Raw genomic sequence first — 60948 nt, 5'->3', positions numbered from 1 at the left:
ATGACCTAGGGGTTCAAGGTGACCAAGGAGAAGCTCACTGGCTAGGACTTCCTGTGGCCCATGGGCTTCTTCCTTCCAGTTTTATGAGTTCTTTAGGTGACAGCCTAAACCTTCCGCCAGGAACCCAAATTCTCTGAAGCATCTCCATCAGTTCTCACAGGAGAGATCATGGGAGCCAGGGGTGCTGAGGTTGACAGTGTCCCTCAGATGTGCAATCCTGCATCAAGTCTGTTCTCCCCTGGAATCTGTTAGCTGTTTTTACTTGCTTCATTCCATCCTAATATATGTACACAGCCTCTGAGAATCTGGAGCCAAGCCACTGAATCTCTGTGTTCTCACATTCATTCCTGGGGAACCAGCACGGGCCGCAGTGGGCTCCAAGGGGCCAATCACAAAGACGAGATTTGTGGAGTAAAGATTGAATTGGTGGATTGTCTTTGTGGGGAAACTCTTGGAGAACAGGATTCCACAATGTCCTTCCTGGGCATGGCAGAGCACAGCAGCATTACTGAACCAGTGCAACCCAGTGGACCTTCTGTCTCCTAATACGTGTAAGAATGGCTGTTATCAGACAGAGGATAAAAGATATCGGTCAGGTGTGAAGTGAAAAGAACTCACACATCCTTGGTGGGGAAAAGTCATACAGAAAACATTGTGAAGACTCCTCAAGCACTGAAAAATAGAGTTATCAATGACACAGCAGCTTCTCTATTGGGTACACATCCAAGGGAAATGATGCCAGCAACTCACAGAGAGATTTGCAACCCTAATGTTTGTTGCATGTTATTGACAGTAACCAAAATATGGAACCAGTATAAGTGTCCATCGAGGAAGAAATTGTTCTACATATACGAAATACTTAGACGAAGATCCTGAAATTTGTGGCAACGTGGATGAATCCGGAGGACATTATGTAAGTGAAATAAGCCACGCACAGAAATAAAACATTGACAATATCAATTAGTATGTCAAATATAAAATAGCTGACTGTGTAGAAGAAAGAACAGAATGATGATTACCAGAAGCAGATGAGATATAGGGGTTTGGGGAGGTTTAGGTCAAAGATTATAAAGTTGCCATTATAGAGGAAACTAAAATCTAGACATATAATGTGTAGCACACTCACTATTGTTAATAATATCATTGCATTGTGGAAATTTACTAACAATAAATTTCATGTGTTCTCCTAGCTACAAAAAATGGTGAGTGTGTGACTAGATGAATATGTTAATTTGTGTGATTATACTAATCATTTCACTACATATATCATTGTAAAGATTAAACGTGTGCAGCACAATTTTAAAAGAGTGCTTCAGTTAGTATTAAACTTTATTTTTATTTTATTTTATTTTATTTTTTAGTATCAGGGTTGAACTCAGAACTTTGTGCTTGCAAGGCAAGCACTTACATTGCTAAGCTAAACCCCCAGCCCCAATATTAAACTTTCAAATTGATGAAATTATCAATAGTGATAGAAGGGGATCTATCGGCCACCTGCTTCAAAGAGGTTGTGACCTACTCAGAGGGCATGATTGAACTTTTTGAGTCAAGGCAGGTACATACTTTGAATGAGATGAGTGTTTTTATGGAAGCCATCATAGTAAAAGTTTTTTAGCCTTACACTTAAAGTGGGTACATTCTTTGGGTCTGTAGCTGTAAGTTCATAACCTGAATTACAAAACTGTTTCCAACTTGCACCCAGCTGATGAGTCCTCATCTCAGAAAAGTTATATGCTTATTTCTTAGGAAAAATAATAATGGATAAGATTGAAACAATAAGTGAAAAGCAAAAACAAAGAGCAATGCTGACAGTATTAAGTTCCGGTGAATATGTGAAGAAGTCAGTACTCTTACACATTTGTAAAGGGAATGAACATTGATATAGCTGTTCTGGAACAGTCTGGAAGATTCTCATAATGTTAAACCTACTCCTACAATATGACCAGGTATCTCTACTCTTAGGTATTTAGCTTAGGAAAGTGAAACTGTTGTTGGTGCACAAATGTTTACATGGATATTTATAATTGCTTTATTCATAACCACCTGAAACTGGAAACATAAATTTTCTCCAGTGAATGAGTGAACACATGATGGAACAGTAGTTTGGTGGAACACTACTCCCTTACAATTTAGTGTAAGTTATAACTACGTAGACATAGATGATTATAAAAATTCTTATTTTGAATGGAAAAACTGCTCTCAAAATAATATATATTGTATGTTGCCTTAGTTAATTTTCTCTTGTTGCTGAGATAGAATACCTGATGCCCCAAATTAGGGAAGTGAAGGTTTCTTTCTTAGAGTTCTTGGAGGTTTCAGACCATATTCAGTTGGCTCCAAGGCAGGATGGCAATGGCTGAAGCAGCCAACCCAAACAGCACAGTGCCAAGCTGGCAAGAGAGAGATCCACACCTTTTCCCTCTATTACACTGTATGCTTATTCCACCCCTGGGTAGGTGGAGCATTCACACCATCAATCTGAGTGCCAGACAATGAACCAATCACAAATGCTAGATTCAGCTGCATCCATGATTGCATGAGGCTTGGTGAGGGAGTGGGTTGTGCCATCCTGATCATAAACATAAGTAAACTTTATAAAACATCCTGGAAATTACAAAATGTAAGGAAAGAAACTTGCTCAATTGTATCCAAGTTAGGTCTGGAGAGAAAGTTTGACTACAAAGGGACAATATGAGAAAGTTTAGTTAGAAAATCTAGCTGTCATGTATCTTGCATGTAGCAGTGGCTGTATGAGTCTATATATGAGTTAAAACACACAGAACTGCACTAAAAATAGTGAGATTTACCACATATGTATTAAGAAAATTTCTTCCACGTATGTAAATAGTGGCAAGAAAGTACAGGAAAGAGTAAATGTGTCAGAAGTGAATTAAGAGGGTAAAAACAGAAGGATATAATTTAGCTGAAGTTTGAGCAGAGGAACTGAAGGCTAAACGTGTAAACATTTGTTTTTCCATGAATGTCATGGTGGATTGGATAGCTGAAAAACTTCAGGTATTTATTAAGGCATGAATGATTATATTTTATGTATACCTTTTAAAAAACATAACACAAAACAAAGTTTAAAAAGCCTAATTTGAGAATCTCATTACTATTTTTACGAGATGGTCAAGAAATTAACAGGATAAATAATTCACATTTCTTTGTCTAATTCCATAATGATAATTCAGTCAAATGAATGTGTATGTGTGTGTTTTACATGGGTTTATAAATACTTACTAGTCATACTGCAGATAAAATATACTTCTATACACTGTACCATGCTTTGGAGAGACAGTTTGTGAGGAATGTTAAATGACAGGAAGAACAGTAGAAGAGGATAAGAAAAAGAATTTGCTCTAGTATAGGAAGATTCTGTCATCACTAGATATTTCTTTTTTTATGTGGTATCAATTGTCTATTTTATTGTTAAATGTGTACATGTGTGCAGTAGAAAAAGACTACATTCACTGAGGGGCATTGATACATGTTCATAACACATTCTCTTCCCTTACTACATCTGTCTACCTCTTGGTCCCCTCCCTTTTCAGTAGGGTAAAGCCCATAGAAAAGGTAACTATAAGGTATTTGTAGGAAAATGAATGGGTTTCAGGGCCATAATGTTAAGTGAAATAAATGAGGCATACAAGATTACGTACTGCATGCATTCTCTTATATGGAAAACAAAATATAAATAAAGAGCAAAATGAAAGACAGATGGTAGGAAAAAGAGAGATGATTGGATGATTCCATCCTCATGAATCCACTGGGTGTATTATTTTTATAGGACCAAGGTGAAAGCACAGTATGGGCTTCATGCACCCTGGCCCTGGAACAGATCATCAGCTGGACCAGAGCCTGGAAAGAGGCCTCAAGAACCCATCAAAGGAGCCTTGGGGAAAGGTGGACTGTAGGTTTTTCCTAACATAAGAATTGAAAAATGTGCACGAAAGACAGCGAAGTCTTGCAACTTAACTACAAAATGAAACAACTCACTCTAAAACCAAAAAGGATTTAAAGAGTCATTTCCTCAAAGAAGGCAAGCAAATGGAATCAAGCCCATGAAGAGGTGCCTGATTTCTCTAGTGACTAAGAAGATGCAAATGAAACCCGTAGTGGTACAGCACTACAGAAGCACTAGTATGGTGCTAGTAAGTGAAAAAAGGCGAAAAGTGTTGGAAAGATTGTAAAAATTTAAATTTTAATACATTGCTCGTGGGAACATGGAATAGTGCCACTTTCACTGGAAATAGTTTAGCAGATCCTCAGAAAAGCATTGTATAGGATGCTATGTAACCCAACAACTCTGTTTCTAGTTAACATCCCAATGTAAGCACAGGCACTCAAAGTCATACTTGTACAGGAATGCCCATGGGAGCAGTATTCACAATAGTCCAAGACCGGAAAACCCCTGATGTCCATCAGTAGGTATAGGGTTAAATACAATTGTGTGTACTCATCTGGTGGAGTATTACTTAGCCACGAAGAGACATAAAGTCCTGATACACATTACAACACAGTGAGTGTTGAAAACCTTATACAGTTGAAAACAGGCAGCCCCAAAATGTTACTATCATACAGTGTCACAGATGTGAGGCAACCAGAGGAGCTAAATTTAGAGAGACAGAAAGTAGAGTAGTGGGAAAAGCTGGCATCTTGTCCTCCCCACAGTGGCCTGTGCATTGTGCCGACTTGCAGGGAGGGCTTCCTTCTTGTTGACTTTTTGTTCTCTTCTCCCACTAAAGATACCACATCTTTTTATCCATTCGTCAGCTAATGAGCATTTGGGTTGTTTCCAAGATTTAGCTATTGCAAATTGTACTGCTATAAGCATATCGCTGTAATATGATGCTTTTAATTCTTCTGGGAAGCCATGCAGAAGGGGAACAGTGGGTCAAATGGCACTTTGAATCCTAGCTTTTTGAGGAATCTCCACACTGATTTCCACAGTAGTTGCCCCGGGCTACACTACCACCAACAGTGGAGAAGGGTTCCTTTTTCTCCACAGCCTCACCAGCATTTATTACTGGTTCATTTCTTGATAGTGCCACTCTTTCCGGGGTGAGATGGAATCTCAGTGTTTTAATTTGCATTCTCTTTAATGTCCAGTGATTTTGAACATTTTTTCATATATTTATTTGATTTTGTATCTCTTTATCTGAGAAGTGTGTAGGCATCTTAGATGCCCATTTTTGGACTGGGTCTTTAAATTTGGGAGTTCATATTTTTTGAGTTCTTCACATGTTCCCTGTAGTACTCCTTTGCTGAGGAACAGCTGGTAAATATTTTTTGCTACATTGTGTTTTCTCTTCACTTTGTTGGTGGTTTCTCTTGTGCAAAAGCTTTTTAGTAGGGTGAGATCCAATTTGTTGATTATTTGTGGCAGTTCCTGTGTGATCGGGATTTTATTCACAAAGTCTTTGCCTACATTAATGCCTTCAAAAGTTTTACCTACTCTTTCTTCCAGCAGATTTAATGTTTCTGGTTTAATATTAAGATCTTTGATCCATTTCAAATTTAGTTTAGTGCATGGTGAAAGCTATGGCTCAAATTTTAATCTTTCACAGTTTTCCACCATTTATGAAAGAAGCCATCTTTCTCCCAATGAATGCATTTGGCACATTTGTCAAAGATAAGGTAGCTTAGTTTGTCTGGAGTTGTTTCTACATCTTTCAGTCTGTTGCATTCATCTTTGGGTCTGTTTGTTGGCCTATAGCACACTTATCACAGTATCTTTGTAATATAATTTCAAGTCAGGGATTGTGATGCTCCCTGCCTTGCATTTGTTGCCCAGGACTGCTTTTGCTTTTCTAGGTCTTTTCTGGTTCCAAATGAATTTTAGGAATGTTTTCTATAATTCTGTGAGATATGTTATTGAAATTCCAAATGGAATTGTTATTGGAATTCTAAATTGAATTGCATTAAACCTTTATAGCAGTTTTGAAAATATGGCCATTTTCAATATTTTGATTTTTTCTACTCAAGAGCAAGGGATATCTTTCCACTTTCTGATACCCTGTTCAAATTTCCTTTTTCAGAGTACTATAGTTTTCAATGTAGATGTCTTTTGCATCTCTTGTTAGGTTGATTCCTAGGTATTCCGTTTTTTTGGATGTGAAGGATATTGTTGCCCTAATTTCTCTCTCAATGAAAACTTAAAGGATATCACAGGAAATGCAAAAGAATGGGAGAATAAACTTGATCAATTGTATCCATATTAGGTTTGTGTGAGACTCTGTTTGCCAAGAGATTGCTTGACAAATTTTATTTGTGTAACAAAACTGTTACATATCTTGTGCATAGTGGGTATAGGAATCTAAACACTCATTAAAGTCATAGGCTGGGTGTTAAATACAGTATTGTCACATATGTATTAATAAAATACCCCCGTAAAATAAATGGTGGTTAAAACATGCAGGAAAGAATATCTCAGAAGGTAAAGAAGAGGGTAACAATGAAAGATTAAAATATAGGTTAATTTCACAGGCAGGAATCTGAAGCATCATTTTGCAAACATTTGTTTTCCCTTGAATGTTATACTATGTTGGACAACTGAGAACACTTCAGCCATTTACTTACTTAAAGCATCCTAATTTCATTTTTATGTGTGTTGTTTTAAAAACAGAGCACAGTTGGGGATTTAGCTCAGGTGCATAAGCACCTGCCTGGCAAGCATTAGGTAGTGTGATCTCTGGTACCAAAATATCAAAATCAAAAACAAAACAAAACAAATCAACAGAGCACGAAACTTAAAGTGTACAATAAAAATTAATTTATTTTATTATTTTGTAAAATATCAAGAAATTGACACTGGAGAGGCAATGCATATTTCTCTGAAAACGTAGTATCAGTTGAGTTATAATAAGTGAATGTGCTTGTGTTCATTTACATGCATATACATATCCTTTATCAGAGCATAAGCAACATATTTCCTTATACTGCCACATACTATTTAAAAATAATTAATGAGGGAATTAGATGATTTGAAGAACAGTGGAAAAGACAGAGAAAAACAATGTGCTCTAGTATAGGAGAGCCATGCCATGACCAATTCTTCAGCCCTCACTAATCTTTAGGGGATATTATGTGTGCACAATGTCAGTGGGAGGAGAGTTAGGGTTGTCATCAAGCTGTGCCACTTCCGGCTCCTTAGGGAGTGGACAGATGTCCAGATGTCCTGAATCTTTGGACCAAAGCCTGAAGAAAGGTTTCAGGGATCCATAAAAATCACCTTGAGAAAAGGTGTGGATGTGGCTGTTATCTGTCATGTTATAGAAGGAGACACATCTATCCTCGTAGTCTAAGAAAATGCAGACCATGCGAGGGGGCTGTTTTACAGTGAGTTGAGTCTCTGGAGAGGTGAGTGCCCAGTACTCATCGTTATAAAACCTAATGGCCCAGAAACCGTCCTCAGGTTTTATGTAAGTCCTCTCTGTACACATCACGTTACTCCGACAGATTCCCAGGTCCCAGGCTGTACTGCTGTCGACCTTCACCTCCCAGAAGTGCCTCTCTGAGCTGAAGGACTGTTGACCCAGCACGCAGGGAAGGGATTCAAATCTCAGCTGGCTCTTAGGAAGATCTAGACATTTCTCCCCCATGGCTACTCGTCGTCTTTCTTCAGACAAGATGAGGGCAGGATGGGCTGTGTCCGGGTCCAGAGTCACAGTCACTGCAAAGGAGACCAACCTTTTAATGTCTGAGAAGACTTTAGTGATTTTCTACTTAGGATGGCTTTGAAGCCTGAGATGTCTGGGAGCAGTGAGGAGAATATACTGTCCCAAGCCTTCTGTCATCTGTCTCCCCACTTAGAGCTCCCCCGAGACTGTGCAGAGCCTGAGGAGTGTAGTCACTCTTGAGTGGTCAGACTCACCAGGTTGGTAGTATTTTTTCCTCCAGTCTGAAAAGAGCATAAATTATATTATTAGAACTTGCTTTTGAATTTCTGGACACAAGATATAATGTTTTTCTTTTTAATATTTGCCTTTCATTATTTTTCTTGGTAATGTCTCTTATTCTGTATCTTTTGTTTAAAATAAGTTTTCTACTCTTCATCATTAAATAGGCCTATAGAAATTAATAGGTCTAATTCACACCTCCTATGATGTAGACTTGAGGTGTCTGGTAGGATACAGTTATTCTCTTCTTTAGAAACAAGAAAACCACATGTTCTCCATCAGCATCCTATTCTCTTTAGGTGGAAGAATGTATCTGAACTGTGGCCAATGAACTAAGCACAGCAGTCACCGTACCATCCCTACACTTCAGAGTAAAGTACTTCAGGTAAATTTTTCATTTTTGCTATTATTAGAGCAGTTTATTACCCTTTGGCAGGTTAGACTATAAAGTGGAGAGTATAGAAGAGTAGAAAATTCATGACTTCTAGTATTTAAAAAATTTTTGGTACCTGGGATCAAACTCACGACCTTGTGCTTGCCAGGCCAGTACTTTGCCGCTGAGCTACATCCCCAGCTGATGACTCCTATTTTATTAAAAGCACAATTCTGAAGAGAGTTTCCAGGAGAGATGCCCAACCAGGTATATTCAGATCATAATTTGCATGAGCGAAGAATACTATACAATAGAGCCTGACAACTGTGCTTAACTCCTTACTGAGGAAGGGCAGTTCCTGTTTTACAAAAATCATAATGAATAATGTTACACAATTTAGATATGCAGGCTTACAATGAAGTCCTGTATTGATTGCTTCCAATTTGTAGTCTTGGTTGAGTTTAGGCAACAGGAGTAGAAAAGCAGAGAATCTGTCTGCATATACAATCGTCCCTGACAGGCAGCATGGAAATTTGGTTAAAACTCTGTACATTATTTGGAAAGCAGATCATGTGGCAATGTCACATTGTTGATCTAAAAAGAGACTTGAGGGAATCCTGTCATGGCTCATCACAGGCAGTGATTGTGCAAGCAGCTTAGAAGCTCTGCATGGGGAAGCATTAGCAAGTGGAATGACAGCATTCACTGTAGGTATTAATGGTACACCACTCAAAGTATATTACTTATGACAAAATTATATACCTGTTAAAGATATAAAATAAAGGCTGCACCTCTCAAATGGAATGATTTTCAGGCTTTAGAAAAGTTGAATTTTAAGGAGTTATACTATGAACAAGGAGCCAACATCAGCCCAACATGTTTTTGTAAACACCATGTTACTAGAACACAGTCAAAACCATTCATTCACATTGTGACCATGGCTGTTTTCATGCTACGAGGACGGAACTGAACAGTTGTGACATGGACAGTGCAGCACATAAGCCTTAAGGTATGCATTATCTGGTCCTTTGTAGAAAATTTATGCCAACCATAATTGATTTGTATATCAATGACAATGAGAAAGATTAACAATGCAGTAAAGAATGCTGTAATTTCCTTAATGAATATAGTAACTTAGAGAATAAAACAAATTAAGATGATAGACTTCACAGTTATTTCAAATAGAAGTCATAAAAGAACAGCCATAAAGAGCGGTATGCAGGAATATAAATCAGTGAGACAAATTTGTCTACTGTACTTTGAGTGTCACACATGGAACTAACTAGAAGGAAATGTGTGAGATACCTACAAAATCTTGATCCAAGTGAGTTAGCTTGGCAAATCTCCTCCAAAACTAAAAATTATTTATTAAAAAAATGAGTGTGTCATTGTTCTGGAAATTTGCAAAGGCACACAGCAAACTCAGAAGCACTTATATAGGAAAAACTATAACCCTTCACAGAATATCTTGCTACTTTTGATGGCAGCTCTTCCTATAGGCCCTTTGAGTGGTGTTAATTCTACCAGGTGATTACAAACCATGAGTTCCATTAGTGTAGATGCTAATGGGCTTACACTGGGTTATAGCCAGAACACTGAAAAACAGATGCCCCAGGAATGTGTCAAAAGCAATAGCACAAGAACGGGGCCATCTAGGAATAATTTCAAACAATCGAGGCAGGTCCTCTTTCTAGCTACTGTCCTGTTTTGTACAGGGCCAGGCAAATGACTGGCCAGTAATCCAGGGTTCTATGGAACCATCACAGTGCACCTTGGTGAGCTTTGATATATGAGTAGTCCTCTGGAAGGCTCCAAATGCTCACGTTTGCATGTATATTCAGTATGAGAAGAAGTTTATGTCTATTTAACAATCCCTTGCGGAATATGAGACTGAGTATGTAAATAGTGGAGTGTGAGGCATTCTAAATAACAGCCTGAAGTTTGAATGAATGTCCCAAAAAACACAGTTTCCTAAACCAGGGATGAAATCATAGTGGACAAAAGTGCTGAACCACAATCTTTTATTCTCACCACTTGCTAACCCAGGGATGAGTTTTAGAAGGCCAGTTGAAAAAGGTCACAGAGTAGAGACTGCAGCTCCACATTAAGGGAGGGACAGACTGTGAATTTAGACTTGGAAAGTCATGAAACAAACTAAAAGCATCAATAGCAACAGCAAGTGGAGGAACAAAATTTGAATCTAGACTTCCTGTAACATTATCTATAGTATTTATTAGCTAATTGACAACCACACAGTATAAGGCATGCACAGGACAGGAAAGCATGAAAAATACCCAGGAAGAGAAGCATCAGTAGTAGCTGTTTGTGAGGGAACTCAGAGTTGGGGTTAACAAACAAAGACCTCAAAGCAGAAATCATAAATAGTGTTAAAGAACTAACACTGAAATAAGAAAGGTATGGTGGCAATCATACCTTTAAGTAGGGAATAAAAGTAAATTCCTGTTGGATGTATAGAGAAGGTAGATTGAATGGACTGAACAAAATTGTTAACTTTTGAGTGTCTTATGAGGCACAGGTGAGAAAAATCCCCCAAATATTTAAAAAGTTATCATACTTGCTAAGGTTTTCGTGGAACAGAAGGTAAGTACTCTATACCTGTCTCTGTGGTTGGTAGTACGCTGTCTTACATAATTCAGGAGCTTAATTATGTGTCTTTGGACCCAGGATAATTATCAGAGTCACTCACCAGGGAACAAAAATGATTGCTGCCAGCCTGCAAGTGTGAAAAATGGTAAAATATCATTAATCTTCTTTTTAAAATTTTACTTTATGTAAAAAAGTAAAACAAAAATTTCATATCAAAAAATAGGAAAATAACAATAGTTGATGCATTAAGTATTTTTATCTTTAAAGTAGTTACTCAGAGTACAAGATATGGGCATAAAAATTCTCCAAATGATACTAACACAAATCTTCATTTTCAGTGAACTAAGAGACACTAATAGTACTGACTTACATTTTCCCTTTTCCCTTCCTTCCTTTCTTCTTTCTCCCATCCTAGTTCCTATTTCTTTGAGAACAATTTCTTCCCATTTTACAATAACTATTTAGACCTTATTCCTCTTCTAGCCTGTCAAACCAGGGAGAAAATATGATGTTTACACGTGAGTCTGATTTCACTTACAAGTATGGTCTCAAATTGCATCCTTTAATCTATAAAAGTCTCTAGTTTATCCTTCTTTATGGCTGAGTAGTACTCTATTGTATAAAAAGACCACATTTTTTCATCTTTTTCTTGGTTGGTGAGTATTTCGGTTTCGAAAAGTTGGATATTACAAATTGTGCTGTTATAAAAATGGGTGCACATATATTGTTGTGGTACATTTTTTAATTCTCCTGAGAAGATACACAGAAGGGGAATGTGTTGAATGGGACCTCCAATCCTAGTTTTTTGAGGAATCTTCACAGTGATTTCCACAGTGGTTGCACTGGTTTATACTCCCACCACAGTGGAGAAGAATTCTTTTTGCCCCACAATCCCACCAGCATTTGTTATTGCTTGATTTCTTGATAATAGTTCTTCTTTCTGAGGTGAGACGGAATCTCAGTGTTGCTTTAATTTGCATCTCTTGAATGACCAATGGTGTTCAATATTTTTTCATGTATTTATTTGTTATTGGTATTTCTTCACCTGAGAAATGTATATTTGTCTCAGATGCCCAGTTTTGGATTAGTTTTTAAAATTGGTTGGAGGTCATATTTTTTTCAGTTCTTTATATGTTCTAGATTGTAATCCATTGTCTGAGGGACAATTGGCTAAATTTTCCCCCATTCTTTGGATTGTCTTTTCATTCTGTTGATGATTTCTTTTGATACACAAAATCTTTTTAAGGAGATGAGATCACAGTTGTTTATACTTTGAAGTGTTTCCTGTGCAGTTTGGGTTTTGTTCATGAACTCTCTGCTTATACTTATGTCTTTAAGCTTTCTCTTAAATCTTAATACTTAAATGCCTTTAATACTTGCTCTTCAGTATATTTAGTGTTTTTGTTTTAATATTCAGAGTCTTTGATCCATTTTGAATTTAGTTTGGTGCATGGTGATAGACATGGGTCTAGTTTTAACGTTTGGCATGTAGAGAGTCAGTTTTGCAGGCACCACTTATTAAACAGGCTCTGTTTCTTCCAGTGAACATGTTTGCTTCCTTAGTCAAAGATAAGGCAGCTAAGTGTGTGTGTAGTTGTGTCTACATGTTCTAATCTTTACTCTGAACCTCAGGTCTGTTTTTTTGCCAGTACCATGCTGATTTTATCACAGTAGTTTTATAGTATAATTTCAAGTCATGAGTTGCAATGCCTCTGGCCTTGCCTTTGTTTCCCTGAATTTGTTCTGCTATTCTAGGTGTTTTCTGATTCCAAGTGAATTTTAGGAAAGTTTTTCCTAGTTCTGTGAGATATAGGTAGTGGTGTTTTGATTGTGATTGTATTAAATCTTTATAACAGTTTTGGGAGTGCAGCCATTTTCATTATATTGGTTCTTTGTATCCATGAGCAAGGGATATCTTTCTACTTTCTGATATCCTCTTCAACCTCTTTTTTTCAGAGAACTATAATTCTTTAAGGTATAGATCATTTCTTTCCTTTGATAGATTCCTAAGTATTTCATTTTTCATAATTTTCAATGTATACATTAATTCCCAAATGTTTCATTGTTTTGGATGCTTTTCTTAAGTGTGCAAGTTGCCTAGTTTCTCTCTTAGTGGGTTTGCTGTTTTTGTAATGAAATGCTATTGATTGTTGAGTGTTGACTTTGTATTTAGCTATACTATTAAATTTAGTTATTAAATCTAGAAATTTTGGTGGAGAGTTTGGAATCTTCTATGTAGAGTATCATTCCATCTACAAAAAATGACAATTTAATGTTTTCTTTCCAAACCTTATTCCTTTTATTTCTCTCTTATTCTCTTTCTTATTCTGCTTCCAGAACCATATTGAATAGGAGTGGTGATAGTGGACATCCATGTCTTGTTCCTGATTTTACAGTAGAAGCTATCTGTTCTTGTCCATGTAGTATGTTGTTTACTGTTGGTTTGTATTAGATGTTTTTATCAGATTGAGATAAAGACCATTAATTCAGATTTTCTGTAGGGATTTTATCATGAATGAGTGTTGGTCCTTTTTTTTCAATCTTTCGTGTTCTTTAAGTATTCACCTCTGTTTTTATCTGTATGTACTTATTGTTCCTCAAAATGACTTCTTTTCTCAACTTAAAAATGTCCTTTTTGTGAAAGAAAAGTAAGTATTGATAGGCATATGAGGATCTATAGAAATTTAAGCTAAAAACTAGGAAAGTAAGAAAAATGAGTGCACATGAAAAGCAGCATGGATAGTTTGAGAAATGATGGAAGGGAGGGAGAATGGAAAAATACATGGAAAGAAGATAAAAAGAAATGTTAGAAGAAAAAGATGGAAAAAACAGCAGGAAGGGAGGGACAGAGGGAGACATAAAACTGAAAAGCCAGCAATTAGGAAGAATAACAGGAAGAGAACAGAGATTGAGATAAAAATTTAAACAAAGAAATCAGTGGTAATAGGCATAGAAAGGAAGAAAAACTTACAAAATATGAAAGAAAAATACTTTTCCATTAAAATATTGCAATTAGAAAAAATAGATTAAATATTCTTTACTCCAACAGAGTGAATATAGGCAATATTATATTAGGCCTGATTTTCTGCAAAATCAGGTTTGGAGAGGGTAAGGTGTTTTATTATTCATGGCACTTAAACAGTGCGAGAACTTCTGAGCTACTTACCATTCTCGAACTGAGCTTTCCTGTCATCTGAAAGGAGATGAGCACATAAGTCTGAGCCTCTTAAAGAGACAGAGCTAGAGAAAAGAGACATGCATTCTTCTGAGGAGCTCATCACAGTCATTGTTAGAGTCATACCAGCCAAGTCATGCTCCTTTCTGAAACTTTTTTATGGGTAAGCAATCAAGCAGAATCACAAGAGTTAATCAAGGTAAGTAGACACCTTATTTCTAACCATTTATATATTACAGGGTGGCAAATTGGAATTTTAAATGGCATTTCGGTAAGCATAAAGGTGAAGGATGAAGTGAAGCAGGGGATTCCTACAGAGATGGGAGAAATTTAGAAATGGTTTAATTGGAAGAATACAATTACCAATTTCCTTTTGCAGCTTTTCTGAAAAATAAATGTAAAAAGTCAGTTTTAACATCACAGAATAAGGAAAATTCTTGTTTGGAAGGATTATGTATAATTACATGGGTTAGTTTAGTATGGATATTTAAATCACTGTTTTTACTTAGAACACTTATTGAACAAAGAGAAGGAAAGAAAAACTATAGCACAGCTACATAGGGATAATTTTCCAGCTGAAATCCAAAGAGTGAATGATCAAATTCTCCCATGAAGTATTTTTTTTACCTTAAATTAGAACACTGATATTTATGGTGTTGCCCTGTCATATCCCACCTGTGCAACTCTAGTTACAGTTTTTCATTGTTTTCCATAAATTAGGCATTTGCTAAGACATTAAGCCAACTACTCAGTTGAGTGCTACCTAGATCATGTGCGGTGTTGCTCCTCCCCCTGTAGAATGGAGAGGAGAGCACTGGTGTGCAGGTCTGTTAAACTCTAAAGTGGAGACTGAAACCTTGCGCCATGGTCCTTCACTCAGGGAGCAGGGGCTGTGGTTTCAGCCCCCAGGCAGAGAGGGTGGCCTTCTCCCCACAGAATCACACAAGGACAGTTCTTAAATTACTCTCAGAATGAGTTCTGGGCATGGGAAGTGCCATGAGTTTCAATCTCTTACCAAAAGCTCATTCATCTGAGAGCCTAAAGAAGGAGTTATTTTTAATGTCCTGGACACAGCTAAAATGTAGTGCAATACAGAAATGAAAAGGTGCATGTAAAAGGTTAATTAACTGTTTGGAGAAGACAAGGAAAAAAAGAGAAGAAAAATGGAAGGAAGAAGTGGTGATGGCAGAGGAGGAGGAGGAGAACAGGATTGAATTTTAATTAGTGAGTAACCAAAAAAATTGCAGAGATATTTGTCATAAGGAGAAAGGAGGAATGCAAAAATCAAGTAGGTATAAATAAAGATAAGAAGATCACATTTTGTACATAAAATGATATTAAAGTTTATTATCCTTTTTCTTAAATTGATCTGTGAAATAAATATAGAAGAATTACAAGGAAACAAAAGGAGAATAAAATATAGTATAAATCATTGATAGATTGGTGAGTTGGCACAAGCCTGTAATTTCACCGTTTGGAATGCAGAGGTGAAAGGACTGCCTTAGGTCTACTTGTACAGCAATGTCCATGAAAACAGTATTCAAAGCCCAAATCTGGAAGAATCCCTAAGTCCATAGTTTAATGATTAATAAAGAGTGTGCATAGTCATCCAGTGGAGTGTTAGTCACAAAGAAAAATAAAGCACTGACTCACATTACAACTTGTCGAATGTGGAAAAGTCTATACAGGTGAAAGTAGGCAGCCACAAAATGTCACATACCCTGTAGCATTGTAGATATGAGGTAAGCAGAGCAGATAAATCAATACAGAAAAAGCAGACAGGGATTCTCAAAGGCTGAGTGTGGGGAAGCAGAGCTGACTGCTCATGGTGCCCTGAGTGCACCAGCTGCAGTGCTGGGAGCTACAAGCAGATGAGAGTGGCGCAGCCCTGGCATTTACTGGAAGTCACTGAATGTGTGCTGTAGAAGGGCTGTTTCAGCTCACCATGGCTTTTACTTCAATTCAAGCAACTAATCAGTGCAAGCAATCATGAAATGAAATAAGACAGCATCAACACAGACAGTCAAGATCTGGCCTTTCTTAATCCCCATAATTTGTGAATATGTGATGGTGAAATATCTACCTATTTAAGTCTAAAATATCTTTTAGTTTTCTGAACAAGTAGGTACAGAAAAACACGGCAGTGAAAAAGCAAACAGGAAAAATTTTGAAAACAGATTAAATGAAAGAAAAATGCAAACTGAGTACTAGAAGTGTGCTAGAGGCAATGTTTTCTTTATTCTAAACCTTGAACATGAAGTTATCCTTTACCTCTTTCTTACTGCCAAAAATGTGGCTGTGAGAGTAGATCAGTATTAGAAACTCACTGTTTTCCATTCTAAGTTCACTTCCAAACACATGAAGAATATTGCTGAAATTAGTGAAGAAATTTATAAATGCATATCAAAAATGATCAAATAATAGATGTGGGGAAAAGTGAATTACCTTTTAGAGAAGAACAGAAAGATAGATAGATAGAGAATGTAAAGGATTTTTGTTATTAGAATAGATAAAAATTATAAATTCATACTCGTATAAAGTAATAATGAATAGTAGAAAGATAAGAAAGTAGTCATACACACCTGTAGGAAGGTTGTATTTTGTACATAAAATGTTATTAAAACTCACCATTCTTTTTTCTGAGTGGATTTGAGAAAATAAAAACAAAAAATCACAGTCAAAAAAACAAAGTGATTCTAATGTGATTGATATTTCTTCAATGTTCCTCTGTACCAGGCTTTATGAAAATGCTTTAAAGGGCATCATGTTTACAATCTACCATGCTCAGAAACTAAATTAGTAAGCACATGTGGAACAGTACCATGAGATTATAGGAAGAACACACGTCTTGTTATTTTTCTTACTTTCTTGTTCCATAGTTAAAAATATATGCAAATGGAGTCTGACATCAATTTACCATTTTATTGTTTTGGTCGAGACCCTGAAGGAACAGTGATGACATCGATATGTCTGTGGGAGTAAAGAGTGAACCAGACACATCCAGTAATATTTCTGTTTTTCCTGTTTGTGGTAGATAAACCTTTTCATCAGCTACTACTTGGAAGGAAGAGGTGGAAGGACTGCTTTAGGTTCACTTATACAGCAATGTACATGAAAAGAGTATTCCCAGTAACTGAAATCTGATAGAATGCCTAAGTCCATAGTTTAATAATTAATAAAGACTGTGCATAGTCATCGAGTGGAGTGTTAGTCACAAAGAAAACTAAAGTACTGACACACAATACAACATGTGGAAAAGTATATACACTTGAAACTGGGCAGCCACAAAATGTCACATGCCCTGTAGTGTTGTAGATATGAGATAAGCAGAGTAGATGAATAAATAGATAAAAAGCAGAACAGGGACAATCAAAGGCTGAGTGTGTGGACGCAGAGCTGACTGCTCATGGTGCCCTGAGTGCACCGGCTGCAGCACTGGGAGCTACAAGCAGCTGAGAGTGGCACAGCCCTGGCGTGTACAGGAAGTCACTGAATGGGCGCTGTAGTGGGGCTGTCTCAGCTCATCACGACTTAGTTCAATTAAAGCACCTGATCAGTACAAGCCATCATGAAATGAAATAATACAGTGTCAAATCAGACAGTCAAGAAATGGCCTATCTTTAGTTATGTAATCTGTACACATGTGATGGTGAAATATCTAGCTTTATAAGTTTAAAATATCTTTTAATTTCCCAAACAAGTAGGTACAGAAAAACTTGGCAGTTGAAAAAGCAAACAGGAAAAATTTTGAAACAGATTAAATGAAAGAAAAATGCAAACTGAGTACTAGAAGTGTGCTAGAGGCAATGTTTTCTTTATTCTAAATCTTGAAGATGAAGTTATCCTTTACCTCTTTCTTAACTGCTAAAAATATGGCTGTATCGGTAATATACTTGTGAGCGCAGATAAATATGAGAAACTCACCATTTTCCATTCTAAATTCACCTGCAAAACAAATGAAGAATATTGCTGAAATCAGTGAAGAAATTTATAAATGCATATCAAAAGTGATAAAATAATAGATGTGGGGAAAAGTGAATTAACTTTTAGAAGAACTGAAGGACAGATAGATAGAATATTTAAACGATTTTTGTTATTAGAATAGATAAAAATCAAAAATTGATACTTGTATAAAGTAGTAACAAAAAGCAGAAAGATAAGGAAGTAGTGACACAGAACAGTAGGAAGATTGTATTTTGTACATTAAATGTTATTCAAACTCACCATTTTGTCTGCTGAGTTCCTCTGAGAAAATAAAGACATACAAAATTTACAATCAAACAAACAAAGTGATTCTAAGGTCACTGATATTTCTTGAATTCTCCTCTGCGCCAGGCTTTATGAAACACTTTAAAGCGCATCATGTTTACAATCTACCATGCTCAGAAACTAAATTAGTAAGCACATGTGGAACAGTACCATGAGATTAGAGGAAGAACACATGTCTTGGTTATTTTTCTTACTTTCTTGTTCCATAGTTAAAAATGTATGCAAACGGAGTCTGACATCAATTTGCCATTTTATTTATTTATTTTGGTCGAGACCCTGAAGGAACAGTGACGACATCGATATGTCTGTGGGAGTAAAGAGTGAACCAGACACATCCACTAATATTTCTGTTTCTTCTGTTAATGGTAGATAAACCTTGTCATCAGCTACTATTGTCAAGTGATGATTTTATATATTATGTCTCTATAGCTTCTGTGTAACTATCAGCTTTATTTAAAATAGTCTTTCATCTTCCATTATGAACATCTGTCTCAAAAGCTGAGTTGGTGATGCATTAATATTTAGAGGTAAGTTCCCTTCAACAGCATTTGACACCCTCCTTCTCTGGTTGTCGCTTGATAAACATTAAGCTTCACTGTAGGATGATGAGCTATAATGACAGACATTATTTTGAAGCACATCTAAGTAGCAGCCTGTTAAAGTTTTTTAGAGCAAGTGAATCATTACAAAGAAGTATTAGTGTGCTGTGATTTGTGAGCTATGCAGCTTCCTGAGTAGTAAGGTTACACACCAGTGAAGTCCTGTGAGAAAACTCATGACGCTGGTTGTGATTGGCTCCATGACTAAACTCCACTGGACACAGTAACACCACATCGCCTTTTACACAGATGAGTGCAGAACCTGCCATGGCTTTTTATCGGAGAATTTACTCTTTCCTTTTATGGTCCTCAAAAGTTTCTCTGCTATGTACTGATACGTCATTCATTTACTGTCTCCTCTAATTTTTCATCTCCTTTTCTGCTTATTTCCACTCATTCTCATTCTCTTTGTTTGTTGTCATCTTCAAAATGAAATTCTCATATTATCAGATAAATTTAAAAAGAGTAAAAATTAAAATTCTATTTGCTAGTTATTTTCATTAATGTACTACAATGAGTTCTAAATATTTCATTTTCTCATAGTTTATTTAAATATATACTAGTGGAGAGAATATAAGTTGTGTATATTTTTTAATTTTACTGACAAATCTTTTTACTACATCCAAAGTACTCTGTGTAAAGGAACCCTCTTCCATTACCATGTTGCAATGTGCAAGTAGTTAATGTTCTCCGAAAATGATGACATTTCTGTAAAAAATTCCTGGCTAGGAAAAAATCTCCATTGTGTAAATGGGCCTCTCATTCATATTTTTAGTATTTTCATTCATCGAAAGTATTTAGTTAAACTGAAGAAAAAGTAGATCAAATATCTTACTGAAAGAGCTTTGGAGTATAAACATCTGCAAAATATGCAATGTGATATTTCTTGATGTCCTTTGATTTTGGAGTGGATGTTTAGAAATGAAAATGAGGCAAAAAGCAATAAAAGACAAACTGAAAAATTGAATGTAATGAAAATATGCAAAGTGTGTAAATGACAATGTACATTTTCAGCTTAATGACAATAAAATAACTGTTCATTTTACAAATAAAAAGAGGGACAGAAGATGTATGTTTCTGCCAAGAAAAGGGAAAAATGGAGACAGGCCCATGCAAAGGTGCCTGGTGTCTCTTGTGACCTTACAGTGGCAAATCGAAGCAATAATACAGCATCTCACTGGTAGTAAGGTGGCTCTGATGGACAACCACACATGTAAAAGTCTTCTAAGAATGTAAAAAAGTTCATATTTTCTACTTCCTTACTGGGAAAGTGAAATAGTGCTTTTTTCCTATCTCGATTTTTCTGATTGTCTACCTTTCATTTAGAACTGTGTATACATAGTTAGATTCTTATATGAGAGAAATCACATGATATTTAAGCTTCTGAGCCAGTTTTACTTCACAGGACAGTTTGGACTCAAGGTGCATCTGTTTTTCTTCAAATGGCTCAAAAATAGAGTCATTTCAACAGGATACATTTCAGCACATATTTAAAAAGAAACACAATGACCTAGCAATTCCATTCCCAGTCATACGCTCCTTCAGATTTCAAGCGGGTGCTCAAACATGCTCTTGTGTGGGATGGTGCACAGGGGTCACAAGCTGGTGAAATCCCACTGTCCATCATGAGGTTAATGGAGAAAGGCTTTCACATAGGTGGTTGACTGGTATTCAGACTCAGATGTAATGCTGAATGGTACTCTGCCATGACAAGATGGCAAGTATTGATGTATGTTACAATTTGATGAATTTGGAAAATTGTGTACACATGACAGAAGGCTGACTTAGATGTTCACAGACTGACAGAGTAATGAGGAAACCAGAGTAAGTAAATTCATAGAGACAGAGAGCAGAACAGCAGTTATCAGAGCAACCACAAGTGGCTTCTCGGGAGCTGAAATCAGTTTTGCATGCTGACTCTCTGGGAGGTATGTGAAGGGCTGCACAGCACTGTGAATGTGCAAAGTGTCACTGGAATGTACACTTCACAGGAGCATTTTCGTTCTCGCTGAATTTTACCTCATTAAACATAGCTAGTCAATAGAAGTGATCTTAAACTGAAATGAGTGATTCTTCCATGGAATGGAGAACCGGTTTGGATACATTTCTTACTTTTTATGTTTATCAAGATAAAACAGTGTACTTTTATTTAAAATATCTTTCATTTTTCTGAACAATAATTAGAGAAAAACGGCAGTTGAAATTAAACAGGAGAAATCTTCAATATATATCAAATTTAAGCAAAGTGGAAAATTAGTAGTAAAAGTGCACTAGAGACACTACTTTTTTTACTCTATGACCTTTTAAGATTAGGATACCTTTTGCTCCTTTGGTACTGCTTACAATTTGGTTAAATTTGTTAATATCTTTAATCAAAGTGGATCAAGAGTTGAAACTCACCATGTTCCATTTGAAGTGTTGCTGCAAAACAAATGAGAAATATTGATGGAATCAGTGAAATAACTTATAATTGCAATCACAAATTATTAAAAATTAGGACTCTTTGGAAAAACTAAATTAACGGATGACGCAGAACATCAAGATAGAGAGTGAAAAGGTTGTGATAGAGACAGAGTGAGATAGGGAGAGCCAAAATGTTTGATGGATTTTTAAAACAAAGAATGTATCAAAATCACAAATAGTTCCTTTTTCAAAAGCATGAAGAAGGAGTGGAGAAATTAGGACATGACTGCACATAACTGTAGCGAGATTGTATTTAGTACATAAAATATTATTAAAATTTACCTTTCTCTGTTCTGAGTTGTTCTGAAAAATAAAAACATACCCAACTCACAATCAAATAGCAACAAAATGATTGTAATATCCCTGATATTCATTGAGTGCTCTCCTGTACCAGGCCCCAAGATACCGCCTGGGAAGGAACACCAAGTTTACCATCTGCAGTGCTCAGCAGATAATTATTAGCTATGCCTGGACGACTAACATGAGATTAGAGGCAGGACACATTGCTTGTTGTTTTTCTTAGCTGCTTGGTCCATAGTTAGAAGTTTATGCAAAGTGAGTCTTGCATCAATTTGCAGTAGTATTTATTTCTTTTTGGCCAGGACCCTGAAGGCACAGGGTGGAACAGAGAGATGCAGATCATGGCCGTGACGATGCACTGCTCACACGCACTAGTGAGGTTTATAAACAAAAAAATGGGGAAGATGTGTTGGAAACGGTACAGAAATTTAAATTGTGTACATTCTTAGTGGAAAAGTGAAGTAGTGCTATTTTCTCTGTCTGTCTCTTTCCTATCGTTTACCTTTCTTTTGCTCTTTGTGCATACACTGAAATTTTCACATGTATGAGAAACCATGTGACATTTTAACTGAATTTTGTCACTTACCATTACAGTCTCAGGGTGCATCTATTTGTCTTTGGGAGACTCAAAAATAGTGGCATTTTTATGGGAAAATTTTTAGTGAAATCTATATGCGCCAACATTTCCATTCCCAGTGTAGACTCCTTCAAATGACAAAGCAAGCCTCAGGCACGTACTTGTATAGGAATGTCCAAGAAAACAGTATTTACAGTAACCCAAAACGGGAAGAATCCCTAAGTCCATAGGTAAATGGTTAGAACGATTGCACAGACTCTTCCAGTGGAGTGTTATTCACAAAGAAAAATAGAGTACTGACATACATTACAATGTGTTGAATATGCAAAATTCTATACAGGTGAAAGTAGGCAGCCACAAAATGTCATATACCCTGTCGTGTCCTAGATGTGAGGTAAGCAGAGCAGATGAATCCATAGACAAAAAAGCAGAATAGTGACTGTCAAAGGCTGAGTTGAGTGTGTGGAAGCAAAGCTGACTGCCCATGATGTGCTGAGATCACCGGCTGCAGCTCTGGGAGCTACAAGCAGGTGAGAGTGGCACAGGCCTGAATTGTACTGCAAGTCACTGAACGTGTGCTGTAGAGGGCCTGTCTCAGCTCACGATGGCATTTACCTCAATTAAAGAAACTAATCAGTACAAGCGATGATGAAGTGAAATATGACAGCCTCAACTCAAACAGTCAAGAACTGGCCTTGCTTAAGTTCCATAATTTGTAGACATGTGATGCTGAAATATCTACCTACTTAAGTCTAAACTATCTTTTATTTTCCTGAAAAAGTAGTTACAGGAAAACTTGGCAGTTGGAAAAGCAAACAAGAAAAATTTTGAAAACAGATTAAATGAAAGAAAAATGCAAACTGAGTAGAAGTGTGCTAGAGGCAATGTTTATTCTCAACCTTGAAGATGAAGATATCCTTCAAACCTTTGTTACTGCTAAAATTATGGCTCTATCAGTAATATCCTTGTGAGAGCAGATCAAGATTAGAAAATCACCATTTTCTGTTCTAAGTACACTTGCAAAACAAATGAAGAATATTGCTGAAATCAGTGAGGTAATTTATAAATGCACTAAAAAATGATCAAATAATAGATGTGGGGAAAAATGATTTAACTTTTAGAGAAGAACAGAAAGATAGATAGATAGAGAATTTAAAGGATTTTTGTTATTCGAATAGATAAAAATTACAAATTGATACTCGTATAAAGTAGTAATGAATAGTAGAAAGGTAAGAAAGTAGTCATACATACCTGTAGGAAGGTTGTATTTTGTACATAAAATGTTATTAAAACTCACCATTCTCTTTTCTGAGTGGATTTGAGAAAATAAAAACATACAAAAATCACAGTCAAAAAAACAAAGTGATTCTAATGTGATTGATATTTCTTGAATGTTCCTCTGTACCAGGCTTTATGAAAATGCTTTAAAGGGCATCATGTTTACCATCTACCATGCTCAGATAGTAAATTAGTCAGCACATGTTGAAGGGTACCACAAGATTAGAGGAAGGACACACTCTTGTTAATTTTCACAGTTTCTTGTTCCCGAGTAAAACATTTATGCAAAGGGAGTCTGACATCAATTTGCCATTTTATTTATTTATTTTGGCCGAGACCCTAAAGTAACAGTGACGACATTGATATGTCTGTGGGAGTAGAGTGTGAACCAGACACATCCACTAACATTTCTGTTTTTTCTGTTTATGGTAGATGAATCTTGTCATCATTTACTATTGTGAAGTAATGATTCTATATAGCAGAAGATTATGTTTCTATAGCACCTGCATAACTCCGAATTTATGTAAATATAGCTTTTCATCTTCCATTATGGACATGCCTTTCCTAAGCTGAGTTGGTGATGCATTAATAATTAGACGTATGTTCCCTTCAAGAGAACCTCAGTCTGCGGTTGTGGCCTGATAAACATTAAGGTTCACTGCAGAATGGTTAGCTATAATGATAGACATTATTTTGAAGCACATATAAGTAGGAGCCTGAGAAGATTTTCAGAGCAAGTGAATCATTACAAAGAAGTATTAGTGTGCTGTGATTTGTGTGCTATGCAGCTTCCTGAATAGTAAGGTTACGCACAGTGAAGTCCTTTGAGAAAACTCATGTCACTGGTTGTGATTAGCCCCATGACTAAACACCACTTGACACAGTAACACCACATCGCCTTTTATACAGATGAGTGCAGAACCTGCCATGGGTTTCCATGGGAGAATTTATTTACTGTTTCCTGCTGTGGTCCTCAAAGTTTCTCTGCTATGTACTGATACCTCATTCATTTACTGTCTCCTCTCATTTTTCAGCTACCTTTTGTGCTTATGACCACTCACTCTCATTCTGTTTGTTTTCATCTTCAAAAGGAAATACATTATCAGTTCAAGTTAAAAAGAGTGAAATTTAAAATTCTTTTTGCTAGTTATTTTCATCAATGTACTGTAATGATTTCTAAATATTTCAATTCATTGTCACATAGTTTATTTAAATATATACCAGTGTAGCGATTACAAGGTATGTATATTTTTTAATTTTACATAGAAATCATTTTACTAGATTAAAATGCTTTGTGTAAAGGAACACACTTTCATTACCGTGATGCAATGTACAAATAGTTAAAGTCTGCGTAAATGTCTTCATTTCTGAGAAAAATTCATAGCTAGAGAAAAATCTCCATTGTATAAATGAGCCTCGCATTCATATTTTAGTATTTTCCTTCATTGAAAATATTTAGTACAACTGAAACTATAGTAGATCAAATATCTTACTGAAAAAGCTTTGGAGTATAAGCATCTTCAAAGTATGCATTGTGATATTTCTTGATGCCCTTTAATTTTGGAGTAGATTATTAGAAATGAAAATGAGGCAAAAGAGAAAAAAGACAAATTGATGAATGTAATAATTTAAAAAGTGTGGAAATGACAATGTACACTTTCAGCTTAAGGACAATAAAATAAAAATTCATTTTAAAAACAATAAGAGGGACAGAAAATGCATGTGTCTGCCAAGAAGAGGGAAAAATGGAGACAGGCCCTTGCAAAGGTGCCCAGTGTATCTTGTGACCATGAAGAAGCAAATTGTAGCACTAATGCAGCATCTCACAGGCACTAAGGAGGCTTTGATGGACAAATAAACAAATGCAAATGTCTCATAAGAATGTAAACAAGTTCATATTTTGTACTTCCTTACTGAGAAAGTTAAATAGTGTTGTTTTCCTATCTCTTTTCTGATTGTCTATCTTTCATTGTGAACTGTTTATACATAGTAAGATTCTTATATGAGAGAAATCATATGATATTTTAGCTTCTGAGTGGGGTTTAATTCACTTGACAGTTTGGTCTCATGCTGCATCTGTTTTTCTTCAAATGACTCAAAAATAGAGCCATTTCAACAGAATACATTTCAGCACATATTCAATAAGAAAACCAGTGACCCCGCAATTCCCTTCCCTGTCATAGGCTCCTTCAAATTTGAAAGCAGGTGCTCAAACATGCTCTTGTTTGGGAGGGTGCACAGGGGTCACAATCTGGTGGAACCCCAGTGTCCATCATGAGTTGAATGGAGAAAGGCTTTCACATTGGTGGAGACTGAAATCCTGTAAGATTAAGAAAATCAGTTTATATGCTTTTCTGTTATTGCTTTTACCTTCCTATCATTTCTAAGAAGTATCTGAAGAGTCTGAAATCCTGTGCCATGGTCCCTCACTCAGGGAGCAGCCTGCTGTGGTTTAAGCCTCCAAACAGAGAGGGTGGGCGGCCTTCTCTTTCAGGGAACCACCCAAGGTCAGCTATTAAATTACCCTCAGAATGAGGTGCTAGGCAAGTGCCTTAAGTTTCAATCTCTTACCAAAAGCTCATTCATCTAAGAGCCCTAAGAAGGAATTGTTATTAATGTCCTGGACACAGATAAAATGTAGTGCAATGTGTAAAGAGAAAAGTATGTGGAAAGGGAGAGTTAATTGGTTGGAGGAGAATACAGAAGAAAAAGAAGGTGGTTGAGATGTCAGAGGAGGATGAGAAGGAACAGAACTGGTTAAGGGATTTTGATTAGTGAGGGATCATAAAAATCACAGATATTTACAATGAAATCAGAATGGAAACAAGGAAATAGGGATAAATAAAGATAGGAAGAACATATTTTGTACATAAAATGTCATTAAGATTTACTGTTGTCTTACCTAAATTGATCTGAAAAAAAAAAAAAGTACAGAAAATGGCAATAAAACAAAAACAGGAACAAAAAAAGGTTCTGTAAAATCATTGCTAGGTGAGTGTGGGTTCTTGCCTGTATCCCACTACGTCGTAGGCTGAGACAGGAGGATCGCCATGAGTTTGAGGGCAGCCTGGGATACACAATCCAGTTCAAGTATATATATGTACTAGAAGAGTCTTGTGAAAATTAACTAGCATTAACAATTGAGTTAATAAAATAAGGCAAGTTTTTATGTTTTGTTTTCCATGTTGCCTGTGTTTCCCTGGGCATTATTGAGAACTAGCTTCCCATCTTCTATTATGAACAACTTTGTCAAATGCTGGTTAGTGATGAAGCAATAAAGCCAGACATGGATTTGGAGCACAGTTACATAGCAGCCTTTTAAAATTTTAAGAGCAACTCAGTCGTCAGAGAAAGTATTAGTGAGCTGGTTTTGTGTGCTGTGCAGCTTCCTAGGACTAAGGTTATGCACCAACGAAGTCCTGACGTCCTTGGAGAACACTCATGTCACTGGCTGTCATCCGCCCCCTGTACTAAACTCCATGGTGCCGATTAACACCCCGTCGCGTTTGACACTGAGGGCACAGGACTGGCTGTGGTTTCTGTGGGAGAATTTACTCCCTCCTTTATTGTCCTCCAAAAGTCACTTGCCGTCTGCTGACATCTTAGTCAGTTACTGCTTCCTCTACAGTTAAAACTGGCATCTATGTACATGGCGTCTCTCGTATTTGTTTTGTTATTCATTTTCATCTTCATATTGAGATTCTTACATCATCAGAGAGACAGGTAAAAGTTAAGAATTTGGTTGCTAGTAACTTTCTCCATGCTAGTAAGTTTCTCCATGATTCATAGTTGTTAAAATTTATTTTCTTTCAATTTAATTTAGTAATTTAGTATGCACTAGTGGGGAGAATCTAAGGTAACTGATTTATGTGTTCTTTTTAACTTGAGAGAAAAACATCTTCAGTAGGACAACAGTGACAAAAACCTTAGGGCAAACCGCTGTTCAGTTAGTACAGTGTGCTGTCCAACTGGTCAAATCTCAAGAAGCTCCCAGAATTCGAAGTCGTATTTAAGGTTAGTAAAAACATGTGCAGTTATAAACCCTATCGATGAACTGCTCATTTATTTTCTAGTATCTTGTACATTTCTAGCATTTACTCAACATGGGTCAAAACACAACAGAGATCTAACTGAAAAACTTCACACTGTAAAACTTGTAATAGGAAAAATTCGATATCTTTATGCTCTGTTATTTGGGAGTGGATTCTTAGAAATGATAGAAAGGTAAAAGCAATAACGGAAAAGCATATAAACTGATTTTCTTAAGCTTGCAAAGTGTACATCAAATGGCAACTCTTACAGTTTAAACACAAAATGAAAACAACTCATGTAAAGAAAAAGAAGGATTTAAATAGACATTTCTTCAAAGAGAATAGGAATGGAAACAAGTCCATTAAAAAGTTTGCAGTTGCTCTCATAACTGGGGGGATGCAAAACATTGCCATAGTGAAAGAGCACCTTGCAGACATTGGTGTTGTTTTAATATACTAACCCATAATGTGGGGAAATAGTGTTGGAAACTGTGTGGAGAAATTTAATCTGTGTGTATTTTTTTTTTGTCTTTTTCCTTTTTATTGGTACCAGGGATCGAACTCACGACTGCCTGCTTGCAGGGCAGGCACTTAGGCCGCTGAGCTAAATCCCCAGCCACAAGCTAAGTAGTGCCATTTTCTCTGTGTCTCTCTTTTGTTTTGCTTTTGATTTATATTTAGAGTTTCTCATGTAGGGGAAACCATGTGACATTTAAGCTTGTGTGTATGAATTATTTCACTTACTCTTATGGTCTCAAGGTGCATTCATTTTTCTATGAGTGACTCAAAAATAGTACCATGATTTATGGGGAAATTTTTAGCAAAATATATATAACTCAATATTTCCATCCCCAGTGTGGACTCCTTCAAATGACAGACCTCATACACAGGCATGTACTGGAATGTCCATCGGAACAGTATTCACAGTAGCCAAAAGTTGGGAAAAGTCCCAGTATCCATCAATAGGTACATGGGTAAAGAAAACCGTGTGTACTTCTCCAGTGGAATAATAGTTATAAAAGGAAACAAGGACTGATTCACATTACATCGTGGTGAATGTAGAAAACTTCATACAGATGAAAGCAGGCAACCATAGAATATCGCACACTGTGTGAGGTCCTAGACAGGAGATAACTGGGGCAGCTAAATTGATAGAGGCAGAAAGCGGAACAGTGATTGTCTGAGGCTGAGAGCTGGGGGAACCATAACTGAGGTTTCAGGGGCCAGTATTTGCATACCCAGGTTGAGTAGGAGCTACAGGAAGGTGAGAATTTCATACTGAGTGTGAGAAAAGCCGAGGAGTTGTGCCTAAAAGAGTGGATATTTTAGGTTGGTAGGACTTTCAGCTCAGTTACAGCAACTATGACTAGAAGCAATCACCTCTCCTGGAGTCAGGAAGTGGCCTCCTTTACATTAGATAATTTGTACACATGTGAAGGTAGGACATCGACCTCCTTAAGTTTAAAACACTTTCCATGTTTCTGAACAAGCAGTTAGAGAAGATTTTGGTAGCTGAAAAAGCAAACAGGAAAAATTTGCAATACAGATTAAATTCAAGCGAACTGCAGAGAGTTGTAGAGGTGCACTAAAGGCAAGGATTCTTTTATTCTACTAGCAGAGAAGGTGAGAATACCCTTTGCTCCTGTGCTACTGCCTAAAAATTTGTTCTATGTAGCAGTATCCTTGGTCAAAGCAGATCAAGATTTGAAATTTTCCTTTTATTTTTATGTGCAAGACAAATGAGAAATATTGATATGATAAGTGTAATTTATAAAGGCAATCACAAATGATTAAATATTAGGTGTCTTGGGATAAAGTGAATGGGGATGAACAGAGGGAGAGAGAGAAAAAGAGAGGAATAGAGAACAAGCAAAAGTATTTAAAGGACTTTTAAAATAATGCATAAAAATCACAAATAGATACTTCTACAAAGCAGTGGAAAATAAGGAAGCAGTCATAAATAACTGTAGGAAGATCATATTTTGCACATAAAATATTTTTAAAGTTTGCCTTTCTGTCTTCTAAGTTCATCTGAAAAATCACAATATACCAAAGTCAGAATCAAAGATAAGCAAAACATAGTCTAATATAATTGAGGTTCTGTGAGTGCTCCTCTGTACCAGGCCCTGTGAAAAGGCTTTGCAAGGAGCATCACATTGCAATCTAAAGTGCTCAGAAAATAAATTGGAAGAATAGCATGAGATTAAAGGAATCACATATCCCTTATGGCTTTTCACCCTGACTTGTTCCGGAGCTAGAGGTTATGCGAGTCTAACATCAATTTGCCATTTAATTTACTTATTTTTGTCTAGGACCCTGAAGGAACAAAATTGGCAAGTGTCTGGGAGCAGAGTGTGAGTCACACCTATCCTAATATTTCTGGCTCCTGTGTATGTAGCACAAGAATCTTGTCATCATAAACTACTGTTAACAAGTGGTGATTTTATGTAACAGAGGATTCTTTTTCTATACTGCCTGTTAACTCCCAGCATTATTAAAAAATAGCATTTCATCTTCCAGTTTGAACCTCTTTACCAAGAGCTGAAGTTGGTAATGCATTACTTGTAATTTCCCTTCAAAGTAAAACTGATGCTCTCTCTCTGGGTGTGTTTCGATGAAAATTAAGCTTCACTGTAAGATGGTAAGCAGTAAATTCAGACATTATTTTGGAGCACATCTAAGTAGCAGCCTATGAAAGATTTTAAAAAGCAGCTCAGTTGTCCCAAAAATGAAGTGTTAATGAACTGTCATTTGTGTGTTCTGCGGCTTTCTAGTTAGCTAAGATATGCACCAGTGAATATCTCATGGGAAACTCATGGAACTTACTGTCACTGGTCCCTTGCACCAAATGCCACAATGCTCTCTTAGTCCATTGCCTTTTACATTAATTAGTGAAGAACCTCCATGTTGTTTTCTTTTTAAATTTTTAAAAAATTTTACTTGTATTTGATTGCCATTCATGTATTTTGCATTCATCTTGGGAAGTGGTTAAATGTGCATGTTAACGTGTATGTCTTTGTTTTTATTCAAATCCACCTCTGTTGTCCTATCCCATTTCTCATTCTTGAGGATATGATTTATATGGGAGACGTCACACGCTGTTTCATGTTATGTTCCTCAAAATTTGTTCTGATACGTACTAATATCTCACTTATTTACTATCTCTTCTAATTTTTAAAGTACGCTTTTAGCTTATGCCCTCTCTGTCATTCTCTGTTTTATTCATTTTGATTATCATTGTGAAATTCTCACATAATCAGATAGCCTTCAACTTAGAAGTAAAACACTAAGATTCTAGTTGCTATTTTTTATTTGCTTACAGTAATGAATCCTAGATGTGACAATTTACTTCTCCATAATTTAATATATACCAGTGGAGAGAATGTTATCTATATTTTTAAGTTTTAGAAAAAAACATTTTCAGTAGATCAAAAATACTTTATTTTTATTTTTTTAAACTTTTTTATTTTAAAGAGAATAAAACTAAGCAAAATAAGACAGAATAAAGCTAATTAAAACAAATCAGTGTTAAGTGACACAGGACTTCAAAACAAGATAATAGGAAATCAGTAATGGTTACCCTAATACCTCTTATTGTCTTTAAAATAGCTGCAGGGATCTTCAGACTTGGTGAAAATCAAACAAAACAGAATAGAACCAATAAAACAAAGTAATGAACGCAATAAATGACTTCCAAACAAGATAAGACTAAACCTGAAGTGGCTACCACAATAGATCTTGTCATCCTTGAAACAGCTGTCAATGTCATTGGTTATAGTAAAATTAAAAAAAAAAAAACAGACTAAAACCCAGCCCAAGATAACAACGAAAATGATACAGGACTTCAAAACAAGATGATAAGGAGTTAATTGTGCCAACCACCTTCAGAAGGTGATCCCCGTGAGATGCCACATTGTGCACTGTTATCCTCTGAATAGATGATCAGACTACTGACTTTAGACTTGAAAAATCAGTGAAATTCCAAACACTATAAGCATCAAATTGTATTTTACCTCCATGGCTATCATCACAGCCTGTGTTTCTTCTGATCACCTGGTCGCTTATGGCGATGGGTGGGGTAGGGAGTGAGAGATTGGTGGGTGGTTTGGCTCTTGTTTCCCAGCCTATGTGGAGGAGGGGCTGGCATCTGGATGACCCCCAGTGACCCATGAATGGCACTGATTCCCAGGGAGGGCTTGCTTCTTAGTGACTTCTTGTTCATTCAAGAGTACTTTACAATAAAACATTGCACATATATCACTGTGGTATGATGCTTTCAGTTCTTCTGGGAATATGCCTAGAAGTGGAATAGCTGGAATAAATGGGATTTCCAGTCCCAACTTTTTGAGAAATCTCCAGACAGATCTCATTAGGTGGCCTTGAAGCCTTATAAAGTTTTCACTCATTAATTAGAAAGGCTTTATTCTGGGCTTCTTGATATGGAAATATTTGAAGCTAGAGTATATGAAGTTTTATCCAAATATTTCAAGGAAAAAGACAGACACTATGGTAACTACTATTAAGTCGGGTTGTGGTGGTGAAGTACTAGGTTGCTGAAACAGTCATGCTTTGACCTCTATTGTTATATTGTTATGTCCTGTTTTATCTCAATCTCCCCCTTATTCTTTTTAAAAAAATATTTAGTCATTTCTTATGTTTGTCTTAATTAAAGAAAAAATTTAAAAAATTAGGATAAAAAAAAGAATAAAACATTGCTTTCAAATTACTATGCTGTCTTATCCAACTACTTAAAATAATCTCAAATCGCCTTCAGAAATACTCCTCCAAGCTAGCAATATTTCCATTATTAAATCATATAGATGAATCTCTGATTCATATTTTTAGCATTCTGACATTGATAATTTTACTGAAAATAAATCAAACATTTCAATCAAACAGTAAATTATAAAACTCTCCAAATTGTACAATGGGATATTTCTTGATACTATTTGATTTTGGAGTGGGTTCTTAGAAATGATAGAAATGTGTATAAATTGAATTTAATAAAAATTAAGATACGTGCATCTAATGACAATGAAGTTATAATTTAACCACAACATGAAAATCACTCATTTTAAAAACAAAACAAAAAGGATTTACGTAGACAATTTCTTCCATGAAGATAGGTAAATGCAAGCAATTCCATGAAAACATGTCTATTTTCTCCAGTTAGTAGTAAGATGCAAATCTTGGCCATAATATACATTGCAATCCATAGGATCACATACTAATCATTTTAGAGGCAAAGTGAATTAATTTATGGGGAAGCACAGAATTAGGAAAAGAGACAGAGCAAGAGACGGTGGCAGAGAGAGAGAGAGAGAGAGAGAGAGAGAGAGAGAGAGAGAGAGAGGTTAATGAATTTATAGTTATAAGAAAACATAAATATTAAAGATATTTTTGTGGAGAATGAAAGAGGCATGAGAAGGCAGGAAGAGGAATGGAAAAGTAAGGAAGTAGTCATAAGTTACTTTAGGAAGATCAGGTTGTGTACAGGAAATGTCATGAAATTTTAACATGCACTTTCCTAAATTGATCTGAAAAATAAAAAATACACAAGAATCAGAGTGAAACAAATGGAAAGCAAAATGTATTGACAAATCATTGATACTCTTTGGATTCTCCATACCAGGCTTTATGATATTCATGATCTAAAGTGGACAAAAATTAATTACTATACACATTTGGAAGAGGAAAGTAAGATTAGAGAAAAGACACATTGTCTGTTAGTTTTCGGAGATGCTCATTCCACAGTCGGAATTTTATCCAAAGTAAATCTGACTTCAGGTTGCGATTTATTGTTTATTGATTTTTGGTTGATGACCATGAAGGATCCTGACATCATTTGCATGTGCAGGTGAAACGTGAGACTGATACACTAATATTTCTGGGTCCTATGTGTGTACTTGAATCCTCTAATAATTATTAACAGTTGATGACTTTGTGCAATAAAATAGTTTATCTTGGTTTATGTATTGCTGGGTGCCCTTAGCATTATGGATAAATTTGAACGATTTTTTAAAAATTGAAGCTGTTAATGAGTTACTCTGTAGCTGTGAGCTCTCTTCAAAATTCAGTCCACATCCTCAGTCTCTGCATTTGGTTTAAGGAAAATTAAGCTTCACTTTGAGATTATATGGTGTAAAAAAGATGGTAAAGAGCTGATTGTTTTGGAGCACATCTAAGGTGCAGCATATAAAAATTTCAGACCAACTCAAGTCTCAGATAGATGATGTAGTTGACTACAACTCTTCTGTGTATGTTGTGAAACTTCCCAGATTACTAAGTTTATGTAGCAGTAAACGTCCTATTGGGAAAATTTATATAATTTGTTATCATTGGATTTGTACCAAACTCTGCAATGTACTCTTATTCTCAATTGCTTTTTACATTATTTTGTGTAAGATATTCCATAGTTTATACAGGAAAATTTACTCCCTCGTGACTCTATGAATATGCTCTGAAATGTGCTGATATTTCGGGCATGTAATGTCTCTTATAATTTTTAAACTATTTTTACGCATATGGAATCTCATATTACTCTATTCATTTTCATTATCATAATAAAATTTTCACATTATCAGATAAACAGAGTAAAACATTAAAAAAAGTTTCCAGTTACTTTTCATTAACTTAATCCTGTGTTACCTGGATCTTATGAATTACTTTCTTCCAGTTTTATTTACTATCTTCTAATGGAGAAGGTATAGGATATCTGTATTTTTTAATTTTAGAGAAAAGTGTTCCAGTATAACAAAAAGAGGGTAAAGCGATACTCCTACACTGTGCTGTCTAAGTGACTGAAACATGCTGGTAAGTCCTCCAGAATTTGGAGAAATACACCATGTCAGCAAAGGCATCTCCATTATTAAATCATATAGATGAGCATCTCATTTATATTTTTAGTTTCATTACATTGATAGTATTTACTGAAAAGGAATCAAAAGAAATCAAAGATTGAAATGAAAGAGCTTCAAACTGTAAAACTCTTATTAAAATTAAACAAGCTGTTTACATGTGTGTCTGACTTATTTCAGTGTGGTCTCAAGGTGCATCCATTTACCTAGCAATGTCTCACATTTATCCTTTTCATGACTGAGTAGCACAAAATGGCTGAGTAGTATAAAAAACCCACATCTCCTTATACACTCATTGAGTGATGGGCGTTTGGGCTGTTTTTCCCAAAAGTTAGCTATTACAAATGGTGCTGCTATAAATATGGGTGTGCACGTATCACTGTGGTATGGTGATTTTCATTCTTTTGGGAAAATACCAAGAAGGAGTATAGGCAGGCCCACTGGTACCCCAGTTTTAGTTTTTTGAGAATCTCCACACTATTTCCACAGTGGCCACAGCAGTCTACCGTCCCACCAATTGTTTTACTGGTGTGAGAAACAGAGAGTGTAAATAAGAATCAAAATGGATAGTAGATATTGTGAAAAAGGAAAAAAAAATGTTCAAATGGGATGGGACCTAAGGAAGGGTGAGCGTGAAAGGAAGGAAGGAAAAGAAAAAATGCGAAAAGGTTAAAACATGGAAACAAAGCTTTGTATATTGGGGGAAGGAGTTGAAGGGAAGAGCCAGAATGGGGAAAAATAAAAGAAGAACTAAGATATGATATGCACAGGTAGATTCCCTATGATGAATGCAAACATTATGTATCTCTAAAATATACCAATACACTTAATTATTTTAAAAACTGGAAAATAAAATCCTTACCTTCTGTTCTCTTCCATTTCTTCCATTGCTCTGAAAAAAGAATTTACAGAAAACCTTGGACAATTTGGAAAAACAAACAGGAACTTACAAAGTAAGTTGAAGCACTTTGCAAATAATAGAGTTCTACATAGACGAACACTATGAAGGGAATGTTACTTATTCTAAGTGAAGGTGAAGGTGCTCGTGCCTGCTTGTTATTAAAAGTAGATTTGGTGCAGTGATTATCTTTAGTGTGAGTGGATCAAGGTTTGAAACTCACCATCATCTTTCTTTCTCTGAACGGCAAAACAAACAAGAGAAAGTTTGGCTAAATAAAAGAACTGAAGTAATTTAGAACTAAAATCACAAAGGATTAAATCCTAATTGCCTCAAGGTAAATATCTTCCTCATAGTGCCACGGTACCCAGAGCATTCCTTACATATATTCCAGGACTAAGTTTACTTCAGTTCTGAATGTTTGGGGTGGTGGTTTCAAATCAATAAAATGTCAGGATCCAGTCAGTGAATTTAAAGTCACATCAATTTCTTTACTAATTATACCCTTTTATGTGGATGAATCTAAATCCTTACTTCCTTTTTCCTTTGCTTTCCTCATGTTTTCTTAAAAAGATATAAGGAAAAGTTAGTATTTTTAGAAGTGATCAATATTTTACGTTATTTTTATCTATAATATTCTGCACTTTCTAATTTACTCCTTGGTAGAATTTCCTTTCAGCTTGCAGAATTACTTTAGCATGGATTGTCTAGCAAATTTTCTGGTAACTAATCCTGTATCTTTCTGTAATACATTGTCTTCATTGCTGAAATCCATTTTTATTTACATATTAGACTATATACTGGCTTGATAGTCTCTTCTTCAGCACTTTAATGTTGTTACATCTCTATATTCTTGCTCTTATGATTTCTTTACTGAACAATTCATTTAATTAACTATTTTAATCAACAACAATAAAATACATTTCTAGGGCAGATTGAAATGTTTTGCTATAGGTGTACAGTGTGAAGTGATTAAATCAAGCTAATTAACACACCCATCACCTCTCGTAGCTGTCATTTTCTTGTGCAGAGACATTGGAAATTTAGTGTATAACTTTAGTACGTTATTGTTGATGTAGTCATGCTGCTGGGCATAGATCTTAAAACTTAGTGCTTGCTAATGATTTCTGAAATGGGGTCACCTAGTTTGGAGTCTGCTCTGTGAGAATCAATGACAGTTTTCTCTAGAGACTTTCAGGTGTTATTTATGTACTTGGGTCTTAGAAATATGATTGTAATGAATTTATTTCATTATTTTATGCAAAAGTGTAATGAAATTTACAAAAAAATAAGAAAACAATAGTTAATGCAGTGTTTCTTTATGTTTAAAGTAGTTACTCCCTTTAAGACATAGAGAAAAAGATTCTCTTTTACAAAAGAAAAACATAATGCATAGAACTTTCTTTTCAGTGACCTAAGAGAAACTAGTAGTATAAGTGAAATAAGTTGATATACACATTAAAATATTTTCTCATACGAGAAAACCATGCAGTATTTAAGCTTGCATGTCTGACTTATTTCACTTAACTTTATATTCTGAGGTTGCATCCAGTTACCTATGAATGCTTCAAGTTTATCTTTTTTATGACAGAGTAATACTTCATTGCATATAAATACCACATTTCCCTTATGTATTCATCTGATGATGGACATATACACTGTTTCCAAGATCTAGCTATTCTAAACTGTGCTACTCTACACATGGGTATGCACAATGGAGTGCTACTCAGTTATAAATAAGGATTGCATTGAGGCTTTTATAGGTAAATGGATGCAATTTGAAACCATAATCATAAGTGAAATAAATAAAACTCACACGTGTAGATATCATATTGTCTCCCTAGCATAAAAAACTGAAAGAGCAAATAAGATCCAAAATCTACAATAAATATTGTGTAAATTGTGTAAAGGTAAGAAATTCCTCAAAGGGTAAAAGTAAGTGGGATGGGGAAAGAAGGACAAAAGGAAGGGGAAAGGAAAAGGACAAAGCTTGTGTGTATATATATACACACACACACAAGATAGCTAAGATGACTATAGTACTAATTCTGTTAGTTCTGGGAAAAGAACAGTTAATAATCATATGATTAGATCAATTTTGCATGTCTATATCTGGTAATCCAAGCAACCCTTTTGAAGATGACAATATGCAATATAACAACCATTGTTAAATTCTTATCATCTTGTTTTGAAGGCCTACACTGTTACTGTTTTGGATTTGTTGTGTCTTTTGCTATTTGTTTTTCTTTTCTATGTTTTTCTCTTTTAAATAAAAAAATGAGCATGCATTTATTCTTGTCATATGATTATTTTCAATTTTATGGAAGATACTTAGAAAGAGGATGAGAAAGAGGATGACTGGATCAAATGGAATTTCTATTTTCAATTTTTGAGGACTCTCCACACTGATTTGCATAAAGATTACAATAGTTTACATTTCCACCAACAATGTAGAAGAGTTCTTTCCCCACATCTTCACTAGCATTTGTTATATTTCAATGTTTTGGTGATAATCATTCTTTTTAGTGTAAGAAAGTATCTCAATATGATTTTAATTTGCATTTCTCTAATGGCCAGCCATATTGAACATTTTTTTCACGTATTTATTGGCCATTTGTACTCCTTCTGTGAAGTGTCTTTATGTAGATAAGGATTTGTCTGATTGGGTCTTTTATTTTGAGGAGTCTAACTTTTGTTAGTTTTTTACTTTTTAGTACTGGGGATCTAACTCACAACCTCACACTTGTTGAGCAGGCACCTGTACCACTGAGCTAAATCCTCAGCCCTGAGTTTTCTATGTATTTGATCTGAAGAATATGTGGCAAATTTTTTCCCGTTCTGCAGGCTGTCAATCACTCTGTTGATTTTTACCTTTGCCTTGCAGAAGCTTTCATATTTGACGGGATCCCATTTGCTGATTCTCAGTAGTATTTGTTGTGACATTGATATTCTCTTTAAAAAGTCCTTACCTGTGCCTGTGTCTTCAAGAACTTTACCTGTTTTCTCTTCTGGAAGATTGTTTCTGCTGTAAAAGTTATGTCTTTGATCCATTTTGATTTTAGTTTGGGTTTAGACTCAATCTTCTGTGTGTGGTTAGTGATGAATTTATATCTAGATATTCTTTGAGTTTACTTTGCTTGCATTTTGATGAGGAGCTTGCATTATTCTATCTAAATCATTCATCACGTTTGAGAAAATTTTACTACTCTTTTCCTTTAAAAATGTTTTAACTGTTATCTCTTTTACTTGTCATTTTGGAAATCCTATGAATGAAATAGGCATTAGAATCTTGAACTTATCAGAGTTCACCAGAACTCTGCTCACTATCTATGTTCCTTGCTTTTCACTTTGCAGTCATTTATTTGATCATCGCCATCTGGTATTGTACCATTCTGTAATAAATTTTCGATGCTGTACCTTTCAGTTATAAAATTTTGATTTGTTTTTTTAGTAGTTTATATTTCTCAGCTATGAATTTCTATCCTTTGCACTTCTTGTATCTTTTAATTCATCTAGTGGAGCAATTTCTGTCTTGTCTTCCCCCTCCTTTTCTCTCTCTCCCTTTCTTTCTCTACCCATTATTGTGGGTGATTATCTCCCAACAGCAAGAATCTATGCAGAGGAAGAGAAAAAGGCAGAGAAGTTCTTTACTTCAAATGAGATTAGGAAAATGTATAAAATGTGGCAAACAGTACTAAATTTTGTAGAAAGATGCAAGTGAATTTTGTAGAAAAGCACCATCGAATAAGATTAGCAGTGTGAATGATGACTCTGTTTAATCTGCAATGTCACATTTCTGCAAAATTCTCAAAAAGAGGTAAAAGCAACTGTCATTGGACAGGTTCCTTGTCAAAGTTGCATGGAAAGGGAAAGATTCCATTGAGTCTATAGACAGTCAGACCTTAGTGAAAATTGTCCCCTCTAAAACTCTCCTCTCCCATTTCTCCCTCGCACCAGCCATGAAGGTTTTCAAAGGTAAATGCAGTTTGATTTCTTCATATTTTGTATTTTCTTTAATATTCTGTATTCTGTTACAGAATATTAAATTATATGAATATTTTTGCATTGTGGAACAAACTATCTGGTTTCTGTTATTCTTTATAGGGAACTTGGCATTGATATACAAGTGTTTTGATTACAAGCATATTTCTTGAAAGAGTTATGCTCACAAACCATGGTTTTACTGTATTCATTTATATGCTATGGACACTTTAGTTAGTGATATATTTTAGATACTGTGACTAGTGCTATATGACGGGGTTTAGCGATCTCTGCAACATGATTTTATAGCTGGGTAACATGGTAGCTCTGTTTTTAATTTTTTGAGGCTACACGAAGACATAGGAGAAATCCTTTCTGAAACTGGTCTGGGAAAGTTTTTTTCTTTTTGGTTAGAAAACCAAAGTACAGGCAAATAAAACAGACAAAAGTTATGACATTAAACTGAACAACTTTTTTTCCATAAAAAGAGGGAAATAAAAAAGCAAAGAATTAGGGGCTGGGGATTTAGCTCAGCGGCATAAGCACCTGCCTTGCAAGCAGGCGGTCGTGAGTTCGATCCCTGGTACTGATAAAAAGAAAAAAAAAGCAAAGAATTAGCCAACTGAACAACAGAAAATACATGCCAACTATCTGATGCAAGATTATCATCTAGGATATATAAAAGGAAATTAAACAACACAATAGCAGATAAAAATAACAATCTGATTTTAGAATGGGCAAAAGATGTAAGATAAATTCCTCAAGGGAAACCATGTAAGTGGCCAGTGGGTGAATGGATATTCATTATCATCAGTCACCTGGGAAATTCAAGTCAAAATCATAATGAGATGTCACTTCCCTGCAATTATTATGACTAAAATGAAAAGATAAGAATAAAGATACAAGTACAGAGAAGTGGAAATGCTGGTTGGAGTATGAATTAGTACAGCCATTATGTAAAAGAGTCTGGAGGTACCTTAAGGACTGGAGTGTTAGAACAGATAAAGCAGGAACTCTGGGAAGCAAATCCCTTCTCTTATCCAAGATTGCCTGTTGGAGCTCTTTAAATTTTTTTTTTTTTTTTTGGTACCAGGGATCAATCTCATGACCTTGCACTTGCCAGGCAGGTGCTTGCACCACTGAGCTAAATCCCTGGCCCCCTTTTTTTTTAGTTGAATGACTTTTAGAGATAAACACTGTGAAGTGCCATTTCTTATTTTTATTTTATTGTAGGATTTGAACCCAGGACATTTGCACTGGTCTATACCCAAGCACACTCAACCTTTGTTCTTTCCTATCTCCTGTCTGTTTTTTCATCCTTTTGTCTTCCTTCCTCCCTTCCTTCCTTCCTTCCTTCCTTCCTTCCTTCCTTCCTTCCTTCCTTCCTTCCTTCTTTCCTTCCTATTTTGACAGGGTATCTTGGTAGGTTGCTAAGTTACCCAGGATGGGCTTGGTCTAGCAGTGCCTTGTCCCAGAGCCTCTCAGAGTCCTGGAATTACAGGTCTGGACCACCCTGTCCAGCTGTCTTTTTCCTGGAATGTGCAGCTGCTGTAGTCTCTGATTAGTTGGAATATTAGTCAGCTAATGATCCTTTAAATGTCTCAAACAATACCTCTTTTTCTTTTTTCCTAAGAAATTCTGTGTATTAGGTTATAACCTCAATGCTCATGAAGTTTGAAGTTTTGCTTTAACATTTGTTTTCTGCTGGTACAGTTTCAGGGAGCGCGGCTTGAGGCCCTCTTAGATTTTCCTGGGCATGCATACAGCCCTGCGCATGCATGTAGCCTTCTGGAGGTCCATGAACGTGCGAGAGCTTCCTAGATGTCCCTGTGGAGATCTCTCAGGAGAGAACTTCCTTTAAAATATTTCTTCTGGGTCTTAGTTGCGCAGGTGTCACATCCCTGGCTTCTTCAGATTACACCCTTGAGGCTGACTGTTTTAACCCGTTCTCTGGGGATAGGATTTTGCTATGAAGCATGTTATATGCGGTGTCACATTATGACAAAGCCCGAAAACGTTGTTTTTCCATGGAACTGTGAGACAGGCCAAATAGGTCAGTTCTCTGGCTTCTGCTGTTTTTCACACCTACTATGGTTTCAAGGTTACTCATTTTACAGGTGACTGTGGAGGTTGGAGGTAAGAAGGATGGGAGCTGGTCAAGAAGTATAAACAGGTACTTTTTTTTCTAAAAGATCATTTAATTTCTGGAATAAATCTGTTAAACTGTTGCAAATCTCTGGTTAATTTCCAGATTTCTCATTCAGAAGTTTTACCAGTATTCACCTTGCTTTGATAGAGAAATTATTTACAAAGATCCTCATTTGCTCATTCAAGAAATGCTGCCCTAGTCAGGTGTGATGGCTCACACCTGTAATTCCAGCACTCAGGAGACTGAGGCAGGAGGATCACTGCAAGTTCAAGATCAGCCTGAACTGCATAGCGAGGTTCTGTCTCAAAGAAAAAAAAAATTCTGCCCTTCACAGCAAATGTGTTCAGTGGCACTGCAGTGTCTCTCTGACTTCTTTGTAATTCATGTAGATTTTACAGGTGGCTCTAAGTGGTTTTGTGATTGGTAGATACTTCAAATGCCTTTTCATGCATTATATTGTTGTACCTTCAATTACAGGAGATGAAGGTAAAAAGTGTCTTTATTATCAGTGTCAGCTCCATTCAAACCTTTGCATGATCATCATATGACAATGTTTAGTTTCCCTCTGTAAGCCTAGATATTTCCTGTGCCATGTTTTACTAGTACTGAAAACCTAAAATTCTAAATCCTTAGAAGAGTTCTAAAAACACTGCGTACAATTATTTTCTTATCCACATGTGCGATTTCAGTTTGAAATTATTTGCTGGTAAATCTACTGTAATCTCTGGCAGTTTTTCCTTCAGCTCTCAGGCTGGGGCATCAGTATGTGTGCAGATGCCATGGTGCAGCCTCTGGGCACCCAGCAGTGACCTCCCCCTGCAGATTCTCTTGTTGTGCCATGGAAGCCTCCTCCTCTCTCCCATAACTCTGGCCTCTGATACCACTCTTGCCCCTGCTATTGCCAGTGCTGCTGTCAAAAACAGGCCCAAGCCAGTTCCAGTCAATTCTGTTGCACCATGGCTTCTTTGACCCCCACAGGTACCTGACTGTTCATTGGCCCAGGCTGTGTGTGTGCACCAGCTGTTATGCCCACAGCCCTGAGCCGGTTTATTTATTTATTTTTGTATGGGAATGGAACTCAAGGCCTCGTGGTTGCCAGGTAGGTGCCGTGCCCTGAGCTCCATCCCCAGCCCTGTATATTTGGGTAGGGTGGTTCTGCATCACTACCTCATGTGAGCACTGCCTGCTGGTGTGTTTCCTCTGCTTACACGTGTGCTCCAATTTCTCAGTGGAGTGTCTTATGAAACAAATGTTCAAATTAAAATTATTGGAATTCTCACAATAACGGCAATGGATCATTACACCAAGAATCCAAGAATAGGACCATTCTCAGTTTTGTGTTCCAAACAGCTGTTCAGGTTAAGTGCTCATGAAGCCAGCGCTGTACACGTGTGGTCCCTGGAAAATGGAGTTGCATTCCCAGGGTATGGGAAGTGTGAACATGAAAATACATGGATATGGTGGATGGAGCGTTACATCTGAGCCTGACCCCCTCTCCAAAACATCTCTGTCACTCTTTAGCTTTGAGGTTTCTCCTTTGCAAAGTTACAAAGTTTTCCTCACGCAAGAGCCACAAAACCAAAGCCAAGTCTGCTTGGTATTTTCACCTGGAGTAGCACAGCAGCTCTCCTGTTGCTTGCTGAGTGGTAGCCTTCCGTGAAATGTCTGCAGTTGGTTTTTTCATAGATAGGTATTTGAGTCCCTTAGATTGTGTTACTAGATGCTTTGTGAGATTATCAGTAAAATTATTGTTTTAAGTATGATTAGAAGTTTTAAAAAATCTGCTCAAATTTTGCCCCCTGTATATACCAGCATCCAGTTTTTAAAACTATTTTCACTTTATATACATTTAAATTGAATTTAAATTTTTTCTTGATTTTGTTTATTAGTATTTATTTGAATTCAGCATTTTAGTTTTTAAAATAATTTTCATGGGATTATTCTCCAATCATCGTTGACTCACAGTTTCTTCTTTGAATCTATGCTGAAAAATGTAATTTTTTGAATATTTATGCACATTTAAGATTTTTGAATTTGTAGATACTATATATTATTTTCTGCAATGATACAAAATATTTAGAAAAATGTAATAGCTTAAATTCATGAATAGCCTAACATTTTCTCATTAACTTGCTAGAGAATTTAAGATTACTTTTTAACACTTACTCATTCTTTATGATAAATTTTAATTCAATCTTGCATCTTATTTAGAAATCTCTGTCTCCTCTTATAGCGTTAGAGTTCCCTTGACTCCTGAATATGCTTGCCAACACATGCAATCTCTTCCTTCTACTTCGGCCTCCACCTCCCCTGCCCTCTTCTCCTCTCCTCCTTTCTCCTCCCCTTTCCTCTCCCTCTCCTTCTCCTCTCTTTCTCCTTGTCTCCTTCACCCCCTCTCCTTTCTCCTCCTTTCAATAATATCCATCCTTACAGATATAAGGTGGTTTGGGAAGTGATACTTTATAATATCTTAATTTGCATTTGCATGATAATTAATGATCATAAGCTCATACACACATGACCATTTTGTATACCTTTGTTGAACAAAGGTCTGAACATTAGTTCTGTCCTATTTTGAAAAGGTTAGTCATTGTTCTGCAGTTGGATTGTAACATTGTTTTATAACTTTTTGTGTATTAATTCTTTATCAAATATGTGATTTGCAAGCATTTCCCCCAATTTATAGGTTGAATTTTCATTTATTGATTGTTTCCTGTGCACAACTGTCTAATTTGATGTAGTACCACTTATTTATTTTTGATTTTGTAACCTGAATTTGTGAGTAATGGCAAAAAAATATCAGAGGGGCTGGCTCACAGTGGCCAAGTGAGGGATTAGACTTAACTGTCTGTTGATGGATGATTTGAAACAGAAATGTAATTTTTACATGTTTTACATTACTCAGCCTTAAGAATTAGAGAAGGACTTGGAGAACCTCACGCTAAGTGAAATAAGTCAGACAAAAAAGAAAATACTGCACAATTTCACTCTCATTCAGAATCTAAGAACCAACCAGGCAACCAACCACCAACTCCAGGAGACTGAGAGTAAAACTGGTTATCATGAGTAGAGAGGACAGGAAAGAAACAGGGAAGTGGAGATCAAAAGATACAACAGAGCAGGTGCATAAGATGAACAACCGTGGAGAGCTAATGCACAAGAATAAGGTAGTGAATACATTGTATAGCATGTAGGTGTGTCAAACAGTAAGTTTTAAAATTGCTCTTGTCACCAAAAGAAGTGCTCAGTGAGGTGATGGGTAAGCAAATCTGCTTCACTGTGGCACCCTCGTTAGTGTCTCTGCCATCTGGAGTATCATACTGTAAAAGCTGAATACATACCATAAATTTATTAATAATATTAATAACAATGTAAACATCTGTTTGCTGATATAAGCTCTCTCTATATGGCCATTAAGATTTTTATGAAATAGCTTAGTGGTAGGGGATTCATGGCCTTTTTTCAGGCATTTTCAATATTTGAGACAGGTACCATCATGAAATGCTTTCTTATATGAAGTTCAAATGTGACTCTTTAAAGCATAAATCAGTTATTTCTAATCTAAGTAACTGAAATAAATTAGAAGCCAGGCAGGTAGGCAGACAGACAGACAGATAAATAGAAAATCTCTCATTGCGAATTTCTATATTTGGTCAGTTTTTTAAGTCCTTCAAATATTGTGTGTTTGCTTGTTAACCATATTGATTGATTGATTTATTGAATGTGTAAATTTTAAGGAAGTTATTCAGAATCTTTACATTTTAAAAAATGATATACTTGAACTCATGGCTTACTAAAATCTGTCTTAACTACTGTTTCCCAGAAATAAAGCAGTTCTCGTTAAGAGTGAGCCGTGAATAACAGCGGGAGACTGCCAATTGTGTGTACAGTCCTGCTTCTGTAACGGTAAGAGCAGATCCTTCTCATCTTTCATTCCTATTCAGAAACCGATTCGAAGCCTATTACAGCAGCGAGCAGCTTCTCTGTGACATCGTAACTTTGCATACTTAAAAACATACCACTTGCGTCATACTCAGTTTTGGTCACAAGAATAAAGGCTATCAGAATCCACAGGAGAAGGTTATTTGTACTGGTGGTGTCTATGTTGTCCACTTTGACAAAGTATTCTGAAAAATAAATGCCACAGAATTTCCTTGTTAACATCCAGACAGACCTTGTGCTTTCTGAAGAGAAGTTTTATCCACGAAATGGAGTCCTATACAGGATGTGACCAAGTTTCATCCTGTGCCTGTGGGAGAACCTCATTCTCCTTGGAGCCACCCAGAGGGGGATGTGGCAGTCACTGAAGACAGGTGGAGATGGATGTCCCAGGTCAGGCCAAGGCGGAGAGGGCTGCGGGCTCTCCTGGGAAGTGAAGGAGCCCCATCAGCTCCAGGCCTGCCTTTACTGCTGCTGTCCCAGAGAGCCAGCCTGATCTGGGCGGGCCTAGCAAATGACAGCTTTGGGGCAAAGTGAAGCCTGACAGGTAGTCTTAGGGAACCTATAATTTCAGAAGGAATTTTGTATTTTTAAATCACTGAAAGAATAAGAATGAGAATCATAGTTCAAAACACAAAATTCCATAAAATTAAAGTTCTAGTGCTCATAAACCTTAGCCGTCCCTGTTCACGTGTGTGTGGCCCAAGCTGCTTTGTGCCCTGACAGCAGAAGTGAGGAGCTGCAACCCTGGCCAAGGGGCCCAACCACAGGCCGAGGAGCTGCGGCACAGGCTGCCCATGGTGACTCAGGAGCCTCTGAAGCAGCTCATCCTCACCCTGCTGCGTTCTCTTTTAAGTCTTTGCTAATTAGCACAGAATCACAAGCATGGCAAAGAAGAAAGTAAGATGAAATAGGACTTCCAATGAACATTTGGGGGTGTGGTGGGGAGCGGGTTAATTTATTGTTGAAATGTGTGCATTTACTGTATGCAGCGCCATCAAATCTAAAAGAATGCAATGTGCAGTGATGTCACCTGGGCAGCACTCATCACGATATTCTCAAATTATGGTAAAATATATCTTTGATATTAAACAGGATGAGAAAATTTTTGTTGAATTTAGAAAACAATGTGCAATCCCCATAGAGGAATACAACATGGTATCTCCCTGCCTGATACATTAAAATACCAGGGTGTGTGTGACACGGTCTTTTATGAGAGAAAATAGGAAATACTCACCTCTATAATCCAATTGTTTTGCTGAAACAAACACACAAAAATCACAGGTAAGAAGATATTCTTCAAACATTGAAAAGGAAAAGAAATTTGTAAATTAAGATCAAGGAAGTCTAATACCAATTCTCTCATGAGTATTTTTAGAGGATAGTCAGAGATGCAATAAAAAGAGAAAAGCAAAAGTATTATGTACTTTGCATACTTCAAAAAATTTGAACTGAAAAAGGAAAGTAAAATTTATATTTTTTGCCATAAAACACATGCTTTTTAAATACTATACAAGTTTTCATACTTCATCAGATGAAAGCTGAAGTAGCAGGAGTAAAGGTGCTAAGTGAACTTAAAACTTTCTCATATATGAACCTGAAGTTGAAAACACTCCCCTGTGCTTTCTGGGGAATGTTATACATATATATTTTTTTTCTCAGGCCCAGAGTTTGTTTTCTATGGACAATAAATAAATATTTTCCATGATGGACTACACATTATTCTCTATAATTTATTACTACGTAGGGAAAACAAAATCTGGGAACTCAAAACATGCCTCCTTAGCATTTTTTTTAATCTAAAGGGCAAAAAAAAAAAAAAACCGGAAACAATTATATGCAACCCACACCTCTTTCCACACTGAGGAAGGTATAGCCTCTCTTTTCCCAGAGACATTGGGTCAATGACAGACCAAAGGAATTTGAAAGTATACTTTCCCCTTTTATTTTCTTCTCATATATTTTTCTTATACTTTCCTGCCTTCAGAGACCTGAAACTGTTCATCTTTGCCTTCTTGCTTGTCTAAGACTTATCATTCTCTCTTGGTATCAGATAAGCCCTAAGCCACTGTCATGGGTTAATTTTCTCCAAGGTTTCTCCTGCATGATTTGGACTTCAGACATTGTTACACTTGCTTGTTCTTCACTTGTTCATCTGTGTTTACTCACAGCACAGCACGATTTTATAAGGGAGCATAAGCGCAGGTGTGTCAAACACGTGTTTAATCTTCTGAATGTTTCTATTTATAAAAGCATCAAAATTTTCAACACTGATTTTTGGTGTACAGAGTAAAAAAAGAACAGAGTATGAATTCCTATATAAACTACAGTGAAAATAGCAATAGTACTCTACAAAGAAAAAATCTTTTCTTCAGTTATCACACCTAATGTGGCCTTCATACATGACAACAGCATATTCCATGCAAAAACTGCTCCATAGGGGCTGGGGATTTAGCTCAGCGGCATAAGTGCCTGCCTTGCAAGCAGGCAGTCATGAGTTTGATCCCCAGTACCGATAAAAAGGAAAAAGACAAAAAAACAAAACAAAACAAAACAAAAAACACCAAAAAACCAAAAACCAAACAAACAAAAAAAACTGCTCCATGGAGCATCATGTGAGTATAAATCCTGGTTTCACAAATTTGCTGTGCACACACCATGCCTTTTGTCATACCAAGTGGGCAAACACAAAGATTGTTTCCTGTATTCCCTTAGGGGAAGGTACTGAGACACACAGCAGCTACTGCTACACGAAAGTAACAATTGACAGTAGAAAAGTAAAGGGGTGTGTTTGTAGGACATTCTGTTATGCTTAATTATCATAAGGGTCTTCCCCAAATATAAACTCCATAAGACTTGAAGAAAAGTATTATTTTCCTCCTCTTCAATACACTTTAGTGACACAAAGCTTTAAGAGATACAAAGTGGGAAGGAATATGGAAGGAAAAATGTAGGCAGTTGTGCCTCTGTAGCATTTTCTATGACCTAGAATCACCTGTGAGGTAGCCCTTCCCAGATGAGTAAGAAACTGACAAACCCAGCGCTACTCTGCCTCTTGGGCTGAGTCTCATCTGCCAGTCTCAGACCTGAAGAACTACAACTGACCAAGGAGTACATGGGTTCTTCCTACTCGGAGCTAATTTAGAAATGTCTAACAGGCTTTTAGATGTGCTTAGAATTTGTTTTCTCTAACAGCACATGAAATTTATATAACTATTGTTGTTTTTAAGTTGTATGAGCAAAAACCAGTAACACAATATAGAAGTGGGCTAAGAATTTGAATATACATTTCTGTAAAAAAAACTTTCATACTATGGTTAATACTGGCTTATCTGAAGTAACATTTAATTTGTGTGTGTTACTTCAGACTAGCAAGAAGCACTTAAATTGCTTAATTTATATTTTTTCAATAATAAATAAACCCAAAGCTCATACAAGGAAAGAAATTTTGAGGATAAGAGGAGAAATTAATGCTATTGAGACTTAAAAAGAATACAAAGAATCAATGAATTGAAAACTTGAATCTTTGAAAAAGTGAATCACATTGATAAAACACTGGCCAGCCTCAGCAAAAAGAGGAAAGAAAAATGTCAAATTCAAGCAATTAGGAATGAAAAGAGGGAAATCACAACAAATCTCGCAGAAATTTAGATGATCACCAGTGCCTACTACCAGAACCTACATTTTAAGATGGGAAACACAGAAGATTGCTAGACAAAGTCCAACTGCCAAAACAAAATCAAGAAGATATAAAAATGATAAATAACCCAATATCAGCCAATAAAATTGCAAATGTAATTGAAAATTTACCAACAAAGAAAAGCTGTCAGGTCCTGAGCAATTCATGGTTGAATTCTACAAGAAATTTAGAGAGAAACTAATACCACTAATGCTGAAATTCTTTAGTGAAATTGAAAGAAAAGCAGTACTTCTAAAATGATTTCTGATTCCAAAACCAGAGAAGAACCCAACCAAAAAAGAAAACTGCAGGCCAGTCTCTCTAATGAATATAGATGCAAAAATCCTCAATAAGTTACTGGCAAACAGAATGCAGCAAATCATCAAGAATATGACCAACTTGGAATCATATTAGGAATGCAGGGATGGTTCAATCTACACAAATCAATAAATGTAATATACCATATTATATGGTTGATATATTGTGTGAACTTGAGAAGTCTGGAAGCTTAACTCAGAGCCTCTACATCCTGGGGTGTAGAGTACAAGCCATTATGACTCCAGAATGTTGTTCATTGTGTCACCTTGAGGTCAGAAATTTAACTAAGTGCTTCAGCAGGTGACCAGGATCCTAACTTTATAAATATCCTTAGCCTGTACAAGAGGAGAGCATAGAGATGGTGTGGTGTGAGTGCTTCACCCACCCTAGTGGTGTAGCTTGCTTACAATATAAGGGAGGAAAAGAGGTTTGCTATTCCTCATTTTTTTCACTCTTGCTGCTTTTGCTGTCTTCTTCAGCCTTAAAGGGTTGCCCCTGTCCCATGATGCCCTTCCTTGGAGCCAGCTGATTATGGACTGAAACTTCCACAATTTGTGAGTTAAATAAGTCTTTCCTTCTGTAATTTTGAGTGTAAAGTATTTTGTCCCAGAAATGAGACAAAAATAATCAAAACACAATATTAACAGAACCAAAGACAAAAGTCACAGGATCATCTCAATAGATGCAGAAAAAGCATTTGACAGAAGTTCAACACTCAGTTATGATAAAAACACTACAGAATACTGAAATAGAAAGACTTTTTTTTATCAATCTCATAAAAGCCATCTATGAGAAACCAACAGCTAACATCATACTAAAGGCCAAAAACTTAAAGTTTTCATTCTAAAGTCAGAAACAAGACAAGGATGTCCACTGTCACCACTTCTATTCAGTATAGTTCTGGAATCGACCCAAGAAATTAGACAAGAGAAACAAATAAAAATAAGGACAGGAAGGAAAGAAGTTAAATTATAATTATTTGCAGATGACATGATACTGTACATAGAAGATGCTAAAAGCTCCACCATTGTACATAGATTTAATAAACAAATTCAGTAGTGTAGCTAGATACAAGGTCATCACTCAGAAATCCATAGCATTCCTGTACACAATCAACAAACACACATAGAAACATTAGGGAAACCTCACAATAGCAATAGCATCAAAAAAAAAAGAGATGCCTAGTAATCAATCTAACAGATGAAGTAAAAGATCTATACAATGAAAATTACATTACTCTTTAAAAGGGAAGTAAAAAGGGGATCAGAAAATGGAAAGATATTCCTTGTTCATGGATAGGAAAAACTAACAGTGAAAATAGCCATACTCCCACAATTGTTATACAGATTTAATGCAATCCCAATCAAAATACCATTACCATACCTCACAGAACTAGAAAAAACATTCCTAAAATTCACTTGGAACTAGAAGAGACCTAGAATAACAAAAGCAATCATGTGTAACAAAGGCAAGGCAGGAGGCATCACAATTCCTGACTTGAAGATATACCACAAAGCTAATGTGCTAAAATCAGCATGGTATTGGGAAAGAAACAGACCTTGTGGTTAATGGAATAGATTGGAAGATGCAGGTGCATCCCTAAACACACTAAACAACCTGTGTCCAACAAAGGAGCCAAACATATTCACTGGAAGATAATCTTTTAATAAATGGTGCTGGAAGAACTGGTTTGTCACATGCTGAGGAATAAAACTAGATACATGTCTATCACCATGTGCTAACCTAAAATCAAAATGGGTCAAAGATCTAATTATTAAGACAGAAATATTAAATATACTGGATGAGAAAATAGGTAGAAATCTTGAAGACATACTTTTAGGCAGAGACTTCATGAACAAAATTCAGACCACCTGGGACATACAATAAAGAATCAGCAAATAATTTTAATAAGAATCTCATCTTATTAAGCTTTTTCACAATGAAAGAAATGAAAAGACAACCCATATAGTGGGAACAAATTATAGCCAGTTGTCCATCAGGCAAAGGACTTATATCTAGAACTTACAAGGAACTAAAAAAAATCAGCCCCCCCAATTCAAAAACTCAGTTCAAAAATAGGCATCTGAGATGAATACATACTTCTCAGATGGAGAAATACAAATTACAAATAAATATGTGAAAAAATGTTCAACATCACTGGTCATTCAAGAGACACAAATTACAACAACACTGAGATTGTATCTCACTCTAAAAAGAATATCTGCCATCAAGCACTCAACCAATAACAAATGCTGGAGAGGCTGTGGGGAAAATGGAACCCTTCTCCACTGTCGGTTGGAGTGTAGACTGGTGCAACCACTGTGGAAATCAATATGGAGATTCCTCAATAAAACTAGGATTGGAGGTCCCATTTGACCCAGCTATTCCCTTTCTGGGTATCTTCCCCAAAGAATTAGAAATATTATGCTGCATTTATGTATGTGCACACATGTTTATAGCAGCCCAATTTCTGATAGTTGAATCACGGAAACAATACAAATGCCCATCAGCTGAGGAAAGGATTAAAAAATGTGCTTTAAAAAAAGTGTAATGGAAAACTACTCAGTTGTAACATGATAAAATTGATTTTTTATATGTAAATGAATACAACTGGAGACCATACGTGTCAGTGGAACAAACCAAACCCACATGTGTAAACATCATATTATCTCACCAGTGTGAGAATCTGAAAAAGGAAACAGGATTCAAAATATACAATAGATAATATGAATGTGGAAGAAACTGTTCAAAAGATAAGGAAAGCTGTAATGGGACAAAGGGAAAGAAGATAAAAGGAAATAATATATAAATGCCAGACAGTTAAGCTAGTTATACAGCTGGTTTCTCTTGGTTCATTGAAGGGAAAGTTTTGTGTTAGAATTTTCTGGACAATGTTTTATGCCCATATCTTGTACTCTGAGAAATTATTGTGATTAGAACAATGTACATTGTGTTGATTTTTTTACCATTCCATTAGCCTATTTGGAAATGTTTTTCTTACTGTTATTTCTTTTTTTCTGTTTGAAATTTAAAAAAACTCAGTACAGTTTTCTATTTGAATATATTTGCAAATAGGGAATTCTTGTTGCATTAGAAGATTGTGCTCTAGTTTCAGAAGTTATAGTAACTTAAAAATTATTCACTTTTTCATCTAAAACTGCTGTTAGTTATGTATGTTATGTTTGCTGAGTCAGAAATACTACTAATACTTGAAAATTATTATTTCCTTCAAAATATTCTTTGAAAGTTAAAACTGTTTCACTTAAATTTTCATCTCCATGTGTTCAACCCCTTCACTAATTGGTTGAGTTTGATGCACTTTCTTACAAGCTAGTCTTCTTTTAGATGAGTTCCTCAGTATTAATTACAGAACTTGAGATCCAGTGCATTCAGAGAAAGTACAGTGCTTACTCCCTGTGTGCAAATGACTTCTATAATGAGCAGCTTAGAATTTTCTCATCATTCTTTTTGACAAAGGGACAAAATGTTGTAAGGAGGAGAAGGGACCCTTCCAGTCATATAAGGATGAATAGGTTCTATGTGGTTAAATACTGATGAAATAATCATGAATGTTCATTATCAGAATTATAATTCATGTGGTCAGCCTTTCCTCACAGAGTTCCTTTGTTATAATGTGCCTATATAAAAAATGACTCCTAAAAACTTTTGTGTCTGACTCAAACACCAAACTCCATGCTATTTTTGTTTGTTGCTTTTCAAAAAGATTTTATATAGATTGCCAAGGCCAGGTGTTCTCGAGAGAACAGAGTTTCCCATTCTCTTCTCAGGAAGAGACACTGGCATGATTTTGTGAGAAACTTGAGTTAGCAGACTCATGTCTAGATGAGGTTATATAGGACTGGCTTTCCCGGGTAGATAATGGCCACTTAGTGCGTGAGCTTGCTTGGAGCAGACACAATATGTTTATGCTCAGAGAAAACTCAGAGATTCCATGTGGGTTAGAGTTAGAGTGATATGTCTATCTCAGGAAAATGTGTATGTTGCTCACGTGAGGGTAAACTTAATGTGACCCTGCTCATGGCCAGAATTAGATTCCTTTCCTTACCAGACTGCATGGGGTAGACCTCAGTGACCTTGTAAACTTAGTTAAATGATTGTTTAATTTTTTAAAAATAACAGTTAATAGTGTAATCAAGTTAATAGTTTTGAGGATTACTGTGAATCAGAATCAGAAGCATGGTCACAATAACTGGGAGCTCGGCTCCACTCCTTAAACCTTTAGTTAGTACATATCAGAATGTTTTCACTATGCATATTAGGAGTATTTTAGATTTCCACAGCCAAAGTGAGTTTTCAATTCTACAATGTTGTATTTTTATTACCTTTAGAATGTCAGTGTCACATTCCTCAAAAACCAATTTCTGATTATATTTTTAAAATAAGTGAGTTTTAGCTAGACCTCCCTATAATTCCAGTTACTTGGGAGGGACCCACATTCAAGACCAACATGGACCACTTAGTAAGACCCTGTCTCAAAACAAAATTTGCAAAAGGCCTGTAGATGCAGGTCAGTGTCACAGTGCTTGCCAAGCATACATGAGATCTTAGGTTAAGTCCATGCTGCTGCAAGCAAATAAATGACTTTCTAATGAAATGGAAAATGGTGGAAATATGATCACAGCAGTAGTCAGAATTGTGAAGTTAACAGAAACAGATAAAAACCCGAATACGCAGGAAACATTTTCCCAGGAATATAAGAAACAAAGAGGAGAAATATGGGAACCGAGATAGTGTCCAAAACTTAGAGTGCACTGGAAAAAGACAAAGCAACAATTAACTTGAGAGCAATTGGTGGCTAAGACCTCCTTAGAGACACACATTTTGGAATGAGATTTCCAGATGGAACTCCTGGGGTCCCTGCTGGGGGTCTATTCTAACTTTGTGGTGCAAACATTTTCCTTACAGGCACTAGACTGATAGGGTCGTGCCGCACATACACAGGCTTGAATGAGAGCAAATAACTAAAATAAAACTCACCATCACGGCTCCGAATCTGACAAAGGAGAATTCTATGTGTGTCGTTTGACAGAATCTCCATCTTAAGAAGGAGGCAGTTTCAGATCTGGCAGGAAATTCCCAGCTGTGCTGCAATCTGGTTTGTCAGGAAAACAAGTGTCCTTATGCTCCCTGCCCAAACACAGGGGGAACACGCTACCCTTCTGAGCACTAGCCTGGAGCCACAGAGAAGCTTGTTTTACAAGGGTTTTGCACCTGAGAGGATGGAATTAACCAGTAAGGAAGGCGCAAGATTGGACTTGGACCTCATGGGATCATAAAACATCTTACAAGTGTTCATTTGTTCATTTGAATGGATGTGCAAATAACCACATATACCACAAATCTCAGTGGAGAAATAGTAGATCACATTTCTGTGTTATTTTTCTTCACAAAATTAACCTGAGTGAGATTGTCTAGTGTTGAAAGAGGAGAATTTTTATGTTCACTTGATAATTTATATAGACCAATAAAACTAAGCCAGGATTGCTACAGAGTGAACTGTTGGTTCTAGATTGCTTCCTTTCCCCCAAAACTTAATCCAATGATCCAAGACTCCTCATTCAAGACCCCTCTTCTTTGATCTCCTTTTGTAGAATTCTAATCCTCACAAAACTTTGATCTCCTTTTGTAGAATTCTAATCCTCACATTGGCTTCAGGATTCTTCGGCTGTCCATCTTCACCACTGTCCACTTGATTTCCTGCGTGCTACATGCATGTATGAAAATGCCTCAGTGAACTTGTACTCTTTATAATAAATATGCACTAACAATAAAAAGTAAAAATCCCAATATGTTGCTATAGTATTTTTCAGTTTTCTGAGATGAAATTTACCTACATAAAATTCAGCCTATAAACATTTTAAAGGATTTGCAATGTTGAGCCACCATGTCCACTAATTCCACAATTTCACTGCAAACAGAAACCCCAAACTTGAAAAGGTTTCTCGTAATTCTTCCTTCTTCTTGACCACCAGTGAAAAACCCATTTTCTGTCTTTATGAACTTGCTTATTCTAGATATATAATAAAGAGTTCACATACAGTTTTGTTGAGTTTCTTCCACTGACATCATGTTTTGCAGGTTTATACATACACACACACACACACACACACACACACACACACACACACATATATACACACACTATTCTTTTGTATGGCAGAATAATATACCATTTTATGGATGTACCAGAGTTTGTTTACCCACTTCTTAATGGACATGTGAGTCATTATACAGTTTGCCATTAGAGAAAGTGCTGTTCATGAACATTTATGCTTTTTTTGTGGTAATGGGGATCAAACTCATGACTTGATGCTTGTCAGGCAGGTGCTTATGTCACTGGGCTAAACCGCCAACCCCCAATTATGCATTTTTATTTGGACACGTGCTTGCCCTTTTTCCTGTTCTCTCCTCTTCTTCCCTCTCTCTTTTGGTCCATCTCTCTTTCTCCCATCCTCTTTTTTGTCTTTTTGAGACAGTTTCACTATACATTTCAGACTGGCCTTGAACTCACAGTGATCCCGTGCCTCAGCTTTCCCAGTGCTGTGTTAGAAGCGTGGGATACCATGCCTGGCTGGCTGCCTGGCTGGCACTCTCTCTCTCTCTTTCCCTCTGTCTCTGTCTCTGTCTCTGTCTCTGTCTCTCTCTCTCTCTCTCTCTCTCATTCTCCCTCCCTCCCTCTCCCTCCCTCTCTCTCTCTTTCTCTCCCCGTGTGTGTCTCACCCTCTTTCTTCTTCCTTCCCCTCTTCCTCTGCAGTACTGAATCCAGGGGCTCACAAATGCTAAGCAACCACTGTAGTACTGAACTATGTCTCCAAAGAACATCTCTTTGGTCTATTACTTAGAGTGGAATTGCTTTCAGAAGTAATTCTATGTTTAAATTTCTAGAAAGTTCCAAACACATCTTCTCCATGTTTATCTTTCTTCTCTTTTTGGAGTATGTGGGGCAGCCACAGTAGTGGTTGTAAAGTTGTAGTACACTGTGGTTTTTATTCACATTTACTTTAAATGACTAATGATTTGTGTATCTTTTTATGTGTGTATTCAATATTTTTATATATTCTTGGGATGAAAGTCTGTTCAAATCCCTGGGGCACTTTAAAAATTTCTTCTGACATGTTATAACCAGTGTACAAAAATGTACATGGAAAACTTTCGAATGTTTAGGTTAGATGAAAAACATATTTTAGTCAAATCATAATGCCATTAATCTCCCTGAAACTATTTTGCTGTAATAAGAGTTCTAAAAAATTTGAACATTCATTATAGTTTTAAATATTATATACAATTTGGTAAATTTGGGCATATGCATTTACTCATGTTATGAAGGTACATAATCACCTCCAATAATTTGTTTATGTGCCCCAAACTTTTATTAAATATTTTAATGTGCTATACCTAACTGTTAACTAGTGGACACTGTGTTGCACAGCAGATTTCTGGAACTTTCTCATCTTGTTCACCTGTAAATTTATATGCATTGAACAAGTCATCATACCTCTCTCTTTCCATTTCATTTACATTTTCTTTCCAGCATCACTGCATTGTCTACTTCTCTATCTGTGACTATTTAGATGCTTTATGTAAGAGAAGTCATAGGTTTGTCCTGTGACAGAGCTGTTCTCATAAATGGTAGTGTTTCTTCTTTTAAAAGACTCAATACTGTTCTATTGTAGGTATGTAAAGCATTTTATACATCTGTTCATCATTGATAGGCCCTTGGATTGTTTTTGCATTTTGATTATTTATAGCGATGCTGCAATAAATACAGGAATACTGATATCTCTCTGAGATCCTGATTCCAGCTCTTTTTGAAATATACTCGAAGTGGGATTGGTGAGTGAAATAATGTTACCATATCTACTGAGATTGAAATCTTTCATTATATTTATAGCATATAAAAATTAATTTGCATATGTTAAACCAAATTACACCCAGGTATAAGTCCATTTGGTGCTGTATAACTTACTGATGTTTTGTTAAATTCAGTTAACTAGTAGAAGATCAAGAATTTTTGCATGTATATTGTAATGTAATCAGAGATATTGATCTACAGTTTTTTTTCTTGTGGTATCTTGGTCTGTCTTTCATATCAGGGTGATAATCATTTCCAATGAATTTGGAAGTATTCCTTCTTTTTTTCTGTAAGAGTCTGAGAAAAGATGCTGTTAATTTTTCCTTAAATATTTGTTAGATTTTATTGATGAAGCTATCATCTAATCATGGTTTTTTCTTTGTTAGGAAGTATTTTTTTATTGTGATTGAATTTCCTTATTTGTTATAGGTCTGTTTGGGTGTTTGCTTTCTTCTTGATTCATTTTTTTTTGTGGGTTGTATGTTTATTATTACTCAGTTACTAAATTTGTCATTTTATAATTGCTTATAAGTTGCAAGTTATTTTATTTTAGATCTTCAAGCGTTTCACTCTAAGCTCTCCTTGTTGTGCTGAGAAGTCTGCTGTAACGCAGAGGGCTTCTCCTTAGCAGGTGATTTGTTTCTTTTCTCTAACAGATTTTGTTCTTTGGTGCATTTCTGGAATCTTTGCGATAGTATATCTTGGCATGGTTCCTTTCTAATTATGACTATTTGGGATTCTATATGCTTTAGCTACCTGTATGTCAAATTATTTTTCCATTATTGTGGAGTTTTGTGCTGTTATCTTTGTAAAATGTGTTTTAAAAATTTTTTTAAAATTTTATTTTATTTTATTTAAGAGGAAAAAGAGAAAAACACAAAACAAAACAAAGCGGTGTAATACACGTAATACACGTAATACAGAACTACAAAAAAAACATAACAGTAAGAAATCATCTGTTAATAGATTACATATTATCATCTTGAAAATAGTTGCTCAAATCACAGTATCAAAGAATACAAGGTGGACATTCAAACAGGGAGACTGCAAACAGCTGTGTTCAATGATCCAAAAACATTGATATAGTCAGCTATTTAACACCCCTAAACACACTTGCTGTTATATCCGTTAGAGCTCTTTTTATTTTTTTCCCTCTCTTTTTTACAACAAAATTTACACATTTTGGATTTTATTACTCCTTAGTGCTTATTACTAACAAAACAAAGCAAAACAAAGCTGTCAGTCAAAACTAAGGATAGACATAGCACATGGTGTAGAACAGAGCACAAGGTTATCAACAATGGTTATTAACGTTGTCTCTTGTTTCCTTAAAAAGAATTGTCTATCTCATTAGATATTATAAAGTTGGACAAAACAGTAGAGAACAAGACCAATAAAACTTAGGCATTGTAAACATTACAGGACTTCCAAAGGAGACAATAGTCAAACCAGAATGGGCATCTTAGGGAATCTTATTGCCTTCAAAGTAGTTGCCTATATCCTCAAACTTGATACTATCATACAGAATGGAACAGAGTCTAATCAGTCAAAACAAGATCGTGGGAGTATTACAGGACTTCAAAACAAGTTAATAGGAAATCAAAAAGTGTTACTATATATATATATATATATATATATATATATATATCCTAATTTTTAAAATTTTTTCCCTTAAGTAAGACAAACATAAGATGCAAATTAAAACCACACTGAGATACCATCTCACTCCTGAAAGAATGGCCAGGATCAAGAAAACCAACAACAACAAATGCTGGAGAGGCTGTGGGGAAAAAGGAACTTTCCTGCACTGCTGGTGGGAGTGTAGACTGGTACAGCCTTTGTGGAGATCTGTCTGGAGATTTCTCAAAAAGTTGGGATTGGAAATCCCATTTATTCCAGCTATTCCACTTCTAGGTATATTCCCAGAAGAACTGAAAGCATCATACCACAGTGATATATGTGCACCTATGTTTATAGCAGCATAATTTGTAATTGCCAGATCTTGGAAACAACCCAAGTGTCCATCAACTGAGGAATGGATAAAAAGGTTGTGGTATTTCTATACAATGGAGTATTATTCAGCTATAAAGAAGGATCACATTGAGATATTTATCAATAAATGGGCGCAGCTTGAGACCATACTCATAAGTGAAATAAATCAATCTCGCATGTGTGAATACCGAATAGTTTCCCTAATGTAAGTAATGATTCAAATATATAAAAATATGTGGTAATCATGATTCTCCATTAGGTGGCCTTGAAGCCTTATGAAGTTTTCACTCATTAATTAGAAAGGCTTTATTCTGGGCTTCTTGATACGGAAATATTTGAAGTTAGAGTATATGAAGTTTTATCCAAATATTTGAAGGAAAAAGACATACACTATGGTAACTACTATTAAGTCGGGTTATATGGTGGTGAAGTACTAGGTTGCTGAAACAGTCATGCTTTGACCTCTATTGTTATATTGTTATGTCCTGTTTTATCTCAATCTCCCCCTTATTCTTGTAAAATGTTTTTTAAAGCTCTTTTTGCTGCCTTTCGATTTTTGAATCTCAGCTAACCTTTGATTGGCCTTCTTTGCCTCATCTAGTAGCTGGTGCATTTGTTTTTCACGTTTCTCTTTTATTTTTAACCCATCTTTTAGAAGCTGATCACAAACCATGGTGCTGTCTTCAAGATCTGTTATCCTGAGCTCACACTGGTGGATTTGATTATGTCGTCTATACTTCCAGGTATGGTTTTAAAGTTTTTTTAAGAGAAAAAAGAAAAAAAAAATCAGTAAAAGGGTACAAGTAATACAGAATTTCAAGAAAAAAATACAGTAAGAAATCACTAGTTAATAGATTGCATATTGTCATCTTAGAAACAGTTGTCCAAATTACAAAATTAAAGCATACAAAGTGGACATTCATACAGTGAGATTGCAGACAGTTATGTTCAATGATCCAACAAAAACTCAGTAATATGGTCTTCTATCCTACAAACTTAAATATACATGCAGTTATATCCTTTATACCACTTTCTTTTCCTCTCTTTTTTACAATAACAATTAACACTTTTTGGGTTTTATTACTCCCACATTTCTTATTACTTTTTTTGAAGAGAATAAAACTAAATGTGACAAAACAAAACAAAGTCAGTTAGAACAGAAGAATGGACATAGTACATGATGCAAAAATAGAATACCAGGTGATCAAAAATGGTTACCATTATGCCTCTTGCTATCTTAAAAAGAGTTGCCTATAAATCTTAGTGCCTTCAAAGTGGTTGCCTATACCCTCAAACTTGATACTATCAAACAAAACAGAATATAGTAAAATCAGACAGAACAAGATTGGGAGAGCAGTACTGGGGTTCCAATCAGGTTAACAGGCAAACAAAAAGTTACTATAATATATCCCGCTATTTTTAAATTTAGTTTTACCTTAATTAAAAAAATAAGAAAAAATAAATTAATTTTAAAAAGGGGGGAGATAGAAATAAAAGAGGACACAGTAACAGAACAACACAGGTCAGAGCTGAACAATTTATGTATCATCCAGTACTTTTAATCTCCTGGATTTATGTTTGAAACTGTCTTTTGGATTCCAGTTCTTTTCTATGCTGGGTATTCATGGTTTTTTTTATCTCCATCTTTAGCTTATGTAGTTTTGTTTAAAAAATGAGTATCTTCTCTTGATT

At 36.0% G+C, this 60948-nt stretch overlaps 1 protein-coding gene across 6 annotated transcripts; it reads right to left on the bottom strand.

Moving 5' to 3' along the window:
* Window positions 1-6749: 6749 nt before the first annotated feature.
* On the bottom strand, window positions 6750-54527 carry LOC106028489 (butyrophilin subfamily 1 member A1-like). 6 transcript variants are annotated; one of them, XM_063239113.1, is made up of 14 exons: window positions 54390-54527; window positions 46632-46652; window positions 45475-45582; window positions 35290-35319; window positions 21667-21687; window positions 21322-21342; window positions 18278-18298; window positions 17978-17998; window positions 14417-14437; window positions 14045-14071; window positions 10979-11005; window positions 8408-8482; window positions 7874-7900; window positions 6750-7672 (listed from the first exon to the last, which is right to left on the bottom strand). In XM_063239113.1, the coding sequence occupies exons 1-14, from the start codon at window positions 54448-54450 to the stop codon at window positions 7083-7085; spliced, it is 1071 nt and encodes a 356-aa protein (XP_063095183.1). In that variant the 5' UTR covers window positions 54451-54527; the 3' UTR covers window positions 6750-7082. The 6 variants fall into 6 exon arrangements, with proteins under 6 accessions (XP_063095183.1, XP_063095187.1, XP_063095185.1 ...); XM_063239117.1 differs by lacking the exon at window positions 8408-8482; XM_063239115.1 differs by lacking the exon at window positions 21667-21687.
* Between the last annotated feature and the right edge of the window lie 6421 nt (window positions 54528-60948).

Source organism: Cavia porcellus, unplaced genomic scaffold (genome assembly GCF_034190915.1).
Source record: "Cavia porcellus strain 051 isolate PalLab524CR breed Dunkin Hartley unplaced genomic scaffold, mCavPor4.1 scaffold_28, whole genome shotgun sequence".
Classification (NCBI taxonomy): Eukaryota; Metazoa; Chordata; class Mammalia; order Rodentia; family Caviidae; genus Cavia; species Cavia porcellus.
Note: the sequence above shows the minus strand (reverse complement) of the source record. Positions and strands in the feature narration are given on the sequence as shown.

Excerpts from the sequence above, each read along its gene's own strand:
- LOC106028489 (XM_063239113.1), bottom strand. The coding sequence starts at position 54,450 with ATGGAGATTCTGTCAAACGACACACATAGAATTCTCCTTTGTCAGATT. Across the intron at positions 21,688-35,289 it reads GAAATGGAAGAGAACAGAAG|AACAACTCAGAACAGAGAAA; the intron begins GTAAGGATTTTA and ends TTTATTTTTCAG. Across the intron at positions 17,999-18,277 it reads GGAACTCAGCAGACAAAATG|GTGAATTTAGAATGGAAAAT; the intron begins GTGAGTTTGAAT and ends TTTGTTTTGCAG.